General features: G+C 40.2%; 3 protein-coding genes across 4 annotated transcripts in view; all 3 read left to right on the forward strand.

Annotated features, from left to right (window-relative positions):
• Positions 1-4322: 4322 nt before the first annotated feature.
• Positions 4323-32920, forward strand: LOC311062047 (CMP-N-acetylneuraminate-beta-galactosamide-alpha-2,3-sialyltransferase 1-like). Of its 2 annotated transcripts, XR_014602451.1 has the most exons (8): positions 4323-4558; positions 23600-24334; positions 26372-26565; positions 29989-30168; positions 30601-30646; positions 30891-31010; positions 31985-32529; positions 32561-32920. XR_014602451.1 is itself a non-coding variant. In XM_084080808.1 (7 exons), the coding sequence occupies exons 2-7, from the start codon at positions 24044-24046 to the stop codon at positions 32156-32158; spliced, it is 1005 nt and encodes a 334-aa protein (XP_083936934.1). In that variant the 5' UTR covers positions 4323-4558; positions 23600-24043; the 3' UTR covers positions 32159-32920. The 2 variants fall into 2 exon arrangements, 1 of the variants encoding a protein (XP_083936934.1); XM_084080808.1 differs by having other exon boundaries at positions 31985-32920.
• Positions 32921-35530: 2610 nt separating this feature from the next.
• Positions 35531-47265, forward strand: parp10 (poly(ADP-ribose) polymerase family member 10). The gene is made up of 11 exons (XM_084081061.1): positions 35531-35655; positions 37651-37826; positions 38646-38888; positions 39527-39757; positions 40285-41285; positions 41600-41812; positions 42500-42596; positions 43532-44536; positions 45065-45198; positions 45290-45464; positions 46193-47265. Exons 2-11 carry the CDS (start codon positions 37652-37654, stop codon positions 46489-46491), a joined length of 3573 nt encoding a protein of 1190 aa, XP_083937187.1. The 5' UTR covers positions 35531-35655; position 37651; the 3' UTR covers positions 46492-47265.
• Positions 47266-48365: 1100 nt separating this feature from the next.
• Positions 48366-72089, forward strand: part of cpsf1 (cleavage and polyadenylation specific factor 1) — a 32841-nt gene continuing 9117 nt past the window's right edge. Inside the window, exons 1-27 of the mRNA XM_084081312.1 lie at positions 48366-48506; positions 49331-49505; positions 49599-49626; positions 49725-49858; positions 49963-50043; positions 50234-50385; positions 51666-51812; positions 53252-53391; positions 53796-53906; positions 53997-54090; positions 54201-54288; positions 54756-54905; positions 55402-55453; positions 55553-55626; positions 55724-55798; positions 61349-61429; positions 61827-61922; positions 62143-62304; positions 63149-63290; positions 64304-64482; positions 65393-65532; positions 65955-66129; positions 66700-66903; positions 67601-67687; positions 67775-67918; positions 68661-68813; positions 69466-69582. Coding sequence (XP_083937438.1) covers positions 49362-49505; positions 49599-49626; positions 49725-49858; positions 49963-50043; positions 50234-50385; positions 51666-51812; positions 53252-53391; positions 53796-53906; positions 53997-54090; positions 54201-54288; positions 54756-54905; positions 55402-55453; positions 55553-55626; positions 55724-55798; positions 61349-61429; positions 61827-61922; positions 62143-62304; positions 63149-63290; positions 64304-64482; positions 65393-65532; positions 65955-66129; positions 66700-66903; positions 67601-67687; positions 67775-67918; positions 68661-68813; positions 69466-69582 — 3150 coding nt within the window. The 5' untranslated portion in view covers positions 48366-48506; positions 49331-49361. The remainder of the gene's footprint in view (positions 48507-49330; positions 49506-49598; positions 49627-49724; positions 49859-49962; positions 50044-50233; positions 50386-51665; positions 51813-53251; positions 53392-53795; positions 53907-53996; positions 54091-54200; positions 54289-54755; positions 54906-55401; positions 55454-55552; positions 55627-55723; positions 55799-61348; positions 61430-61826; positions 61923-62142; positions 62305-63148; positions 63291-64303; positions 64483-65392; positions 65533-65954; positions 66130-66699; positions 66904-67600; positions 67688-67774; positions 67919-68660; positions 68814-69465; positions 69583-72089) is intronic.

The following is a 72089-nucleotide window of genomic DNA, read 5'->3' on the forward strand; positions in this document are numbered from 1 at the left end:
AGACTATAAAGACAAAAAAAGAAAGAAAAAGAAACAGTAGCGGTGTTGGAGCATGGAGGGGGGCGTGTACAATTGTCAGCTTGTCTTGTGAGACTATATGAGACGAACCTACTGTAATAATCTGAACTTGTCTTCCTGGGTCACTGATATTGCACTGCCAAAATGACTTAACCAAAATGGTTGACCAGAGGTCTGGGGCTGTTTTGTTTAACCATGTCCCGACAATAGATGCAATTAACAGTTATTGTACAGATCAGAACTCTGCTGTCCGAAAACAGAACAAGAAAAAGAAGGCGATTGTGAATCAGAATAGGCGTTAAAAGATATATCATTGGAGAGCTGCCAAAAATAACTTGTAAAACAAGCTGAGGCACATAAAATATTACACTATAAATGAAATCAAGTACTTTGGTCAACGATAGTTGTCTTTATGTGATTTATAAATATATTTGACTTGACTTGACAAGTATGAGTCCAGATTGAGAGACGGTATTCATGGTGGAAGTGATTGATGAGTGATGGTGACAGAACGTCCCTGCAGTAAATATTCCAAAACAACTGTTCCAAATTGACCAATTGGCTCTATGTGTGACAGGTAGGCTATTGCCAGAGGACTACATGCTGAAAGACATTACTATTTTGAATACACATACTGCTGAAACCATCATGCATGACTGTGTAATATTGTGGGATCAGAAAATATTATTCTTGTGAGACCCTGATTGTGACGTGAATGATGAATTAAACTTGGCTACAGTATCTATATTATCTAATTTCCCTTTACAGTGTTGCTCATGCTGTATCATTGTTTGAACTGCAATCCTATCCAGATTACAGCCTGTTAAAAAGTATTTAAAGGTAGCAAGCCATTTTCTTTCCATTTCTGGGGATAAGTGAGCTTGTAATTAAAATATATCAATGGCACAGTGTGGCACACAACAGGCATTTTCTCCAACACCATAGAAAAACTATTTTCTGGGATGAACTGCACTTAGTTTCAACCAACCAGGCAACCTCAAATGAGGACGTGTCAAGTAATTGAGTGCATCACTATAGTTCAAGTAGGCATGATTATGTTCAGGTCTTATTTTGCTGGGGAAACGTCACCTTGAAAGATGCTACAATCAGATAAATACAGTGATTATCTAAGCTCCTCGCTGACAACAGCCATGGAAATGTCTGTTTCCCAAACTACTTTTATGAAAGAGCTAAACTGAACATTTACATAAAACTATTAATTTTTATTTTACCTTTAAGGCTGAAACCGTTTGAGTCATTTTTGGATATTTCATGTATTTTTTCAGTGATTGACATTCACAAGAACTGCATTTAGATATTTTAAACGAGGAAACTGAGCCTTAACTTCTAAGTGTGAAAACTGCCATGTTCCAGACAGGGCTGTAACGAGACGAGAATTGGAATCATCCCCATCTCCTTGGAAGGTACTATACCTAAACAGTGGCAGTAGGCTGCCAATTGATTTCAGATTTTAAATGTTATTCCTGTTTGCATATTGCATTTTGGTCTGCATTAGTGACCATTATTCATTACTGTGATGTCTATAAACCATAAACAAGACATAATAATTTGTCCCACCCCATACGAATTGATGATGTCACTCTACAATGTAGCAGGACAGCAGTGACTCATCCAGTAGTTCTCTGGGGATTGAGGTACAGTAAATGTACAACTGACAACCCTCGTATACTATTAACACTTACATTCGCTCATACATTCACTGTTGATAGATTGTACACATTATATAGATACCCACTGTTGAAGACTGGCTTACACTATATCAGTTTCATATTCATTGTTGATAGTCTGTTCATACTGTATACCCATTTATATATTCACTGGCAATAGATGTATATTCATGCATTAACTGGTGATAGATTGTACTGTACATGTATGTACTGTAAACATATGTTTTCTCATGTCAATAAAGTCCCTTTGAATTTTGAATTTTGAATTAAAAATGTAATGGAATTGAGAGAGAGAGGGAGGGAGAGAGAGAGAGAGAGAGAGAGAGAGAGAGTAGGCTACAGTTTCTCAATAGAATATTGCAGGTTGTCCTGTTGAGGAAAATAATTAATGTTCACACCATTGGTCTGTTCTTTAGGCATTCAAGATGAGAACAGTAGTGTTCTTGTCCTTTTTGGGTAACAGCCTGACATTATACTCTGCATTCATTTTTCACGACCCTGCTCTCTAGGTCATTGCAGATGCAGTGTAAATTGTCTGAATTGAATATCAAGTTTTTTCTTTTCAACTGAAAAGTGTAGGGAGACAAGATTCTGCATGATACTGATATATTTTTAGCAATACCCACTTTAAGCTATACCCACTGACATGTCCGCTCTGTCTGATGGTTAATTTATTAAAATATATATATATATTGCTACGCATTGTGTTAGCTTGTAGATTAATTATTTTTGTTAAGTGACAACCTTGCACGATGAAGCTTGAGATTTCCAACTCCAAACAAGATGCTCGGGTGGCACAGTGGTAAAAGTGCTTGCCCACCACCAAGGAGGTTGTGGGTCTATATTCGAACACAATAGGCCCGTGTTCTGGGCAGGGAAGCAGGGAGTGTTGGGCGGGAGGAGTAGGACGAAGGCTCTACGTCCTCCTGGTGGGGGTCTCCTCACTGGCAGTGGCAGGTGAGCCAGTAGGATACAATAGCAGTGACAAGACAACACACAAATGTGTGTGGGGATAAAATAATTGGTATATCACGACTTTGGCATGATGAAATTTGGGAGAAAATTTTGTAAAAAGCAGAATGAAGATAGAATGAACATTCCTTTTATCACGTCTAAACTTTGTATTCATGCCAAATATACACCAGTCCAGTAGTGGCGTAGTGTCATTTGGGTGGGCATACAAAAGTGATGGGTGGGGCTGACACAGGTCATGGACCACTGATTAGTACCATGACAAACTTGTAGCATTATGATTAGTCAAGGCAGGTTTTATTTTGACCTTCACTTACTGGAAAGTCCACAAATCTCTCTCTCATACTCGCAGTTGGCAAACAGCTATAAAAATGTTATCTTTTTGTCAGAAAGGGAAACTTGTTTTTCACCAGTCTTTATTGTGTAATTTAATGTTAGTTTCAATAATTAAATCATAAATGTATGGTCTCCTCTGTCATTAGGGAGGCATATGAGGTTTTAGCCCCTGTCGGTGTTTATGTTTCTGTCTGTCTGTGTGCAGCTAATCTCAAAATTTGATATCAAACTTTATACTCTGCTTGTAGACCAAGGAAGACACGATCCACCCCACATTTTTCAAAGCGCTTCAGAGCGTCAAACAGGGTTTTTATATTCCATACTGTTTGCCCGTAATTGGCTACCAAAAATTACTGGGAATGGCCTATTTCTTACAACAACAACAAAAAATGCCATAGGCTATAATCGCAACATCCAATCAACTCCAAACTGGAATTGCATGTTGAGGGGCCTCCATAAGCAGTCCAAAATCACTTTCTGCCCATGTAGGGGTGCCACAAATGTGAAAAGTTGCACCATATGTCGTAGAAATGTTGTTTCTCCTGCAGCTTCCTCTGGTCCTAAAGGCTGCAATCCATGACTTAGAAACAGCCCTGGCTAGGCAACCCAGCCTGGCGGAGATTCGCTCCATTGAGCACCCTTTTTATGTTGATGCTTTGAAGTTACCTGAGCTACTCATAATTTGTAGTTTTGATCCTTGATCCTTGGGCTACATAGTCCTATAGGATAATAAAGAAATAATAAAACAATAAGTTATATAAAATAAGAATATAGGCCTATCAAATCTTACAGTGACCTTTTTAGGTTTCAGGGGCTAACTAAAGGGCTTCACTTGCAACAGTTCAGGCTCCAATCAGGATCCATGCAACATACTAAATTCTTGGAGATCAGGCTGAGTAGCCTACAGCCTACAACAAGTAAATGCATTAGACTCAATGTAATTTTAACAGCTTTATGTCTATTTGTCCATTTGTCTATACATATTTTCAGCTTCACATGATATCAGGCTCAAGTTAAACGTTAAATATTGTATTTTGGCCTATCTATGTCAACAAATGTCATCCAAATATTGACAGAGAACTGAATTTACAGTAACTAAAATACCTAAAAAGACATTTATTTATTTCGTACATGCATTCATTCACAGCAGTAACTTGGAGAGCAGTAGACAGTAGACACTCCCCAGTCCCCATACGCATGAAGCAATAGGTCTTTAGAAGAGTTTCCTATGGGCGAGGGGCGTTTCAATGTCTCCAATCCACAAGGTCAGGGATTGTGGACAAGACATTAAAATGAATACTTATTGCGTAGGGGAGACGGGATAGTAGCGATAGACAGCAGCATCTCGCGTTTTGTCAGAACTCGGGACTTCTTTCTGAGAAGCGCATCGGCGCCCGCCGCCCGCTATTTCATGATTCGACATCTCTGGTCATCTCAACGTGGGATGGAACAATTACAAGATGCCAATTTGACACGTTTTCCATGTTCGCCCCCCCCTACTAAACCGGACGGATAACGGCACCTTCCAGTTGCCTGACTTTTAAGTGAGTATCGAAGCGCAAAGCGTTTCAGACTTGTCACCTTTTATTGCAATTAGCCTATAAGCGACGTTTCTATACCTTTTAAAACTGCTGTAACTCCCATGTACCACAGAGCAGCAGAGCCTATAGCCTATAAGCAAGTTTTTTTTAGCTACATTGTAAGTGAAGTTGTAGATAATGTGCAAATCTTTTTAAGCGTTACAATCATAATGAATTAAACTGCGCTGGGTTCATTTGAAATGATGCTACTTCTTAAAGTAAAATTTCTGTTTTCTTTATTTATGTATTCATTTATTTATTCAGACTATGTATGTCTCAATGTAGCTCTTGCAGACACACTATTCAAACAAACTGCCATGTTCATTATGGACAGCACTCCCCCCCAGACAGTCGACAAAAAAGAAAGAAAACTAGAAGAAGTGCTCCTCTGACCACAGATCTCCGCCAGGTCAGGTAGGTTATTGTGGGCCAGCAATGTTGATGGAATATGATGAATAGGACAGATCCATCTTGATCACATGGCTATAGAGATAATGTGTACTGATTTGCATAAGTCGGCCTCCTGGTGGCGCTATAAAAGGCAGATTTGAAGTGCGTATACAATGTTTCGGTGCAGTTATAAGTAAAAACGCGAATCAGACTGTTATAGAGGAAATCGCACGCTGCGTTCATAATTTTAGGCATTTTGTTCCAAACGGAGCACTCCTGCAAACTTTGGAAGCCAATCTTAGCCAATCAGGATGGAATATAAAATTATTTTAATGAGTACTGTGTACCGATTTGCGTGATGTTTGGACAAAATCTGTTGGAGTACTGTCAAGAAATGTGTTTTGCAAAAATTGGCTTCCTGGTGGCGCTATAACATACCCATGTGGTTCTGCTCTGGCATCCAGGGAGTGTGTGTGCACAGTTTCGCTCCGACCAAGCCAACGGTGCCGGAGATTACACAGGTGACGGGACGGACGGCAGACGGACAGGGTGCTAAACATAGTCTCTGCCACGCCTTCGGCCTGGCGGAGACAACGAACAAACCCTGTCTGGGTTGTTTTGTAGACTTTGTAGATGATGGTAGACACTGAACACATGGCTCAGTATCTGTCATCAAAGAATTTGATTCAGTCTGTCGACTGTGGCAACTGTTAGAAATGGTAAGATACTATCTTTCTGCACGTGTATGTGCATTTGATAAACTGGGCAGTGGGCTGGGCTGTCTAACCCTAGCCCTGTGGACATACTATATGTTCCTGTATTTTAATACAAATAATAATAACAACAATAACTAGAAAAAGTGCTCCTCGGAGCACAAGTCTCCGCCAGCAGACTTGTGTTGGGAATGTTCTAATTCTTATGTTCTAATTCTTACCTTATTTATAGGCCGCATGACACAAGTGTCCTATCCGTCTGTATAACTGTCCTATCCGTCCTGTCTGTATAAGTGTCCTATCCGTCCTGTCTGTATAAGTGTCCTATCCGTCCTGTCTGTATAAGTGTCCTATCCGTCCTGTCTGTATAAGTGTCCTATCCGTCCTGTCTATGTAAGTGTCCTATCAGTCCTGTCTGTGTAAGTGTCCTATCTGTCCTGTCTGTGTAAGTGTCCTATCCAATTGTTACAGTATCCGCCATTTCTCAGCCATTTCGTGATTATTCCTGTCTTACCTCACTTTGAAAGAGGCTAAGACTCTTTCAAAGTGACACATGTATTTATAGGCCGCTATACGTCACTAACCAATCAGATCACACTATTTGACCGTATTGCCACGTGTCACGTGAGGCTTGACCAATGTTAGCTTGACATGTGGAAAGTGAAAACAATGTCTCCTGGCGGAGACAAAAACAGAAAATCAGATTTTTCTAGATGAACAATCAGTCTAACTGGCTTCATTTCTGGGATATTTTCACTTCAGTATATTGAGAGTAGCATCAGCTTCACATGTGAGCTTTGCAATTGTCCCCTGCGTTGTGCTTTCACATGAGAAATCCCCGTAATATCCTAATGATAGCATCTGGTGCATCGGGGTCAATTTTCCAGTGAAACCGCTTCTCACCATTATAAATAATAAGCAAGTAGAATACATTAGCTCAGCAAATTACTCTTGACGCCTCCAATCAGACTGGATGGCATGACCTTGGGGGAATGTCTGCAGTATTTAGAGAGTAGACTGGCAGAGATGGAGATGGGGTGAACTGGGTGGCATCCACCATCAGGGGGGGAAAACAATTAGATTATAACATGTGTTTCATTTAAATGTCACACAACACAATATGTAGTCTGCTTTAGAGTATAACACAGAGGACCTATTTCCAGATAGGGGAGCCTATATGTGCTTCAGTAAATCATATTTGCCATGGCTTTCTGCTCTGTGTATATTGTTATGTCAAAGGTCTACAATATATTTGATTGGTTTCTACAGTATTTAAAAGCAAACCCCATGTGTGTTGTGTTAACATTAGAACATGGATTATTAAATGAACCACTGACTCATATTGACAACTCTCAGCAAATGTCAACCAGATGATTAAACTAGCCTTCTACCAGAGCAGATGTGCTGCTGTTTGTTTGCACATCAAAGAACTCATTGCACGCAATAGCCTCAATAGCCTCAATACCAAATGCATCAATAGCCATTCAATTTAGGCTCTCAACATCGAACAACTTGTTTCAACAAGTCTCCTCTGTGATTCAACTACACATCTAAAATATATTGCCTTGTTGATTCTTCTGTTAGTTCAAGCTGCTGTGCAGTAAAGGCTTAGACAGGCAAGACGTTACTGAAATAAGTCACCTCAGCTTACAGTGGAATCAATCACCGTGACTCACAGGTCAGTCGACTGGACACAGGTCCAGTCGGACCCTCTCCATACATGTACAAGCGGGTCTGACACAAAACAATAACAGTGGCCGTGGAAAAAGTGACCCCCATCCCCATAGCATTCAAGTGGTGGTCTCAACCTGCTGTACCAAGATTTCTCACTTGTAATTTGAGTCTCTGTACAGACCACGTTGATCGGTTGCAGACTGTCTTTTTTCATTCACAGTATTCTCCTTGGAATTCTCCCTGGGTTTTTTGATTTGCCCTCTGTTTCCACTTAACTGTCTTGGCTGTTTTCCAAGAACCACCTCAGCACCACTTTTTTCTTCTTCCACATGCCCAGTATGCACAGCCTTTGACTTTCTGGAACCAAGTCAAGAATACAAGCCATTTGTATGTGTGCTTTATATTAAACACAGTGTTGTGCACTGGCTGCATTGCCCCTGCTTATAACTTAAAGACAATGATTGCAACCTGACGATTCAAACAACATTTGATTGCTTCCACGATGGTGGAGGCAGTGCGAGAGGAGACATCAATCCCTTAATTAGCTGCCTTTTTTCTTGTATTTACTAGTGCTGTTTATTTAAAAGGTCTGCATGGTCTTAGACTAGTCGACCAAGGATTTGAATTACTCATTTTATATGTTTCATCCCTGCTGAATCAATCATTTCTTGAAAAATGATGAGCACGTCTTGTAAACTGTAGATATAACCCTATAATTCTACACATCTATATAGATCAATAGCCAGTAGCCAATTCATTGTAAGCAACATGTTTGTTTTCAACCTCACCAACCTGAAAACGCTGGTTTCAAACTGAATTGTACAGCGTGAGTTTGTTGATTAAATCAGTTAATCAAAGTTGATCAATTCTTAATGACTCTGATTTCTTTAGTGGAGAACAGCGCTACAACTTTTCTTCCATGACACGAGGCAGGTGCCTTTTAAGAGGGAGAGAAATAGATTCTGCAGCTGATGTTGTTGGAAGTGGGGAGGACACATTATGTAAAAACTTTGACTGCAGCAGATGTTTCATTCCTCTGATGATGGCTTGTGTAGCTTAACATGTGTGTGCTGGAGGCAGCAGTGGCTCAGGAGGCACAGCAGTCATTTGGGAAAGCAAAGGTTCCTGGCTCGATCCCCGGCTCTTCCTGGCGTACAGTTGAAGTATCCTTGAGTAAGACACAAACCCCAAATACTCCCCGGGTGCTGTCCAATACTTGCCCTCTGCTCCTAATGGGTTTAGTCTTGTGTAGGAAATAATACGGAGGACGGATTTCAGGTATGTGCACATGTACTTAGCCAATACCACAACACTTATACATGGTGTAGATCTTAATATCAGGAGTTATATCCAAAAGCCGTTTTGATCAGAGACAGATGACAGATGGGATGTCCTTGGTTTTCATCATCCCATTGTCTGTCTATAGATGCCACTGTCAAGAATGAGGTCCCCTGTGTGGCAGTGGGAAACATGTAATTGGTTATTCGAAGCATTCATGTACTCTTTGTTATCCTTATAGTCGTGTTGGATCTATGAGTCCATGACCTTGCCAGGGAACATTACATGCCTTCATTCCTTGTTCAGCTGAGTGATTCATCTTAGTGGCTGTTGTACATATAGACCTCGCTCCTAGTGCTGCACGATTCTTGCTCAAATGTGAATCACGATTTTCCTCCATAAGAATTGAGATCACGATTCTCACACGATTCTCTTGTAAATATAAAAAATATTAAGCAATAAAAAATAAAATAAAAAAAAATCAATTATTATTATTATTATTTTTTTTATATTGAAAAAAAAATCGCCATCATTAAAAATCGAGATTGCATGTGTCTGAATCGAGATCACAATCTTTTTTCGATTAATTGTGCAGCACCACTCGCTCCTCTGTGTTTTGCCCACAGAACTCTTTAAACCCAGGGACAGAGAGACACCATATTCTTTTTTGACTGTCCTTAATTCTAATAAACAATATATTATTTAGCAAATAAAGAATAGAATTACATTTTTTTATCACCTCAGCTAGTATGACAGAAAACTAATTTTGTTAGCGTTTTATCTTATGAAAAGCGTGATTGTTATTCCCCTGAGGCCTGTTGTTAATTAGAAGTTATCTCAGTGAGCTCTCATATGGTCAGTCGTCTAATTGGCAGTCAAAGCTGTGTACCACCTGGCTTACCCTTTAACTCTCCAGGTGCTGCTAGCAGAACTGTCAGCCTCTGTGTTAAGTGGATGCAGCCTGAGAAAAGACAGGGAGAGAGATGGGGAAAGAAAGGACACATCGTCTTGTGGTGATGGAAACCTGGTAAAAGGTTATTTCATGCTCTGTCGCTAAACAAGCTCTTTGAAGGAGAGAGAGAAGGAAAGGTCTTGGGGATCAGTGTAATTCTATGCGATTACACACATCATCAAACATCACACCTCATTGTTTCAGATTTATTCAGGAGATATTCAGTGGCACTAGACCGCACCGATACCCTGCATAGCTTGTGATTACTTGACACCCATGCTGGAAAAAAGTTTTTCCTCTTTTATTTTTTCTTACAACCCAATAAGGAAACTGTTGCTTGAGGCGACCATCAATTCCATTGAAGAAGAAAATAAACTAAATCTTGATTAAAACTATTATTTCCAGTCTATTTCAGTCTTGTTGTTGACTATTAACATAATAATTTAATATAAATTATTTCTAAATCTATATACTCCAGAACCAATGCTCTCAAGCTAAGAGGTAGTCAGCAGTTACTAGTGCTGCTCAAATAACAATGAAGTGGAAACTGAAATTGTTGTCCATGCACAGAGTAATTAATAAAATTTTTAAATGAGATCCGAGACAGAATGTGTGCCTATATCCCCGTAGAATACCCTTTAGCCATTGTTACAGTGTGAACAAAATCCTTCTCCCATAATCTGGACCAGCTCCAGGTCAGGTTGTCTCTTGTTGACATCACTGAGCCGTGTTGTTGTCTCCACCAGGCCGAAAGCATGGCCGAGACCGTCCGTCGTGTGTGCACACGATGCCAGAGCAGAACCATTCAGATGGGCCTGTTATAGCACCACCAGGAGGCCGAATTTTTCTAAAAGAATAATAATTTGATAATTTTTTAGGATTGGTCCGTTTTGAACAAAATGCCTCAACTTATGTACACAGCGTGCGATTTCCATGAACTTTTGCACGCACATTCCCACTAGGCCGAGGAAGAAATACCAGTAGAACATTTTCAAATCAGCCTAATGGTGGCGCTATAACGCATTTTTACCTATAACTGCACCGACCTGTGTGAAACTTTGCACACACACTCCCTAGAGGCCAAGGATGCCTTTTATAGCGCCACCAGGATGCCGACTTTTGCAAAACCAATTTTTCGATGTTGCAAATTTTGTCCAAACATCACGCAAATCGGTACACAGTATCTCTATAGTCATGTGATCAACAGGGATCTGTCCGGTTTTCCATATTCCATCCTGATTGGCTAACATTGGCTTCCAAAGTTTGCAGGATTGGTGTGTTTTGAACAAAATGATTGGCCTGTTATATAATCAGCAGGACAATTTTTGCAAAAAAAAAAAGTCTCAAATCATGAATGCAGGGTTCAATAGCCGTGAAAGGCCGAGGAAGAAATTGCACCCTTTTCACATTGGCCTTTTATAGCGCCACCAGGAGGCCGCAATAACCTACCTGACCTGGCGGAGACCTGAATGAATGAATGAATAAATAGTTTATTTCTGTGTTGTACCATAACATGGATAAATACTTCAGTTTAGTTTACATAATACATAGTCAATTTTCAATCATTTTTAACACCGAAAATGTGCAGGCTGAAGCCAAGGCATATTATGCCTACCCTATTTGAAGAGTAACTTTGTTACAAAACTAAACAAAACAAAACAAAAACATTTTTTCAGAAGAACTTAGTTCGACAAAAATGAAAAATAATTACGTCAGCAGATTTTAGCATGAAACAAACCAAGAATACAGAAATACTTGTGATCGGAGAAGCACTTTTTCTAGTTTCTCTTGTCTCTAGTTCAGAGAGACTATACTGTCCGAGTTCATAAAAATATCATAAGTTTTGTTTGAGGCCAGATTTTCCCTTCAAAGCATTTTCCCCCCTTTTACAGCCAGGTGTAGTCATCTTGAAACACTAATACACTGCTGATGCAATCTACTGTTATGCATCATTGTACTGCCAAGACAACAAACCTTTGTCTAATCAAACCAAAAGTCAATAGGATGCTTGTTTAGCTGCACCAGAATCTAAGATTCAAACGATTTCACAATTGCTTCTTCTCTTTGTTCTTCAATAACAATAGAATTTGAAATACCGTTCAGCTCCTGGCAGGCTTATACTGAGGTTGGTTGTGGTTTAGACCAAAATGCTTTGAGATTTCTGCAAAGCCGTGCTGGAAGCCTGAGGCAGAATGTATAATGTTCCAAGTCAGAACAGAACAAGGGCTGATCTGGATCTTTTTCTGTTTTTGTCATCCTGTATATTTGTCAGTAAAGCTTTGTGTTTGGTCCCAGAGTCGTTGCAACATGTGTTCCTCTCATCTCAGACCACATATCGTCGCTGTCGGGCAGAAACCTTGTATCTCCTCCATATTTATTTATTTGGCTATTTGGTTCTTGAAAATGTTTGAAAGTGATGGTGTAAGTTTTTTAAATATTTCACTTTAATGTTAAATAAAAACTGCATTTGATCCATTGGAACACAGGTTCTTTTGTTCATTTGCTGAAAAGTAGCAGTTTTGGACAGGTTTCCACCCGACAAACTAATTTTCAGACCTCCCAAAACAAACTGATTCGACTACTTGTCGGCCTAAAGCCCATGACCCACTTAATTCCAACACACTTTGCTAGTCTGGGATGGTTTAGGGTAGACAGGGTTAAGCAAATAGAAATGGGATTAGTAATTTGGTATTTAAGAAAATCAAAGGGGCAGTGCCCTTAATATCCTCATACTTGAATAACTACTTCTCCAAAGTGAGTGACACCCACAGCCACAATACTAGAGGGAGCAACAACAATCTGGTACTACCCAAATATAGAACAACACAAGGAGGTGTCTTTCACTGCTGCCATTTTCCTTTTGTGTGGACAAATTGACTTCATAATGCCACAGAACAATTCTGTGTTCTGTAAGCTTGACCACGGCACTGGTGGTGGCGACTCAAGCAGTGTACAGTACACTACAGCCACCACCCACCACTGCTGGAACCGATGGTTAAATTAATACCTGGATATCACGACAGTGGCATGCTGTGGGGATTATGGTTCTGTAGTATCATAAGTATTACTCCATTTAATGATGATATTTCTTTTTTTATTATGTAGAAAAATTGCACAGACAAATTACCTCATGAATTTGTGTCTGAAAGCCGTTATCCTGAGTTCATACGCTAAGCGTAAGATGTGATCAGACCTTAACCCATTAAAACCCGGGAAAGCATCTGTGTCATTTTAGGTTTTTGCGTTGGCTATTTAAAAATAGCAGATATACAAGCTCACAGCGCTGCCAGCTTGTACATCTCCTATTTTTGAACATTTTTGAAAAATCTTGAAAGTGTGAGAACTACTGATTTAGAAGGCATTTGTAGAATCGGCCTCAGGTCTTAATAAGAGTGGAGATGAGCAGCAGTCAGTGTACTTTATATCATGGCCAGACTGCTGGAGGGCATATCGCTCGTAGATAGTAATGCATTTTTAAAGATCAATGGATATCAGGGTGTTTTATATTTTAGAGAACATGGCTTGAACATTGTGCGTAGTTTTGAGTAGTATGCCAAACTGTTCTTTATACAGTTAATGTGTAGTTCAGAAATGTTATACATTAACAGTCATTTGTCACTATCAATCAGATATTTCTTCAGTTCTAGAAGGGAGCATTCAGCAAATTAGTTAAAAAGCCAAACATTTTTGTTAGTTTTTTACTTCAAAGGAAGTCAGACTACACTGTATTTTAAACACCAGATATAAAGTAGCATGTGCACCCTAATACCCTAATTAATTTAATCAGCAATAGGGCATTTAATTAAGAATACAAATGTACACGGTCATCGGCATCGAGGTATAATGCATTTCTCAAAGTCAGACATTTATTTGAGGCACACTGTAGCTCAAAGTTTTGCAACCAGCCCAGTGCAAGAACATCAACAGATTTACGCAATCTGCTCCATCTGTCTGATCTTGATCCCTTAATCGATGAAGGATGTTGATCCCAAAAGGCATGCTGGAGAAATCAAAAGGCTAAGAATCCATCCAGTATCCTCCTTGAATTTCAGCCGTGTGAGCTTAGCTGCTCTGTCATGCAGACCTTATAGCATCTTCTATTTTTATGTTTTATTTTTATTTGAACATAATTCATTATAAGCAAAGAAATAAAGTTCCCCCACTGATGAAAGTATTATGTCAAGTCAATACACAGGGACGTCTTCAACCTGTCACCGAGGCAGCAGAGTGTGCCTTTAGCGCAGAAAACTGCTGTCCCCGTGCCCGAGAAGAAGCATCCCCCATGAAAACATTGGTGGAAATAAATTCTTACTATATCCATTTTGATAGGAGCTTCTCAGAGTCTCTCTGGACCACCTGCAGTTTCGCTACCATTTTATCACAGCAGTGGGTGACATCAAAACCCTTGCACTGCACAGGACACCATGTAGATAAGACAGGCAACACCGCAGGAGTCCGTTTTTATTTTTTTTCTGTTGGTTTGTTTTAGGTTTTTTTACATTTCCTTCCAACACCAGCCCTTCCTGCTGTGGGGTAATTTCAGAGTGATGGAAGTCAATCGCCCCACAGAGGGGTGGAGTTCAGACTATCTTGCTCACAGACCACAGAGTCGTGTGCCAGACGTTGTGAGGAGAAATAAGCGACACTGAGTGAACGCTCAGGGAGCTGTCCTGTTACCTCTCCTCAGTCTCCTGTTTACCTGCACCGCCTCAGATATCTCAGCTTCAAATCCATGCAGTGGTGGAAAGTAACTAAGTACATTTACTCAAGTACTGTACTTAAGTAACATTTTTAGATATTTTTTACTATACTGGAGGAATTTTCAATCATTTTACTTCGCCACTACATCTCAAAGGCAAATATTATACTTTTACTCTACTAAAATTATTTGAAAACTCTAGTTATTATTTTTGATTATTATTACAAAACATTAAACACTTCAGCCCTATTTAAACTTTGGCTATTTGAAAATAGCCGATGTACAAGCTCACGACGCGTTGTGAGCTTGTAGATCTTCTATTTTCAAAAGGTTTTCAATACATTTTAGACATAATGATAACTTGTGAAACATTCATAATGAGTACTTTTACTTTTGGTACTTTTGATGCCAATACCTTTGTACTTTTACTCATTACATTTTGATTACTAGACTTTTTACTTGTAACAGAGTGTTTCTACATTGCAGTATTGATGCTTTTACTTAAGTAAGAACTTTTTGTACTTTTTCCACCACTGAATCCATTGCATGCCCCCTACAGACTGATTATTACGTTGGCACAGTCGATAGCGCTGTCGCCTCACAGCTAGAAGGTCCTGGGCTCGATTCCCGCCGGCGACGCTTGGGGTGCTGGGGCCGCGTTTCTCCTCCACGTCATCAGTGCCCATACACTATTTGGGGTTGGTGAAACGGCCTTTCTGTGTGGAGTTTGCATGTTCTCCCCGTGTCCCAATAGGGTAGGTACCCTCACAAAAAAACATGCAGTAATCCTGGTATCTATACTGCCTTCCCTGGTCAGGCCTGATGGAGGGGGAAAGAACTGGTTGAAATAACGTGTTCCTTCCACGCGCTACGTCCTACCGGGGAAACCCCCCCCCCTGTCAGGTGATAAGAAGCGGCCTACTCACTCCTCATGCAAAAAAACTAACAAAAAAACATTAATAAAATACTAACAAACTGCGGTTGAGAAAGGATAGAATCTGTTGTTCATGCTGAGGAGAATCAGCTTTATTGTGCCATGTTTAGTTTTCTCATCTCATCTCATCTCACAGACTGTGCCTATATTCTCTATCGACATAGGTACATGCTTTTGATATTTTGAAGATTAGCAGATGTTACATCAATGGATGATCATTGAAAAACTGCCCTCAGCTAAGTAAACTGATCTATACAGAGAGAGCATTAAACTGAAATTTTGCTAAAATTAATACACAGTATGTAATTCTTATGATCTTGGTATGGTTGAGTCTCAATTATTATTATGTTCTATCATGATCAAGTCTCTCTCAAAGTGAGAAACAATCAAAGCAAGACTCTCATCAAGAGGTTAATTCCAGAGATGCTGTGAATTAGACGCTGAGTGTTTTTAAGAGAATCGGCTAATTATAAGTATAACACTTGAGAAAACTCATTTGGGTGAGAAAGATCAAAACATCCCAAGTCCACAGAGTGGCTTCTCGGTTCTTTGTCAGTGGAGTAGCTCCATGTTATTTTTCAGTTGGTTCTCGGTTCTTTGTCAGTGAAGTAGCTCCATGTTATTTTTCAGTTGGTTCTCAGATCATAGGCTTAGTTCTCTGGATTCAAGCTGATGGATAGAGCTGTTCCAGCTCACAAAGACTGATAGGTGGGATTTGTAGAAGTGCAGAAATGCTTCAGTAAAGGAACAGGGAAAGTAGGACTGTACTGTATATATTCAGTCTTGTCTGATTGACATTCTGATAGGGCCTAATAGAAAAATGAACTTCTATTCTGCCCTGTCATTGCACAAGGATTCTTTTCAGTATTCAGTTCGAGCGATGCTAATATTTGTAATCATGTCTGATGTCTAAATTAAGACGATGTCTAATAATACGATGGAAACATCCCTGTATGATGTGATAGGACATGATGCTTCCAGCCTGTAGAAACACCTAGAATGTCTTGTTAGTCCATGAACGTAAGCCCATTGACACTGTCTCATGCAATGTAACACTTTGTAACGATGTACCACTACCAATGCCTCAGTAATTATCGCTTTTCATATTTGAAGTACCTTTGCTGTTATCTTGCACTGTGAGCTTACTTGTATAAACCCACATCTTTATATCGGAATATAGACAGAGCAATAATGTCCGGATGTTAAAGGACATTTTTAGTTTTTTTTTGCTTTATTTTCTTTAGATAGGAGAGGATAGAATCCTGTCCTTTAGTCTACTGGAGGACGTGGGATAATATGACATAACACTCCCGATCACATTCTGTGTGTCGAGAGCTCACTCTCTCAACGGTGAAGGAAATGTATAAGACGTTGAAAAGCATAGTTTTGCGCAGGCTTGTTGAGATTTTCAAGCAACAAATGAGATGAATAACCTCACACTCAGCTTCATGTAGATGATTTAGTCACCTAACCAACATTTTCGGGTGAGCTCTGGACACAAACCACATTGGGAAGTGTTACTGCATATCAGATGTTTACATCCTCCTCACAACAGAATGATAGTATTAAGGATAAAAATCTGAGAAGCTGCCCATTAAAAGTCTTTAAACTCAAAGCCAAAGAGATATAAAACTTGGAATTTGGACTATGCGCTTTATCTACAGGGAGATGCTTCCCACATTCCTCCCAGTGCTCATGATTAATGGTACAGACATGGCTTTCTGGGGAGAGAACTGGCTTGACAAAAAGCATCAACAGTGTGAACTACATTTGTATTCTTCACCGTTCCACATCTTGCTATGGAGGGAAGAGCAGAGGCATGTTTGACGGCTTGTAAAATGGCATCATCAAACAACAGAGATTGTTTTATTCAACACCCTGCATCAAAACCAATTTTCAGTGCAAACTGCTCTCCATGTTTACTCTCAGCTCAGGGTTTTTTTTCACTGTAATCAAAATATTGATGAAGGTTGGTTTTCCCACTATGAATTTCATCATTTGGTTTATACTGGTTTATACAGCAAGGCAAAGCAATTTGCCCCTTATACGTAGTATGCATTTAAAAGGATGATTTCTGTATCTTTAGTATGTGTAAATTGATTATTTTAATGGGGCCATATTTAATCTTATTGCACAGTACACTGTTCCTATCCTGAGAGCCCTTGTAATAACTACGCACAATGTATGTGTATCATATGATACATCTTTTATACTATTAAGTGCTCCCCTTAAGTGCAGCAAGTTATCTATCCCTTAAAACCATTTACAGATTGCTGAAGAGATTGGGAGCAGTCACCTGAAGAGGCTTGTGGAGGCATTTAGCTTTATTTCAAATTAGTCTCTCATCATAGCAGCTCCATAACATGAGATCAACGAGTTTATCTGACAGTTGATGATCAACAATGCTACAGAATGATGAACTAAAAGGTTATAGACAAATAGAAAATAATTGACATAAATGTCTATTCATTCTGCAGCTTGAGTAAAAGCAACTGGATTTCAGCCAGAAGTGAAAACACCTACAGTAAACATGTCATTGTAAATTAAGACATTTAATGAACCACTTAAACCCTATATACTTAGTTGACCAGAGTTGTCCGGGGATCTATGGTCTATACTTATGCCCTTCTTTTTTCATGCCGAAAATAGACGATATATGATGTGTTGTGAGCTTGTACAGTATCTCCTATTTTCTGCAAATGTTTGCCCATGACATGCCCGGAACAGGGATGCTAGGGTTCATGTGGTTAGTAGCCTATATATAGTATTGAATTGGGAATATAATAACAAATGTACTGTATGTGTTTGATGTTTTATTTAAAGGTTTTACTATTTTATACAATACTGCTGTTGAAGCTCAAGAAACTCAAAAACTGATCGTTCCTCAGTGGTTCTTCAGCAGTTCTTTGGGGTGGTTGAGGTGCTATATAGCACCATTTCCGCAAAAGAAAAGAAAACCTGTTAAGCCCCTTACTGGTTATTTAGACGTTCTTTATCGGTTCTTCTCAACTTAGTTTAGTTTAGTTGAGGACAGAATAAAACAAAATTAATTAATTCAAGTATTTCCTGAGGATAACACATTAAAGCAGTGGTTCTCAACCACTGCTTTAATGATAACCTGACATAACATTTCCAACTCACTCTTAAGGCACTGGAAAAATCTCCACCAGTCTACTGTACACTACAGTATGTAAAATGCTGAATGTTCGCCTATTATGACATGCCCCAGGGTTCATGTGGTTAATCACCTTACCATCGTTTCAGAGTGAAGCGAGCTCTCGACACGTTGGAAAGTGTTAATGTAATGGCAGAATTTCACATTCCCCTCACAATAGAATGGTAGGATTAAGGATAAAAATCTGAGAAGTTGCCCTTCAAAAGTCTTTCAACAAAAAGCCACAGAGATATAAAACCCGGAATTTCGACTATGCACTTTATCTACAGAGAGATACTTCCCACATTCCTCCCAGAGCTCATTATTAATGGGACAACATGTCTTTCTGGGGAGAGAGCTGCATGCTCTGGTCTTAAAGCTTCTTAGTCTTTTGTGAGAAGGACGGAAATTAAAAAGGTTGTTACCCGGGTGAGAGGGGTTCTTCACAACTTTAAGGCCCTTCTTTTGTAATCTTGCTTTATAGATTTCTGCAGGGAGATCACATCAAATCAATCTGGATGCAGTAAGCACCACTTTGTCCAAACTGTCTCCTGTCCTCAGTTGACATGTCAAACCACACAGTTATTGGGTAGATGAGGATGTTCTATAAAACTAAATTCACTACACAATATAACACACTTTTTTTTCAGTTATCTTACAAAAACACCAAAAACTCTGGTGTTCTTTCTTGAGAATGTGTTGTTTCCCCCCCAATTCAAGGTAGGAGACTCACAGGAATGTGTAGCTGTTCACTTCATGCATTTCTTTGTTGTTAACCACATGAACCCTAGAAATCCTAGAATCTCTATTCTGGGGCGAATATTAGTGAGCTTGTAGATCAGCTATTGTCGCTGAAGAGATTGGTGTAGAGGGAGCCGCTGGTGTAGAGGGAACCTCTGTCGCAGCCTCTCTCCCACAGAGGTTTGCTGCTGTTGGAACATGCCAGTAGAGTAGACTATGGCTTGGGGTATAAACTTCTTATAATTGCTATAACATGCAGGGTTGGTGATCCACTAATAAACTACTTGGAAATAATTACAGCAATTAGATTGCATATATATATTCAGTCAATATTTGGAGGTGAACAAATATCAGTAAAATCTATCGTTGTTCCATCCTGTGTTTATACTGGTGTTTTCAATGCTGAGACAGAAAATGCACCCTTACCCACTAGATAAATACATCCCCTTAGGTACTCTATCACGCACTGCACTCATCAGCAATTTATTCTGTATGTTACAGTTTAAAATGTTATATTTTGATGACATTGCACGTTAAACTCTTAGTTTTCTGGTTTGTGTTTTTGGTGAGAAAATGACTCACAGTTCCACATTTTATGGTATTTTCTCCTAGATCACAGAAATACATACTACTGTGAATTCATTAAGTGGTATTCACCTTTACATAGAAATTTAAGGTAGACTGATTTTGTGAAACAGGTCACAGCTCTGCAAAGCTGTTGTCAGATTCAAAAGATTACCAAAGGCAGGCTTTCTTAACTGCAGAATATTGAGCTCTAAAATGACTCACAAGAAGCTAGGCAAGGTAAGCCAGGCAAAAAAAAATAAAGAAAAAAAATCTAAAAAGTTGATGACTTCACACAAAACCCAAGATTAGAGTGAAATGCACAGCTCATGCACTTTTCTCCTCTACAAACTTTTTTTCTTCTTCTTTTGTTGCAGCGTTTTCCTCTCTGAAGTCTGCATAGTTTTGTGTCACAGGCGGGGGGAACTTTGATCTGTTCATAGTTGCTCTAACCTCCAGTAGAACAAGGTCAGGGAACAAGCTGACTGTCCACGTGTTGTCAAACGTGGGGAGGCACCATCTGTTTCTGGATGCATTCTGTTCATCGCTCATGATTCTGTACGCTGTCCCCCTTAAAACCAAGAGGTATAACTGAGTGGAGTCAGTCAACAACTTTCTCTTACACTGTAATAATGTTCATTGAAGTGTTAATTGCAATCGCAAGTGTCCCTATAGGTGATGCCCTGAAATGTAACCAATTTTATATTCTTCTTTAGAATGTGTAGTATTATGCAAACGACTCTGCAGTCTGGCATTGAGCTCTAGGCAATAGATAATCATTACCTTATGAGCCGTGTGTGGTCATGTTTGTTTTTGTTGCTCTTACTGTGACAGCGAGGTGGAACAGCTATGTCACTAGACATTCTTTCTCAGCCTGCCTTAAAGGACCACACCGCTTTCAATACATGTTAATTCTTCTGTTAATAGCTTTATTTTTAGATTAGATAGTTTACTTTTACTCACATGAATAATTGTGTTGATGGTGGCTGAACATAATTGCATGGTTACGTCATATATGTTTTAATCCTTTCTCCAGGGACTGTTTTTGTCTGGGAGTTCAAATTAATCTGTGCTTTAAAATGTGTTAAAACCTAACTTTGTGCAATGAAATTCAGTGAGTTTGATTACCTACTCCAAGAAAGTACCTCAAGGATGTTTGAAGTCGCTGCAGGTTGATTTTAATATTGTACTGAAATCAATGGAATCCAGAAAAACAAACTACGGTCTGCTTTGTAAACCAGTCAGCAGTGAAATATACCATGAGTTGTTGTCAATGGTCTAAACATACCAGACAGTCTCCAGGGTAGAATTTGAATGACCTGATCAATTTCTAATCAAGAAAGACGTACAGCCCCTCTCTCCTGGTAATGGTGGTTTACACAAATCTTATATGGAGTGCTCAGTTCTTTTCTCCCTCATTTATTTGCCAATACATTTCTCACTCTCAATCTTTGGAGTAGTGCTTTATTGTGCTATCACTGTTGTAGCTGGATGTAGCTAAATAAAGAAATATGTTGATTTCTCAGCACAGCTGTATATCAAAATGAAATCCAGGCCACTGGATGTTGGAGGTGGCCTTTTCATGATGAAATTAAAACCCCCAGCCAACCCTGGGGCTAACAAAAGCAACACTTTTCAAAGATTACTGAAAAACACATAGGACAACAAAATGTTCCCTACGGTTATGGACTATATACTGTACACAAACTCGACTTGTTTTGAAAGTTGGAAACTTGGATCCTCACTCTCCATAATATATTCCCTGGCCATTTGTGCCAGATTACATTTTCCGCCATTTTGTGTTTTCTTCAAAACACACACGTTTTGATACTGCTCCTACAGATTGTGTTCAAATCTCACACAAATCGGTAAACATTATCTCTGGGGTCATGTGATCAAGATGTGCACGTTAGATTTTTCAGACGTTCCAAGATTTGTGGGCCCTGGGCAGGCAACCCGGCCTGGCAGACACCTGTGCTCCGAGGAGCACACTTTTCTGGTTTATTTATGCATCTACTTACAGGAGGGAACAAGTGACATCATCTTGGTCTGCCTATTGATTGATTTAAAACTAATCTTCATTTTGTGTTTGTGACTGTTGTTATTTATTTTTATACATCTTTTTAATATTTGACACATCACTGTGTTGTGTATGTTTCAGTGTTGGCTGCTGTGTGCTGGGAGGCTAACTGTAAGTACACATGTGTTTCAACCAGTGTTAATTTTTACAGCAAATTTTGATTTAGTTTAGTCATAGTCTTTTGAATAAAAACATTTTTGGCCATATTTTCCTCTGACATGTTTTAGTCTTAGTCTGGTTTTAGAGGACTAAATCTACAGTTTATTTTGTCGACAAAATCGGTATTTTGGCAGGCCTTGATGGCGTCAATGCCTGTTTTCACACTTGGTTGCATGCTGAAAATAGCTGATCAACACGCTCACAACGCGTTGCCCTGCGACACGTTGTGAGCTTGTAGATCTGCTATTTGAGTTGAGTGCAACACCCGAGCACAACCAAACATGAAATGGCTTGTCTTTTACTTCTACTAGAACTCTTTTCTGCTATAGTACCTCCCAAACATTTTAGTCTAGTTTTTATTTGTTGACAAAATTGTCAATATATCTAGTCTTAGTTTTAGTCATCATAGCTTAGTTTTTATTTCGTTTTCGTCAGTTAAAAAACGTAGTCGACAAAATTAACACTGGTTTCAACAGGTTGAAAACTGGACATGATGCTCTTCAATTTAATTCAACCTTAAAAGGGGTATTTAAGCATAATATTAGTTTGATGTCTTATATGAGTGAGTCAATTAAGTTAGTTAATGGTGTACTAAATGACATCTCCTTCATGCATTTGCATTCTATTTCATCTCAGGAAACTGAGTGAGCTTATCCTTTCATGTTTTAATTTAGATCCTCATGGTTTGATCCTTTTCACTTATTTTATCTCCTGGGCTACTGCAGACAATTATTCAATACAGTTATGGGATTTTTTTTTTTATTAAAGAGAAGATAAAGGTTCTCTACCTCTGATTAAAAAAAAACAGTCATGCTTTCAAAGGTCTGCTGAGAGAAAGTGTGACCTTTTTAATTAAATATACTTGCCATAGAGCTACGTGTGCAAACTTTTATCCCTTTAGTATGGTTCTATGGTCCTCTGGTACCTTTCACTTATCCAGCAGTCAATGAGTGAAGTGATCTTCTCACATAATTTACCTTTTCTTTTCTTTTTAAAATAAAAAAAAGTGAGAAAGGACAGCTGAATAATTAATAAAAAGCTCCCACACTACTTAGGTTGTATGAAAACCAAGGCTCAAAAGGCAGGCTCATTATCAAGCGGTCAGAGCTTTGATCCTGTGAATGCCAGCATCCCTCCCTGTTCAAATGTCTTTGACCTTCAGAGTCAGAGCCTACAGTACCTGTTCCACAATAGCCTGGTAACCCCCCCCCACACACACCCCCACCCCCAGAAATCGCATTGCATTTGCTGCTGAATGAAATTAAATTGAATTCCGCAACCAGGTGGTTTATCAGGGTAGTTCCACAAGCCCCTGACAGAACTTTCAGAAACATCAGAACATGTATTTGTCAATAAATCATTCATGTTTGACGTTCTTTCCACCAACTACCACTGTGCTGTTTCCCCTGAAGCATAGAGATGTTGTTAAGCAATATTTTTTCATAGCATTGGAAAAAACATTTCTATAACAACGCACAGAAATATTTAAAATTATATAATATATTCACTTGACTGGTATCACACAGTAACTATTAGTATTGTTAAATTGCACCAAATGTCACCAGTGTCGTCGATTCAAGCTGAAACCTATTAAAGTTTCATAGGATGTTGTTATTCTCAATTTTCACTGTATGTGCTCTCACAAAAATAGTCTGTTTGCCTTGTAGGTTGATGATTATTCAAAGGATGGAAGACATGTCGGTCACTAACCCCACAGAGTCAACATCAGAACAGCAGCTTTAGTTAACCAGGATCCCACAAGCTGACAGAAGCATGCTGAGCTGTCTGCCACAGTGGAATTACCTGCCTCTGGCTTAGATGAGAACCGTACATCTACAGGGAAGACTCCCACGGTCTATGGATATTACCAAGAACTCCTTTAAGTAAAAGGTTGTGTGCTCATCTTTGTGACAAGGATGTGTATCAATGGAGGATGCTGATGCAACTCTTTAAGTCAGTGTAGTATTTGACCTACTTTTACAGAGAGGAATGGTTTGTTTTGCTTTTCCTCCACCTCCATCTCAAAACGTTGGATTCTCAATCCACCAATGAGCCTGTTTTGGTCCGTTGAGCTCCCAACTTTCCCAACAAACTGACTGACGTTCCACACCATGCCTCTACCCAAACGGAAGAAAATCAGGACTTTCATGCTGTTGTTCTGCATCGTAACTTTCACAATGTTCCTATTCAGCTACACCTTCCGAGACCCCTCGCTCTATTTCTTCAAGTACGCTTTTCGCCTGTCGGACAACTTTTTCTCCAAGGGTGCATGTGCCTGTCGGCAGTGTATGACGGAGCTGGAGGATGAACCTTGGTTCACGGAGCGCTTCAACCTGTCCATTCACCCTCTCATGACCAGGGGAACCAGCTTGCTGTCTGATGAAACCTTCAAGTGGTGGCAGGTGAGATTCAGGGGACCGTCGCCGTTAGTACAATAATTTGGGTAAAGGGAAAATATAGAGTTAAACTCTCACACACACACACACACACACACACACACACACACACACACACACACACACACACACACACACACACACACACACACACACACACTTATTTTCTGTGAGAAGATGTGCAAGAGGCAAAATGAATGTGTGAAGAAATTCAAAAGTGTGAAACTGCTGTAACACTCTCAGAAGTGATCTGTTTTCACCATAATGGGCGATTTGAATCCAGTGATGGTGATTGTCAGTATTAATGCTATTTTAATGCAATGATTTAACACATTATAGACACACATTGTTGCTTTAGCTCATATCTTTTCACAGCCACATGTGTAATAAGATAATTCCTAGTTTTTGCAGTTTTTGTTAAGCGTCAATGCCATAAACCTTCATTCTCCTAAACTCACTCTTTGCTGTCTCTGTTAATAGTTCTTCCCGAATAATGAGTAAATACACTGTGGAAGATAATAATAGCTGGCCGTTTAATAGCGTACCATGTGTAATGACAGTGTAAAAGAAGATGTTATGCTCTCACCACACACATACACTGCAGCTTTTGTTTTTTCATTTCTCATTTTAATGAATGAACATCTTGTATGAATTGGAATTGATTCTTTGCTCTGCTATCAAGCAAAACACACTTTCTTGAGGTTCCAAAGCATTGTATGTTGTCTTTCCACCAACACAGCAGTATTCAGAGAGAAGTACACTGGCTTTAATCGTTATCACAGTCACCTCACACACCATGTTCATTTAGAGGTATAAGAATAGAAAAAGGATATTTCAAGGTTGCCTCCTGACACTTACTCGTTTCACAAAATGCTTCTCAGCAGGAGGCTGATGATGGGAGTGTAACAGTTTAACTCTAGCTGACCAGATGGTTTGGACTTTGATGGCATAAGGCGGGGTCATTGTGTTCTTGTGTCCCGACAAGGTGGCACAGTCCTGAGGGGCATAGCAGAAGTTTACATGGTGCCCGGTTTGCATTTAATTACTGCATGTCGATATAAGATTACCTAGCCATGCACTGACATCACAGAATAGCTTTGTAGATACTTCACATTCATGTAGATGTAGAGCAAACATTTCTCTGCTGTCAGCCTGATGCCTGGTGGTATGCATGTATGTTTATCACCCCTTTCCCAACACACATGCATGTGTGTGTCCTTGGATAGTGTGCTCATCCAATCTGATCATTCAGTAGCCACCATGAAATCTGGAGTGTTCATTTTAACTTTGAGATTGCAAATATCCATATTATATGTTTTCTTACGTGGTGTTTTCTCCCTGGTACATAAATACAGACAGTGCACAATGTGGCAAGTACTAGCGCTATCTTTGTGCTTTCATTTGTTGTAATTCCTTTTTCGCTGTACTGTCACCAGGTGCAGGAGAAGCTAAGAGAAACTGGCCATGTATTTAACCCATTAAGACCGGGGCGGGAACGCATCTGTGCGTCAGTTTAAGATTCCTTTGGCTATTAAAAAATAGCAGATATACAAGCTGACCTGCTATTTTAGAAAAAATCGTGAAATATTTGCGCAAATCATTGAAAATACATGTTTTTAAAGCGAACATTTTTACTCAAATGATTATAGCAACATACGTTTTTTGAAAACTGTTTGGATTTAGAAGACATTTGTAGAATCCCCCAGAAGCAAAGATTTGAGTTACAAATGTTTGCTTTAAATATATATATTCAAAAATTTGCACAAATGTTCACGATTTTTCAAAAATAGCAGATCTACAAGCTCATAGCGCGGCACTCGGTGCCGCGTTATGAGCTTGTAGATCTTCTATTTTTGAATAGCCCAAAGACATCTATAAATGACACATATTCATAATGGGTTAAGCTTCCCCTGATGTTATGTGATGTTATTTGAGAAATGTGATCTACAGTATGTTGTGAGCTTATAGTGCTACTGTAGCTTCACTACCCTTGTTCAAGCACTTGTGGTTAAAGTAACCCTTGAGTCTCTGCTGTGTCACCAGTGGTTGCAGGCAGAGAGGCATCCGGCCAACTACACAGAAGTGGTGGAGGAGTTGTTCCAAGTCATTCCTGATGAGACGCTCTACGCGGACGGCAGCCCTGAGCGCTGCAGGACCTGCGCTGTGGTGGGGAACTCAGGGAACCTCAAGGGATCACAGTATGGTGACCTCATCGACTCCAGTGACCTTATTATAAGGTGATTTATTGCTAAGTATTATTGTTTGAAGGTAGAGGTATGACCAAATCTGAATGTCACAGGCCTACTCGCCATGGGCAGAAGATCCTCTTATATAGGATCTCCTTATTCCTGGCCTTCTCCAGGGCGCCGCCATTGCCTCTTACAGGGGGCGCCATTGAGTTTTACTGGGGAAAAAAAGTGTAATATTTTTTATATTTTTTAAACATTTTAACAACACAAATCTTGTATGGGGGTCCCTGGCACCACATATTTTCAGATGGGGGTCTGCGACTCTGCGGACTAATACATATTAATCTGGGGGTCCTTGACATGAAAATATGCGGGAACCACTGGTTTAAAAACCTTTGGAAAGCAAGCCCAATTAAGCCCCAAATTGCTTATTATAAGCAGACATGGCAACACTGGTAAACAGGAAACTCATTGATATGGGGCTCCCCACCTCCCCTACTCCCCTACCTGGCCACGGCGGGCATGGCCAGGCCCACAGTAAGTGTGGCCAGGAATAAGGTGGATAAGAGAAGAGATTTTGATGTATGATGTTTGATTGTTGGAGCGCCCTGCTAGCTAGAGGCACCGTGGATGCTCCAGGGTGCCTCTGGCATCTGGGTGATGCCCCCACCCATGCACCACCCAGATGCCCCTATAAAAGAGCTTTAAACTATATGTGTTACCCTGCAAGTATAGCACCTCAAAATGTGAGAATACTGTGAAGTTATTGTGAGTGGGATTTGTATACACTATACTGAGTATACAGGATCTGTCTTTTTTTTAAGACGTGCCTGTATGATGAACTGCATTGACCCTAGTAGTGCTTAAAGTGGGCCACTAGTGGTCTGTGGACCACTGGTTGAGAAACAGAGTGGTACTGTGCATGATGTGGCTGACATGTAATCTGATCAAGAAAGTATGGTACAGTAGCAAGCTAAATGTCTCAAGGCAAACTCTGTACAATATATGTTTCCATTGCTCTTCATTTATCAAGGTGTGACTGCCAACATGTTGTCTCTGTATGAAGCAACATTATTGCACTTATCTCCTCTGCCAGCCCTCACAGTGACAGCAGCATGCCACTCCCTACCGATTCAATTACAGGTAGACAGGACACAACCAAGACAAGAGTTATTGTTTCAGTGCCAGTGGTGGAAAGTAACTAAGTACATTTACTTAAGTACTGTACTTAACTACAATTTTGAGGTATTTGTACTTTATTTGAGTATTTCCAATTTCCAATACTTTTACTTCTACTCCACTACATCTCAGAGGCAAATATTGTACTTTTACTCCACTACATTTATTTTAAAACTTTAGTTACTAGTTACTTTTCAGATATAAATTATGATATAATGAAACATACTTTAACCACTTTAGCACTATTTTATACCTAGGCTATTTGAAAATAGCCGATCTACAAGCTCACAACGCGTCGCATCGCGACGTGTTGTGAGCTTGTAGATCTGCTATTTTCAAACATTTTAGTACTTTTACTTTTGGTACTCTAATAAGTACATTTTGATGCACTTTTACTCAAGTGAATTTTGAATTCCAGACTTTTACTTGTAACAGAGTACTTCTACATTGCAGTATTGATACTTTTACTTAAGTAAAACATTTGAGTACTTTTTCCACCACTGCGTTTCACTATAACAACACAATACTTCACTGCGGTACAAAAATGTGTCGATATACGTATGTTTTTATTATTATGCCAACCAAAGCATCTCAAATGGAGTCATGCACGGTTGCTAGGTGAGGCGTTAGAATAAACAGAAATGTCATCCTGACAACATTAGAGCATGAAGTGGTCATAATACAATTCATAAGACCTGACAACAAGCTTGAGGTTTGAAGCTGATGATGTGAAAAACAATTGGCTTGTCATAGATGTGAGAGCGTCTCATTATTTAGATTCCACTGCATTGGCTTATTGAACGTCAATCAATCGAGTCCTCTGTGATGTGATAAGCTCTTAAAAATAACTTAATTAACTCATTAAAACCGGGAACGCATCTGTGACCACTTAAACCATTATTTTATACTTTTGCTATTCAAAAGTAGCAGATCTACAAGCTCATAGCGCGACACAGAACTTGTAGATCTGCTTTTTTTTTTTTAAACGTGAAGATTTGAGCAAATCTTTGAATATATATCTTTAAAGCAAACATTATCTCAAATCTTTGCTTCTGGGGGTCCCTGGAACAAAACATTTTAAATACCAAATACATATCATTTTGGAGGTCCTTGACATGAAAAAGTTTGAGAACCACTGATAAGTTTTTCAGAAAACTGTTAGGATTTAGAAGACATTTTGAACCTCAGACCTTAATGGGTTAAGATGGATGATAAACTCAACAGACTCTGTGACTGTGACAGTACCCCCCCCCCCCCCCCCCCCCCTCTAGGGACGGCTCCTGACGTCCCACAATTTCCAAGAAGAAGAGAGACTTCAGGAGTGTAGAGAGGGGACAAGAACAGGCTTGAGAGCGTAGGTATACAGGTGGGCAGGCAGGGAAAGGGGCTGAAACCCCCCCAGAGCTTTCTTCCACCGCCAGGACAGGAACGGGGCATTGTGAGTGGGTCCAAAGGGCAGGGAAAGGGTCTGAAACCCCCCAGAGCTTTCTTCCACTGCCAGGACAGGAACAGGGGATTGACAATGGGACTGGAGTGGCATAGGACAGTCAGTACTGGCATGACCAGGACTTCTAGAGATGATATCGGAGCCATCACAACTAGGACTTCTAGGAGTGACACCGGAACCCGCACAACCAGGACATCACAATCAAACTAGCATGTGCTTTAATAGTATCCCCTCCAACAGTTGACCAGCTGGTGCATCAAACGATCCCCCCCTCCCTCCCCCCAACAGTCGACCAGCCAGCTGGAGCATTAACAAGTCCAGTTGCCACTCTTTGGGATTGTACTGCAGTCACAGAGCCATACAACTCACCGGTTATAGGCAGCCTGTGTGGTAGCTGGGTGGGTGCTGTCCGCTGGGTCCATTTGGTTGAGTCATTCTGCCACATGCTGGTGAGGTGAGAACAAATGCAGGACAGCCAGGCGAGGTGGCGTTCAAAACCAATTAATGGGTGTTTTATTACAGCAGAACAAGAACATGACAAACTAAAACAAGTGACAGGATACAATGACTCAACAAGAACTGACTGGGGAACAAGACTGATATACACATGAGGGGTGATTACAAAACAGATAAAGCTGGGGCAGACAGAAACATTGAACCAAGAATACTAGACCAGGGAACAAAATACATAGAAATACCAAACCTAGAAACTACAATCAATGACAAAGTCTGTGACTGTGACAGTTTTTGTTTAAAGCAAACAAATAGTCAAATATACTAGAACTTGCTTCAGTGGCTCATTTCCATATCTACTAAAAAGCAAAGCTGTGTTATTTTGTTTGCAGAATGAACCAGGCTCCCACCTCTGGCTTTGAAGAAGACGTTGGGTCCAGAACCACTCACCATGTGATGTACCCAGAAAGTTCCGTAGATCTTGACAACACCACTCATTTGGTGCTGATCCCTTTCAAGACCCTGGACCTTCAATGGATCATCAGTGCTTTAACTACAGGCTCCATTAAACAGTGAGTGCATTACACTGCATTACGCCCTTTCATTTTACGTCTAAGAAATGTCAGAGGAGTGACAAAAAAGAAAGAAAAAATTATCTGAAGAGAATGAAAAAGAGAACAATAATAATTTTGCTCATCATCCATTTAAAGGGGGGAAAAGGACACAGAAAAAAGACGCCAAAAAACATTCCATATTCCTGGATTTACCTTGTCTAGATGTTGGAAACATTGTTGTTCTCTTTGTCTCCTTGCCAAACAATTACTGTTTAATACAGTCATTATTTCCGATCATTAGAGTTTCATATCTAATACACCATTAGATTATGAAAGTATGTATTTAATAAATACAGATATGTCTGTATTTATTATATAATAATAATCAGAATTTACAGATACATTATATATTATTATACATTATTGATTGTTATTTTTCTTCTATTGCAGCACATATGTACCTGTAATGTCCAGGATAAAAGCAAACAAGGACAAGGTGAGTTCAATGAATGAAGGCCTTACTCTTTGTTTTATTTACTAGTTTTGCCATGCCAGGTAAGTCAGCTTGTCAGGCACTTATGTGTTGAACCTCAACCTGTATTGTTTTTTTTATCCGGCCACATGAATAAACAGTCCACAGCTGGTACGATAGAGACATGACTGTAAACATGACAAATATTGCTCCAGGTTACAGCATCTGCAGCGGTCCACCATGAAGTGCGATTCTGTCTCTTTTGCAGGTGTTGATCTATAGTCCAACCTTTTTCAAATACGTCTATGAGACTTGGCTCGACAGTCACGGGCGATACCCTTCTACCGGCTTCCTCAGTTTACTGCTTGCCATTCACATTTGTGACGAGGTAAGCTGATAGTTGTACTGTACAATTTACAACTTACAAATTCACCATACAGTGAATTTTATCCAGAGTGACTTATAAAGTGCAAGATCAGAGTAAATGGCATGAGTCCTAGTCAACAAACGACAGGGAAAATGGTCACGTAAATAGGGAAGCCAAGAAATCAATTAAGTGCTACAAAGTAAGGAGGTATAAATCTTCTTCAGCACATTTAGGTTTGTCATGACTTTAACAGACATTATTAACTGACATTAACTGTCCTAGAAACAAAAGGGGGACAAGGAGAATTGATAGAGGACATTATTTAATGTATGCAGTTCCAAAGAAAGAATAGAACAGGTTACAACAAAGGTACTTGCAATAGTGTTACATGTCTTGTTAAATATTGGTAATATTGGTGAATAGGGGTTAAACGTGGATTATAGGCGTGATGTAGGGCAGGGCAATTAACCAGAAATATATCAAAATCATCATATAGTACCAATAACCAACCTAATCTTGCTCATGTAGGCTACTAGAATATCGAGAAGCAGGGTTTATTTATGTTTTGATATTTTTTGTTCTTATATTAATCAACACAAATAAATTCTAATAGATTTGATTGATTTGATTTGATTTTTTTTCGCACAATAAAAAACATTACAAAGGTAACATTATTAAAAACAATACAGAAATAAGTGCAGATGAGATAAAGAAACCCATAAAGGGCTTAGATTTTTTATAATCGACTAAATTGATTAGCCACTAAACCCTATATTATACTTCTTTGTACAATACTGGCATGTAAGAATAGCAAAAATACGTCACATCGTGATACGCTGTGAGCTTGTTGATCTGCTATTTTCATTATCTAAAAAAATTAATCATACATTAATCTCAATTGAGGAAAAAGTTTGAAATAATGGTGCTATTGATTTGAAGTCATATCACCGAGCTCTAGTGTTATGTGACAATGTGTTTGTGTCCGTACACCACAGGTGAGCGTGTTTGGTTTTGGTGCAGATCAGTATGGAAACTGGCATCACTACTGGGAGAAGAACCATTTGGGAGGAGCGTTCCGACACACAGGAGTTCATGATGGAGACTATGAATACAACGTCACCCTGCTGCTGGCGGACAAACACAAAATCCAAATGTTTAAAGGGAGGTGATGCTGCTTTACAAGTGCTGTCCAGACATTGCGGTCCTTGAATGAATGATGACAGCTCTGTTGTCCTGCTGGTTTCCAAAGACTCTGTTTAGTTTTTCTGCAGAGCTTTGAACACAACATAAGAAAGTGAAACAAACAAACCTGAAACTGCCATGCTGCTTATGCTGTAACTCACTTTATTTACAGTCATCTCCATCCTCTGTCTTCATTGAATATTACATTTTCACTCTGGCATGCTGTATATCTGAAATGATATCAGGATAGAGCAGCTAGAGAGTGTCTCTGATCTTCACATGACTGTGTATGTCAAACCTCCAGTCAGCCACTATAGATGGGTGGTGGCATCATGGACAGCCCTATGTTGGAGTGACTGTCCTTGCTCTGCTCCATCTTGGACGTGGAGAAGGACACTGTCACGACACCTGGTAGGTGCATGCTGTCACCTACCTGGACTCATAGCCTGCATGGTATACATCAGACTGTGTTCTATGTGTTCTTAAAGGCAGCTGGTATTACACGTTTTGCACAATGACTATGAGTCATGGTAGTATACTTGCCATTTCTGTAGACCATTTTCCAAAGCATAACACAGTTTTCGTTTGTTTGTTTGTTTGTTTTTCAAAGAAGCCATTAATATCCTCTGGTGTATCATCCGGTGGGATAGAACCCCAGTGCTTCCTGTATTCAAACAAGGAGAGAGAAAGTAAAAAAGGGGTTGGGGATGTGAGAACTAAAGGGAGAAGGAACAGATATGGTTTAGAAGCTTTTGTTTCAGGTGTAACTTATTATCATTTTATACAACCCATATAAAGTCCATGTCAAAAGTGCCTTACCAAATAGATACATTTGCAATACTGAAATAGGCCTGAAGTGCCTTTGATCATACTTTTTTTTAAATAAAATTATTATTATTATAGTATTCTTTGCCATTATATTATTAGTTAATTAATACCGTTGTAATCACATAAATCAAGATGCTCTCATGATAAAAAGTAAGAAGGTCTGAGATTATAATACCATTGTAATAAAATAAAAAATCACCATGATTTTTCTGTTAATAATGTGAATTTAAAGATAAGCATATGCATGACAGATGTAGCCGTGTTGTGAGGAATCAGTAACTTTCTTAAATAGACCACAGATTTTGTTTAGATATGTTTTACACATCCTAATTAGCTTTGTATTCAGACTTGTTGATCAAACTGAAGAGCCCTTTGTAAGAGGACTGCATATTGATTATATTTTGTATGACTGAAAGAGAGAGAACCGCTATGTTCTCACATTATGTAAGCACTTAAATTCTATACTTAATTTGTTATTGTATACTCTACGTACACGGCAAGTACATGAAATGGACTGAAACACTTTTGCCTAGTCAATGTCTTTATGTCTTTGTCTTTCTCCATGCTGGAATAGCTTGCAATTGAACGATAATTCACACCCACAGCTTCACAACTGCAATTGTCTGTTAAAATAAAGTTGTTTTGTTTAGTTTTTTTGCTGTCTTGGATGAGTTTCTGTTGCCATCTACTGTATGTTAGATACATGTTTACATGAGTTGAAGGGGAACATAACTGTCATTGATCTGTTGCCACTGACGTGCTGATTGACGTGCTGATTTTGCACAGAAGGCAGAAATCCAGAGCAGAATAATAGAGGGCACTGTCCCCTAGTGGACAATAAAAGTGATAATTAAATGCCTCAATTTGAATGTGGCTTGACTTTAGTTGCAATGCATTTATGTTAAATTACATCAGAGTGGTTTTACTTTTAACCTTGATGATTTTAGATATCTGGCTTTGGAAGATCGACTTGTTTAAATTATGAACAAAGTAACTCAGGGGTATGATATCCTTAGTCTTAGTGCAACATTCTTTATGCATTTATGTAGACACCCAAAGTTTGTTCAGGCCCAAGATTTCTCAGCCACTCAGCCTGTGTTTTTTTTTTTTGGGGGGGGGGGGGGGGGGGGCAATCCACCACCTGTTTCATCACATCCCCCTGCCACCATCATCAGGACAAAGATGTTTGTATTTGGGGGCTGGTGGGACCTAGGGGGTCTACTAAGACAACATCAGTGTATTTGATATTGGCTCGTGCAACTTTACTTTGTTCACAAGTGGGAACAAAAGGCTGGGTTTTTGTCTGTCTGTTTTCCATCCAGGCTAATCACCCTCTCCTCCCTAATCAATCATCGTTGGCTACTACTTACATACCCCCCTCCCCCCCATTCACATACATAAGTCATTTAGCATAATGTAATAATTTTCTTCCCTTCTGTCACCCAGGTCACCATGGCAACACTCCTCCCATTCCCCATACACTCCCAGTCCCATCCCATACTACAGTAGGCCTACATCCACCCATCCAAATGACCAGTGCAATATCTACTCAACACGGTCTACTCTACTCTATTTGTGTGTGTGTGTGTGTGTGTGTGTGTGTGTGTGTGTGTGTGTGTGTGTGTGTGTGTGTGTGTGTGTGTGTGCGTGCGTGCGTGCGTGCATCCAGGACCGTATCACACATGACAGACATTATGCCATCATCATTGACCTTCTCCCTCCCACTCACGCACGCATAAGTCGGGCTTCATTTATTATTAGCACGCTTATTTGTTATGCTCTTATTTTGAAGTTTCCCAACCAGAAGTCACAGCTAGTGTGAGTTTTACAACAGAGAACATGATTGATTTGCAAAAAAATATCCTTTACATTCGGAAACATCATAGCTTGTGTAAAATCATGTCACAATCCAAGCGGTATACAAAAATAAAAATAAAATTGTCTAGGGTCAACTGGAAGGGGAGGGACTCACCCTCAGGGTTGCCATGTCCGCTTATTATAAGCGACTTTTGTTTTTTGGGGTTTGTTTCTGAAGTGGAGTTGCTTTTGGGCTTGTTTCCAATTTAAACACATATTATTTAAACCAGTGGTTCCCAAATAGCCTATTTTCATGTCATGGACCCCCAACTTAATATGTATTTGTCCCTAACTCCATCTGAAAATATTTTGTGCCAGGGACCCCCGTACCAGATTTGTGGGGGTATTTCTGGTGATAGGCTTTTACAGGGGACAGTTCCGAATTGCAGCCACAATGAGTGGTTTTGAAGGAGAGTAAGGAATCACACTTTTCAGAGTAAGGATCGATTCACACTTTTACAAATCTTGGAATGTTTCAAAGCTCTTCCAAATATTCCACATTTTATTTCAAGATTTCTTTTGAAAATAGCAGATCTACAAACTTGTAGATTGGCTATTTTCAATTAGCCAATAAAGTGCCAGTTTTGCGCTTGTTTCATAGACCTGATAGTCTGTTTCTCTCACAAAACCTGGCAACACTGCTCGCACTCTGCATTTAATTTCCGGGTCAACAGTGTTTCACCAACAACAGCTGCTGAACACTAACAACAAGGAAGTACAAAGTACAAGCAACACGGTTTAACATACTACGACATTATGCTATGACTTGATATATATACACTTCATACAACTACCGAAGGTAAGGAAACCTAAACTATTGGTGGAAAACACATCTATGCCACGTTTTTTTTACATTCTGTGATGTCATGATGAATACGCACTTGAAGGAGAATGTCGACATTATTTTAAGGTTTCACTTTCCTTTTTATGTGCAACAGCAGCAGAACTGTTAGTTGGGTGTTTGCAAGCCTTTTTATTCTGATTAGTGTGTGATGGGATATATCCCTACTACCACCATACTCATTGCATACTACATTGCAGATAGACTGAACATATTGGTAATGTTGATACATACCTATTAATTATATGCACGTATTACTGGTTAATAGATTGTGCCCTAACCCTGAACCAATATTTATATTTATTTATATCCAAGACAGTACATAACTATCCAGTGGTGTAAATTAACTAGTGCATTTACTCAAGTACTGTACTTAAGTACAATTTTGTGGTATTTACTTTACTGGAGTATTTTCATTTTTCAGTACTTTTACTTCTACTCCAATACATCTCAGAGGCAAATACTGTACTTTTACTCCACTACAATTATTTGAAAACTTGAGTTACTTTGTAGATTTTGATTATTCTTACACAAAGTACATTACTTTTGGGCTTTTACTCAAGTACATTTTTATTTCGGGGCTTTTGCTTGTAACAGTATTTGTACATTGCAGTATTGATACTTTTATTTAAGTAAAACATGTGAGTACTTTTTCCACCACTGCATATCTATGATGCGAAAGTTAAAGTCAGACTCGATAGAATACATCTATGATATAGTCTTGATCCAAGGATATTGGTAATGTATGCTGTTGATACATATTCATTATATGTACGTATTGCTGGTGATAGATTGTGCACTATTACCTGAACCAATATTTATATGTACATGCCTATTTACATGCCTATATCACTACATACCTATTACTACATACTACAATATTGTACATCCATACTTGTCAGGTGGAATCTACAGAATTTGTTGTACTGTTGATTCTCTGTACATATCTCTACTTTATGCACATTTACCCTACAACTTCTTATTATGCACTTGTTCGACCCCTTTCTGTATCTGTATTTAATCCTTATTACTGCAGTGCTGGTATGACAACGGAATTTCCCTCAGCCTCTTAATAAAGGTCTATCTAGCTACCTGACCCCCCCCCCGTCGCTATAGCTTGGATGGGGAGGTCACAGATGGTGCTAATGTATTCCTTAATTGTTATAGCCAACTGTAAATAAAGTACCCCCCACCTGCCTGGTGTGTGCAGTGCAGGTACAACGCTTTAACTACTATATCCTATGGATATATATATATATATATATATATATATATATATATATATATATATATATATATGAATGAGCTAATTTTGCAAACCACTGGACCGATTAACTGCAAACATTGTATGCACAGCACACTGTCTGCTAGTAGACTAGTACAGACATAGCCAGTATATATATTTTTTCATATACTTTCTGAAATATTTAATTTTGTAATGGAAGTCAGTGGGGGCTCTGCCTCTGATCACGGTGAAACCTTGCCCAAATTTGGGATGTCTCAGAAGACTGACGTCATAGATGACTGATCACATGAAGTCCGAGGTCCACATTGGACACCCATTTCGGATGCTGTCAATGAACTGAATGGGACGTTATCACGTTTAATCAGACTGTTGATTTGTCTAAGTAGGTGAGATACCGACCTACCGACGGGGCTCAGTAGGTCTTTTGCATAAAGTATAGTTTTGGACCGCGTCAGAGGCGCGCCGTCTGAAGGGCCGTCTTAAACGTGGGTAGGTCAGTGTCTCACCTACTTAGACCAATCAATAGTCTGATTAAACTTGATAATGTCCCATTCAGTGCATTGATATTGGAGTCTTCATCACATGATGATGATTTGATTTTTTTAGTTTCTAATTCAGTATAATGTCTTATTTGAGTGACAGCGACACCAACACCGACATACTAACTGGCTGACTTAAAGAACAACATTTATGCGTCTTGTTACCAGAATGCCTGTTGAAAACCAAGAGGGGAGGTCGGTGGAGGTGCTGGGACTTCCTGAAGGGGTCGACGAGGAACTGCTGTCTCTGTACTTTGAGAACAAACGCCGTTCAGGGGGAGGACCGCTGACCTCCGTGGAGAAGGAGGGTGACCGTGCCTTACTAGTGTTTGAGGAGGCAGAAGGTAAGAACCGAATGTTTGTTAATGATAAAATATTGATTGCACAGCCACTTGGCGCACTGACCATATGCTCGTTGTGACCCAAGTATGAATCAGACTCCTACAATGATGTCTTGGATGTCCTCCCTCTCTCTGTCTTCAATGTAATGTCTCTGCACTCCATCTTCTATAGCATAACATGCAACTATACTACTGTATATATATTACATATACCACTTCCATTCGTAACACTCGTGCAAGGTAAATGTACGTACTGTATATCAGTGGTTCTCAAACTTTTTCATGTCAAGGACCCCCAAATTTACACTTATTAACCCGCGGACCCCCATTTGAAAATATTAGCCAGGGGACCCTGATAAGAGAAGGTTTTTACGGCTCTCTAGCAGTGATTCTCAACCATTTTAATTTCAAGGACCCCCAGTTTGACATGCATTAGGCTACGGACCCCCATTTAATGGCATTTATACCGCTGGGACCCCAATTTATATTGTAAAATCAATGTTAATTTAACTCTGAGTGTGTACAAATGGAACCAAATGGACCCGTTAGGGTCCATTTGGTTCCATTTGTACACACTCAGAGTTACAGGGTCCATTTGGTTCATGTCCATCATTTAGCTGGGGACCCCCTGCAACCCCCTCAAGTACCCCTGGGGGTCCCCGGACCCCACTTTGAGAACCAATGCTGTATATGACACAACCCCAACCCCTCCTACTCTCATCCCCTATTTTATATTATAAAATGTTTGTGGAGACACTTGTAAGTACTTTGTGCGATCAAATCTGATGGTATTGACAAGACATGAACTGATTGAATCAACAGTTGCAGCACGAGTGTTGTCTAAAGGGCACCATGTTCTACATAACACTGAGCTGACGGTAAGAAAGCCCCCCTTGAAGGACCCATGGAGGCTGCTGCTCCGTGGGGTCAACGCAAACATCAACTTGGAGCTGGTGGAGCTCTATGTGGAGAACATGCTGGGTATGGAAATGGACAGTTACAGCCTGGATCCCCTACTCGAGAGAGGTCTTGTCCTTGTCCACTTCCAACAGCAGCTCTCTCAAGGTCAGACATTTACCCCCCCCCCCCCCCCCCCCCCCTCACTACTCACTAAATTCCACTTAATCATTTTACAATATTTCTAAATTATGTTAGGATAATATGCCTGCCTTTCTTTCAAAACAACTAATAGTGCAACACTTAACCCATTGAGACCTGAAACCGATATTACAGGTCTCCTAAATCTCAACAGCATTCTGAAAAACGCATGTTTCTATATCAGTGGTGCTCAAACTTTTTCATGTCAAGGACCCCCAAAATGATATGTATTTGGCCGCGGACCCCCATCAAAATATTTTGTTCCAGGGACCCCCAGAAGCAAAGATTTGAGTTAAAAATGTTCGCTTTAAGAAATGTATATATTCAGAAGATTTGCACACATTTTCACGATTTTTCAAAAATAGCAGATCTACAAGCTCGTAGCGCGGCACTCGGTGCCGCGCTATGAGCTTGTATATCTGCTATTTTTGAATAGCCAAAGTGTAAAATAATGCTTTTTAGCTCAAATCAAAAAATGACACAGTTCCAGGTCTTAATGGGTTTATCCCTGAGGTCGTAGTCACGGCACGACCACAGAACTGACATTGCCTTTTGTGAATGAAATTTGATGACAAATAAACTTGTCATTACTTTTTAATGTGCAGATTTCCAGCAGCTGAGTGCCAAGATCTCCAAAAAGCCCCTTGATGGTTCCAAGATAACTCTCGAACAAATTGAGCAAACGGACACCATCTTAGTGGAGAACCTGCCCCCTGGTATCTCTACGGTCACGCTTACGTCTTACCTGGAAAGCACAGGAGCTGGAAACCACAAAGTGAAGGAGGTCAACATGACATCACCAAGCACAGCCAGGGTCTCTCTTGTTGACTTTGAATGTAAGTTTTGCACGTTTCTCTATTGAGTGGTCCGATTTACTGAAATTATAATTTTTCGGAATATTGTAATCAAGATTATTAATGCTGATTTCTGGTGGAAAAAGATGATTTCATAATATTCTTAATGGCTCTTTGATTTTGCCTGATGGATAGGGAGGTAGTTAGTACAATGTTCTGGTCATCCTTTGTGACTATGGCAAATATGATTACCTAATCAGATTATAGAGCTTTTTCCACATACATACATACATACATACATACATACATACATACATACATACATACATACATACATGCATACATACATACACACACCTTAAAAACCCTTTAATTGCCAAATTTTGAGATTACATAATTATTCAACCTAAAATCTAAATTTTCGTTTACTGTAGATTAATTGTGCACACCTAGTCTCTGTGATAACCTTTACACCACATGTTATTCCTTTCTCTTGCTATTGTGTTTTGCAGATCTTTTCCATTTTTCAAATGAACCAAATATGTGTATGTTTTGTTTCCTTTCAATAGCTGTGGTTCATATCCTTAATCGGCCACACAAACTCGAAAATGCTGAACTAAACATGAGGCCGTATTTTGCCTTTCTTCAGCCTACGGAAAGCTTGTTAACATTGAACTCTGGAAATGAACCCTTAGATGGTAGCACGGATAGTGCCCGACATAATTTGAGTTCTCTGACACCGGTCGTTGCCGACAGCCAGTCCTCCCAACAGATGGCCTTACCTGAAGTTGCCCACACAGCAGCAGAAGTAGCAGAGGAAGTCATGGAGGACCTTACCAAGGACACAGAACCACTTACAAGCCACGTTGCTATCCCTGACCCATTAAAACTTGCCCTATTTCGGATCAGCACGCTTCCACAGGACATTGTACAGGCGTACCCAAACTTTGACATTAAAATCAGAGATGATGGTGTGTACATCGCAGGGCCTGATGAACTGACCATGGAGCAGCTAAAGAACGCCATCTTGGAGTTTCTAGGCAGTATTGCTCAGACACAGTTTCCTGTTGACGCGGAGACTGCCCAGTTTCTGACAAATCAAGCGGTCAAACAGCTGCTGCTGGAGACAATGAAGGAACGGGGGCTACCCAGTATTTACAATGTAGTAGGCAATGTCATTGCTGTAACATCGCTGTCTGTAAATCTCGTCAACCAGGCATGTAGCTTGTTGAAATCCCTGTTTTGCAGCTTCAGCATACCGGTGGATAAGGAATATGAGTGCATGTTATACTCCGAGGAGTTGTCTGGATTCCTTCAGTCGCTTGGATTCTGCTCTGCAAGGGTATCGGAAAGAGCGGGCGAGATTGAAGTGATGACTCTGAAAGGAATGGAGAGTGAAATGCAGGAAAAAATCGTGATGTTTCTCAGTACACCTATTGAGAGGGAGACGGTCATCTCTATGGAGCCGGGTAGGCTCAAATACATCCAGCTGCATCACCATCAATTGATGGCTGACATGGACCAAGTATCAATAGTCCCATTAGAGGCAGAGGATGTTTGTGGTTTAAAGGTATGTGGTGGCTCATTGCCAGAAAAAAAAATCATCTACAGAGTACAGCCCTTTCATGTGTTTTGTGTACAAAAAGTTGTACTGCATAGACAATTTATTAGCTTTTGTAGCTTTGGACATTTCTTTTAGATAAAGCTTCTATTTGGTAGTGTCTGGTACCATAAGAAATTGAACCAAACATTGGGCTTCATTATGATGTGGTGCGTTGTGAGCTTCTTGAATTAAAAATGCTTGCCTATACTAACATGCCCAAAATACATCTTTGATTCCCCAAATCTCATTCATTGTTCTGTTTTCATGAATGTCATTAATAGATCCGTGGCAATGCCATGGCTTGCCAAATGGCGGCTGAGGTGCTGCAAAGTGTTGTGTCCTCCATCTGCACCAGAACCATCACATCCAACCAGCCTGGCGTGTGCCGCTTCCTGCTAGAGGACGAGGGGCCCAGCATCCTGGCGGAGATAACCACCAAGTTCCAAGTGTACATCAGCATGGACAAGGTCTACTGGAAACGGATTCCCAATGAGGTATCATAATTGTAGGACAGATGGTACTTTGGTTTTCTTTCTAAATTTAGAGTAGCCAATTATCTACCTTTTTTCTCGCAATTTAGTCATGTCAGTTAATCCTCCCCACACAGTTCTGTATTGCCACTGCTATTGTACCCTACTGGCTCATCTGCCAGTGAGGAGCCCACACCGGGAGGAACCAGAATGAAATAAATGTCTATTCTTATCGTACCCCCTGAATAAGGAATCATTCATTATAGTTTTAGTATGATACCGTAGGCTTCAAAGCTTTGTGAGAGCAGTGACTTGCTTTGAAAAGTTGTATTTTTTTTAATAATTTGTATTTCTGCTTTATTGTAGATGGTGGAGACAGAAACCAAGGGCCCTGTTGTTGACCTGTAATACAGAATTTAACCAGGGATATAGCGATAATATAGTCAACACTTTAACAATGTAAAACCCTATAGTTGACCGGGGTTCCCAGGACTCTATACTTGGTCCCTTCCTACACCATTGCAAATCTCTCTACTGAAAATAGCAGATCGACGCATTGTGAGCTTGTAGAAATTGTATTTTCACCGAATGTTCGCTCCAGAATATGGACACAAGGGTTCATAGGGTTCTTATGGTTAACTAACCATTACACTATGGAAGTGCTCCTACTAGTAATAATTTAACTCTTATAGTATATTATTTCCTTTTCAGGACATCTTTGAAGCTGCATGGAAAATGATGTCCCTGCAAAGTTTCCAGAAAGTGTCTCTGGATGGTGCACAAGACATGGAAGTGTTAACTCAAACTGGTGAGAATTTAAAAAACCAACAAGCTCCTGATCAACGATTATTCTTAGGTCGTGCAAATTAAAGCGCACTATGTAACTTATTTTTAATGAATGAAATGTGTCCAATCTGTATGGTAGAGTATGTTAATACAATATAACTTATGCAATTGGGATGGGTGTATTTTTTCTCCCTGCTCTTCTATTGAGATATTTAGCTCGTGTCAAAGGTCATGTCTCACCTAGACACAGGATCTGACACAAATGTTTACCTGATGTTCAAGATTCAATTTATCCCCCGAGCAAGCAGGCAGGCTCTATTAGTTCAATGGTAAAAATGTCAGCACTTACACAGGAAACCAGGTTCAAATCCGGGGTAGAAGAGGAAAGTTACATAGTGCAGATTTAAATAACCATCATTTAAATGTGTTATTTCATTTTGCTGATTAACTTAACTATGTTTATGCATCCTTTTACTGAAACAATAATTTCACAGTGTGCTATGATTGTTGTATATATTTAGTTATTTTAATCTTAGTGCTTTTGTTATTCTTTAATATATTTTATCGTAACTAAAATGTCAGATTTTCTCTTGTGTACCTAATGCATGAGATTTTACAAATAACATTCCCCCCTGGGGATTACAATTTCTTTCCATTACATATTTTGATTCCAAAATCTTGAATATGGCAGATTTTTCTCGAAACGCACAATCCACTTTCTCTTCCTCCTTATGTGACACAGTTAATTTGTCTGAGGATTGATTACATTTTCATGATTAGTAGCATGTTATTCCTGCTCCCCTAATTACCGGTAAGCCCCCAAATGTTTGGGTGCTGAAAAGAGATAGTTAATTCAAAAGATAATAGAATTTGTATGTCCATAGTATTTCCTGCATATAACTTATGACCTTTGCATGTGTGCAATGCATTTCAAAACGATGTGTTTTCCTCTCATAGGCCTAATAGAGGAGGCAAAGAGAATTGTCTCAGTCATCGATGAAAAAATGGATGTGGCTCCATCCACTTCAGACAAAACCGATGACATGGAAGATGAAGATCTCTACACATCAGGGGAACCTACTGGCCCGAATGACGAGGACGACGATGTACTGATTATTAATGCTCCCTGTGACTTGAGAGAAATGGAAGGGGCCACTGCTGGAAATCCTGAATTACAGGATGAAGCCATGGGTCGTCCTCCTGCTAACTTGGAAGAAGATGCCCAACTGTCTCTAGCCATCCAGTATTCCATGGAGTACACAAGGTCGCAGGCTGAGGAGGAGGAAGAAGAGCTGCAGAAGGTACTGAAGCTATCCATGAATACTGCCAAACATGAAGGTCCTGCTATTCCTGCAAAGCAGACCCCCAAACAAGTCAAGGATGTCTATGCGTCCATGCAGGAAGAGATCAAGGCAATCAACACATCACAGATCTCTGTGTTTGCTGGCTATACCTCCGATCTGATCCGAACTGACATAGCTCTTGCAAAGAAGATTACTTTGAGACAGGTCGAGGAGAAACTAGAGCAAAAGGGGCTGAAGAACATGTCGGAGCTCCACAAGAAGTGTTTGGAGGTCATCAAGAGGAAGCATGCAGTGGAGATTAAGATTCAAGGCAACATGGTGATCATACGTGGTTTCAAGGACTTTGTGTCTAATGCACTGCCGGACATAAAGCTAGTCCTGAGGAAGATGTCCAGCGCCACTTCCGATGCTGATGTCCTGAAGACCCTGCAATGGGTTAGGCATGACGCGGCAGCAGCAACACCTTACGCTCCCGACACCACAGTGTTCATCGAGACCGCATGGAGGATGAAACAGAAGAAGATCAATCTCTTGCTAAACAATCAGCCCCACATTATCAACTTTGAGAAGATGGAAGAATACAACGTGGCCTCTGGGAAATCTGTGAAGATCTCCAGGAAAATGCTCAGTTTGGTTGACTTGACCACAAATGTGTCAGGTAAAGAAACCTTGGTACACTCACCCCCGGCATTAATCATGGAAGCTGTCACTCTATTCAGCCTAGTGGCAGCGTCATCACCAATTTTGTGTCACCTGTGTTTGTTAAGCATGGCAAAACATACAAACGCAACATTACCGGAGACAGACAAGAGGCGACTTACCCATTTCCGGTTTATTTTCCCATAGCTTTGCTTGATTGGCGTGGCAGGATATTTAATCCGGAAACAGTCAAATGTGTTTCCGGTTTAGATGCACTGCCATAACAATAAAGTGAAGCTATGGGAAAAATAACTGACTATGCCACATTCGGGAAACCTAATCTACAATTATGCACGTTGCCCGCTTTGTGCATAGACGTGAAATATCACTCATGTTGCATCTTTACATTACTTATATTGATTGAATATAATGTGTCGCTTCGGACAATCGTGTTGAGCATGGTGTGAATGCACCTTAAGATGTGTAATTTGGTTTGATTATCCAAAACTGTGTGTGTAAAAAAATACGCATGCTTTGCTTTTAACAGAAGAGGATTACTCTTTGCTGTCGAGCATGCCAGAAGTAGCCAGAGTAGACGAGGATTCGGATGAATTCCAAGACGTAGTGAAGGAATTCTACGAGAGTATACAGAAATACCACAGCAAAATAAGAATCATAAAGGTGAAAATATTTACTTTTTTTTATATATATATTTTTTTACATTTAAACATGTTTTATGTGTGATTGTAATACAAATATGTGTTTTCCGCAGGTGGAAAAGCTCATGAACCGACTGTTGTATAAACAGTACCAGCTGAAGAAAGCCAGCATAATGCAAAGTGCTACAGAACCAGAGATTGAGCGAACTCTCTACCACGGCACGAGTGAGTCCAGCGTGAAGGAGATATGCATTCATGGATTCAACAGAAGCTTCTGTGGAAAGAATGGTATGTTGTTGTTTTTTTTATGGCGGATGTGCACATTTGACATGTTTTGGTCAATAAATAAATAAGTAATTATGTCTTGTCTGAATTGTATTTAATTTAACATCATGTTGTAATGTCTTTCATGTCGATGCCGTGTATACTGTACCATTCGGCACTGTCCCCCTTATTAACTGGGGACAATTATGATATCCATCGTTGTGTTTAAAAAACACATCTCTGAAAGGATGGATCACCATCTTTATTTATTCATCTGTAAAGCCCTCCTAACCTCTTTGCCTCAATTCTCTCTTGGTCTTAAATGAATAGCCGTATCACACACATTCTCAAAATGTTCCTTATAATGTAGCGTACTGAAGTCTGACGTCAAAACCACACCCACTAAGTCATAAAGACATTTCTTTCTTTTCTTTTTTTCTTCGTTATTTTTGGGGGCATTAAAATGTCCAAGCCTTTATTTGATAGCGAATTGGATTCAAAACCCTGAATGCACTAAATGGCAAACTGAAACTTCACCTCTTGTAATTTTACGTTTCTGATTTCAACTTTTGTTACATCTGAGTGAAATACTTTTTGATTATTGCATTTTTATTACAAATGTATTTTAATGTATACTCTTATCTTGTAAATGTTCCTTCTGTGTGTTCTCCAAGAAAGAAAGAAAAGTTAATTAATTGAATGAATGGGCAATATTTTAAAAAAAATAATTCAATCAATCTTTCTTTCCACAGCCACCGTTTATGGCCAAGGAGTGTATTTTGCTGTGAACTCGGCGCTGTCTGTCCAGGAGCAGTACTCTCCTCCAAATGCAGAAGGATACAAATTTGTCTTTGTCGGAAAAGTGTTAACGGGTGACTACACGAAAGGCGACCATTCGATGAAGACTGCCCCATTGAAGGAGAGTGACGACATACCGCTGAGATATGACAGCGTGACAGACAACATTACCATGCCCACAATGTTTATTATCTTCAATGATACACAGGCTTATCCACAATACCTCATTACATGCCAGAAAATCCACCGCTGAGGGGATAGGGAAGCGTCAGAAAAGTGTAATCTATGGGATACTGGCTGATTTGAACGTAGATAATATAAATTTAATTTAATTTTATATCTTGTCAATTTTTTTTATCAATTGGAAACTTTTGATATTATAATTTCTTTTCCTCATATGACAGCAATATGCTTCGTAATTTTAATATGCTTTTTGTGTTTTGAGTTACATGTTAATATGTCGCAAGTTGTAAATCTTGCATATCTGTCCCCTTTGGCTTTTATTAGAAATAAACATTTTATTTTAGTGTATGGAGCACTGGTTTAATTGTACATTAAATGGTTTTCTATAGAACATCTTATGCACATGATAATATATGAAGCGTGAGTAATGGGCTCCAGTCATCCATTGAATTCCATCTTTTGATTTCAATCATTTTTTTAGTTTAACAGACAAAGGCTGAATGGTGTTATTCAGGAGGCTCTTATACATAACCATAGGAGCCTCCTGGATAACAGCATATGCCTTTGTTATATTATAATTTGACTCATTCATTGAAATCACAACATTATTTTGTATTTTAATGTGACTACTGGAAGGGATTGTGCTTGCGTAACGAGTATGTAAAGATTTACTGTCAACGTGACTATTGCCTTGTTTATCTATAAAAATACTAAGAAATATCCTGCAGGCTAAGGCAGAATAGAGGCATAACATGCAAATGAATGTGAATTTTACATGCATATATTGTATACTGTAGGCCTATTTTTCTGTTGAAAAGTTAAATAAACCTTGATTTTGATTTATGAGGCGTGTTGATTGTATAACCCGTTTTGTATGAGGGCAGGCCTATCTATGATCTACTATTCAGCCACATAGGAAATTCGACCAAGTGTACTACGTCAGTGATCTGTTCTATACAGCAGTGGTTCTGTGGGGTCGGGGGGGCCCCCAGGAGTCCTTGAGGGGGTTCAAAGGGGTTCCCAGCTTAATTCCTTGTTAAGAACCAGATGGATGCTTAGGGGTATGTAAGTATTCAAATGGACCGAACCTGTCCATTTGTACACTCAGTTAAACACAGGATTTTACAGTGTAGATTGGGTTTTCCAGAGATGGTATGTAAAACCCTACATATACACTTGCTATTTAAAAAATAAAAATAAGATTTTTTAATATTTCTGACTTATTTTAACACAAATCTTGTATGGGGTTCCCAAACCTGGCACACAATATTTTCAGATGGGATTATGTGACCAAATACATTAATATGGGGTTGAACATGAAAAAGTTTGGGAACCACTCAATCTATGGAACCACTGGTCTAATGATGCATATCAAACTGTCTGTCCTAGAGATCAGTGTAAGTACTCTTATTTTGAAGGATTTTGCCGGAAGACGTTAACAACCGGGGCGGGGATAGTCTTAAGAGCTAACAACAGCCAGTGTTGCCATGTCTGCTTATTATAAGCGATTCTGGGCTTGTTTTTCTTTAAAGTTTCTTGTAAATATTGATAGTTGCGCGTTGCGGTGTTTTAGGTTTGTTTAAAAAAAAATATATATATATCATTCAAACCAGTGGTTCACTAATATTTTCATGATAATGTTGTGTGCCCGGGGGAGCATTTGTGTTGCTAGAATAGAATGTTTCATAAATATGCCACATTTTATTGTTGTGAGCTTGTATGCATGTAGGTTTAAAGTAGCCTGACACTCAGCCTGAATTTCTTGTTTTGTTTCACATGAGGCTAGCGATTCAGGCGCTGGAGTCAGACGAGGTTTTTTTCCTCCGAGGTGGAAAGACTGGTGATGCGAGGTTAGGTTTAAAGTGCTCATGTGGCTAAAGTTGCTTATTTTGGGCTTGTTTTCCTAGACCTGGTTGCTTGTTTCTTTAGCACTACCTGGCAACATTGTCAACGAGCTAACAACAGCATACTAGCTAGTGTGTGTAGCTACGTTGCTAGTCCCGGAATCCTAAACCATGGCGTATTAAATTAACAGAAAAAAGAGGGAAATAAAACTAAACATTCCTAATAACGTGTTTATCATAAGTAAGTTCAAATGTTCAGTTTACGGCCAGTCAGAAAACAAAATCATTCAGGAGGGAGGGAGGCAGGTGCTGTGGTTCAATGCTAGCGTTAGCTTAGTATTTCCTATGATCCACATGAGATATATTTACTAGAGATATGGATCTATTGTTGTATATCTAATAAAATAACGGTTCTGCTGCCCGGGGGAGACGTGTAGTGAAGTAGCAGATTATTAATGTTGCTTGTTAGTTAGGTTAGCCTTAAATGTTTTCTGAAAGGCTAATGTAGAGCATCCTTTCGCAGCCCCCATGGCATTAATGAATGAATGAATCAATCTTTTGATGTATCAATATGACCAATGTATCATGTACTATGTACTAATGTAATCTATGTGCCTTTGATCACCCCAAGTTGGCTCCATAGGAGGACTCCAGGAGGCATTTGATATGAAGCTGATAACCACTTTAAATTTGGCTTAGCTTTTTTGAGCATGTCATTGTCATGTTCCTAACTACCAAACATAAGTATTGTTCGTCTTTAAATGTCTCGATTAATTGAATACACAGGACCTTAATGGAAACAAGCCCTGAGGGCTTATCTGGGTTATCCTTTAGCATTTGTCCCACGTTGCCTTGTTTTTGCAAACTGTTGATAAAGTATTGAATCAATCCCCCCCAAAAAACAAGTGCCAAATAAAAAAATGAAATGGCTAAAGTAGCATATGTAGATGAATTGTTTTCACTATTCATCTATATGGGGTTTAAAGGGGTTAATATATCTCAACAGATAAAGTGAACGAATCATGGCCGTCTCAGTCAATGTTGTTGTTGCTGACATTAATGCAGATGCTGAAGAGGACTGCAGCAATCCTCCAGGATGTATGCGGTGTACAGACAAGCCCACACCCCCACTGCAGTGGAGTTCTCTGTCTACTGCAACTTCATCTCCAGTAAGGAGAAGAACCTGGTCGTTGCTGGCACGTCTCAGCTCTATATCTACAGGATCATCCATGATGTGGAGGTGAGGCTCTCGCTTAATAAGACCATCGTGTTTTTATTCAAGAATGGATGAATGAATGTGTGCGACATTGACGTAATTGCATCATTATTTCAGAATACCTCAAAGACAGACAAAGCTCCAGGTATGTCCCAATAAATGCCTTTTCTCTTTTGTTATTTCATTTGGCAGCTTGGATATGATATTTGCCCTGTATTTTTGATCTTTTGTCTATGCCTACAGATGCAAAAACACGAAAGGAGAAGTTGGAGCAGGTGGCATCCTTCTCCCTTTTTGGCAATATCATGTCTATGGCCAGTGTGCAGCTCGGAGCGGCGAACAGAGATGCTCTGTTGCTCAGTTTCAAAGATGCCAAGGTAATGTATGCCTCTCTGACCAGTGCAAAAGAACTGTGTCGTACCAGTATGAGTACCCATTAACTGTACCTGAGTAACTGTAACTGACTATTTTCTCTTCTTAGTTGTCAGTGGTGGAGTATGACCCAGGGACCCACGACCTGAAGACATGTTCTCTTCTCTTCTATGAGGAGCCTGAGCTCAGAGTATGTGGAAACGTTTTTATTTTATTTTGTTTGATATATTTTCTCTTCTTCTTTCGGATTTTAAGTCACAGTCATGTTGATGATTAAGTCAAAATTGCTTGAGGTCCAGTTGATTGATCGTACAATACAAAGTTGATTTCCAGAAAATAGTGTCCAAATGTAACTTACATGTTCTGATCTGAATTTGCAGGATGGATTTGTCCAGAATGTACACATTCCTATTGTCCGTGTGGATCCAGAGAATCGATGTGCCGTGATGCTGGTTTACGGCACCAAACTTATTGTGTTGCCGTTCAGGAAGGATACACTGACGGATGAGCAAGAGGCGGTTGTTGGTGAAGGGTACGTAGATCTGGGGTTGGGATTCTCTAGGATTTTAACGATTCCGGTCCAATTCCTTAGAGGTTCCCTTTAACGATTCATGGTCCATTTGTACACTCTGAGAGTTATGATGGTCCTTGAAATTAAAAAAGTTTGAGAACCACTGGTATTGTAATTGTATAGCAGACATGAAGTCCACATACCGGCTCATATGCGTGATAAACCGGTTCCGAAAACGGTTCTAAATGTGATGGAACCGATTTCGGTTCCTCAATGTTGGATCCGGATCCCAACCCTACGCACATCTTCACTGTCACATAATGAACCTTTTATCCACTGTAACTTATAAAAAAACATGGTTACATACTTTGTGACCATGGATGTAGGAGGTTAACCTAGTATCCCTATTCTAGGGCGAACATTCACCGAAAATAGCTGATCTAGGTGCAAGATCACTATTATGGCCAGAATGCATTGTGAGCTTGTAGATCTGCCATTTTCGGGAAGATATTTGGTGTAGAGGAAAAAACAAGCAGACCTATTATAGAGCCCTGGGGTCCCCTGCCAACTAAGTATATTTATGATTTAAGTGGTTAAAAGACATTAGCAGTGTTACTACATGTCATTGTCCATTGTCAACATTGGCTACATCATTTACATAAACCTCAACCATTATTTCACAAATCGCTAACTGTATCATTAAATGCCCTTTTCAAGCTAAAATTTTAGTTTGAAATGCAGCACTATTTTTCCAGTGGCTGTACCGGAGTAATTCAGTAATTTTAGATAGACAGACGGCTCTTCAAAAAAGGGTGAATTACATACGGACGGTATACCTAAAAACTTTAAAGTCTTGTAGAGTGTTTTTCTAAACCGTTTCATCATGATTGTCAGTGAATGACGTTCAGAAATGTAGGCTGACATCTACTTGTATACACTGCATACACTTGTGCAATCTATGCTAATAGTGAGGATTCAAATTAGACTGCATGGTCTGTTAACCTTGGCAAAGCTAGTATGTTATAACCTCTGAACGGATAACATACATTCTTGACACTGTACAAGTTACCACGGCTGCTACTAATGATTATTTTCATAATCAATTAATCTGTTGATTTCATGATACATCTCAAAGCCGGTCAGTTGATTAATAAAATTGTATTTGATTGATCTTCTGTAGATCGATTAATAGTTTCACCCCTGCAAGTTACAGTCAAATCTTATTTGCATCCTTTTGTGTATTTAATCCCAGTCACGTACTGTATGTCTAATGCATGGATTCGTTTTTGTCTTGCCTGCAGGCCCAAATCCAACTTTCTGCCCAGCTACAACATTGACGTGCGTGAGCTGGACGAGAAGCTGCTCAACATCATTGACATGAAGTTCCTTCATGGTTACTATGAACCCACACTGCTCATCCTGTATGAGCCCAACCAAACCTGGCCTGGGTCAGTCTGCCACAACACCACTAACTTTAGATTTATAAACTGCTCAAAAAAAGTTCGGAAACTTAACTTCGGTCAATTATATCTCCCCTTTAATAATACCAATGTAAGGATCGTGCATTTGTGGAATGAGCAACACAGCTAAACGTGTGGGTAGCGCCTCCAAAAAATGTGCCAAAATCACCCAATATGCTTCTGTTGGTAATCACTCTTGTTTTGAGCAACCTGTCAGCGCACACCTGCTGAGAGGTGTGTGCCAGTAGTCACAGGTGTGTGACTGCCTCACAGGTGAGTGACTGGCACCTGAACATGGGTTCTGCAACTTTGTTGAGTTTGTACTCCAAGCAGCAACACTGCCCCCATGGAAAGATGCCACGTTTGTCCCTTCAGGATAAGGCCCGTGCAATAGGGCAAGCGAAGCTGGTGTTCCGTTATGCAGAGTGACAGCATTATTTGGTGTTAGCCCTGGTACCATTTACAAACTTAGGACCAAGTTCTGTGAGACAGGTGAAGTCAACAAGGAAGACAACATCCCAAGACCCCTTGCTTCACTGAGGAACCATAGATTTACAGGCAAGATTTGCACAACGGTACCAAAGACAGATGACAAAGTTGCAGGGTCCATGCTCAGGTAATCTGAGTTCCCAGAAGTTTTCGCCAGCTCTGGCGAGGAACTTCTGGGCCACAGCCCTGGTATTTGTGGGCGGGATGTACGTCACGCTCTGAATCTGAGCGGACACGCCTCTTACCGGTCTGAGAGCTGTGCAACTCGTCTAAAAAGTCCGACGAGAGGCAAACAGCAGTACACAACAATGGCGGCCGAAATTTCTCAAGGGGAAATTGCTTCCCGTCGATCCTATTTAGATGCATCACCCACTGCATGTGGATCCCGCCCCCTTTTCTTCATTGGCTGTTGATTTGAATCACAACGCAGTGGCCGCGCCCCTGCTGTCCAAGCTCCGACGCTAACCCTCCCAGACTAATGCTCAGGTGCCAGTCACACACCTGCCTGCAAATGGTACCAGGGCTGACATCAAATAATGCGTAATCTGCGTTTAGATGTGTTGCTCATTCCAAGAATGCACGATCCTTACAAGCTGTACCTCGTTGTAAAGGTGACTAATCAACGATAAAAATGATATAAAACACAATAATTGGTATAATTAAAGGGGAGATATAATTGACCGAAGTTAAGTTTCCGAACTTTTTTTGAGCAGTTTATGTTTAAACCACTTGAACCCTAGCATCCTTATTTTGGTGCTATAGTATCATTCAGAGAAGTGCAGACGCATCTTTTGTTTATGTCTACACCTTTTTATCTGTGTTGCTGGCATTGTTGTTGAATGAGAACCAAGAGTGAAAAGAATAACACATCTTCTTGATACTACTAATCACTGCAAAGGATATTCAGCATGTAACTGTTTTGTGTGAACTGTTGACAGGCGTGTGGCTGTACGTCAGGACACCTGTAGCATTGTGGCCATCTCACTCAATATCATGCAGAAGGTGCATCCTGTCATCTGGTCTCTCACCAATCTGCCGTTTGACTGTACTCAGGTCATGGCTGTTCCCAAGCCCATCGGTGAGCACAGCATTGATTTATTTTGTGATCAAATTTGTCTTTATTTTCATAATGTTTTCACATTGAAAATGAATGTAAAAAAATGCCCTACTGTTCACATACCCTGTACATTTACAGTCTTCTCCCTGATTCTGTAACATACTGTAGTTGTTCTGCATTAGCCCCTTCCACCCTTCACTTAATATGCTATAGGTTATTGATAGAATATGTTTGCGAACTACATCTTTTATTATACATTTTTCTATGTTTATTTCTTAATGCCATAGAGGACACAATGTATGAATACATAGAATGCATGAATATGAAGAAAGATAGAAAAGACGGAGGGATAAAACATGATCATGCCAAGAAATGTGTCTGACTACACTGACGAGTTTCATTATGGCTTCTGTCTTCACTGATAGGTGGAGTAGTGGTGTTTGCTGTGAATTCATTGCTATACTTAAACCAGAGCGTTCCACCGTTTGGGGTCTCGCTCAATTCACTGACAACCGGGACCACGGCATTCCCCCTTCGTGAGTATTCACATCTACAGCACGCAACACACGTCTCAACTCTACACTGATATCTTTAACTCAATATCATCATGTGTTTTGGTCATGCAGGCACACAGGATGAAGTAAAGATCTCCTTGGACTGTTCCCAGGCGGCCTTCATCGGCTATGATAAGATGGTCATCTCTTTGAAAGGAGGTGAAATGTGAGTGGACCGTAGACATTTTGACTGGAAATGTACGGTATGGTATCAACCAGGACTTTGTGACCCTCCGTTCACTGTTTCACTGTTCTGTTCTGCTCTCATCTCCGTAGTTATGTGTTGACCCTCATCACTGATGGCATGAGGAGTGTCCGGGCTTTCCATTTTGACAAGGCTGCAGCCAGCGTCCTGACTACCTGTGTGAGTGCTGTGTGTAGTTAAGAACTCACAAACACTACATTGCCATGTAGGATGTGCGCTACAGGAATTGGGATATATCACTTTCAAACATGTTTGGGGTCATTTTAACATTTACTCAGGCTTTAGTGTAGACCTCAGACAGTTTTTAAGTTGCTTGATTCAATATTTAGATATTTGATCTACATTTTACCAGACACACCTATACAAACTCATTGTAACTTCATACTCCATTTTAACCGTGATAGATTTGTCAAAAACATCCGTCCTTGGTACTGATGACTGATATTGTCCTTTTAGGGGCTGTGTTTTTTTTCAATTACTTTTTCATACATTTTTATCACAAATATCGAAACTAGCCAATCTACAAACTCACAACATATCACATAGTGCTACTTTCATTTTATCGAGCTATGACGTCCTGTGTACATCAGCCTTTATGTTTATTATTAATGTGGGATCTCTTGCAGATGATGACCATGGAGCCTGGCTATCTGTTCCTGGGCTCTCGACTTGGAAACTCTCTGCTCCTGAAGTACACAGAGAAACTTCAAGAGACCACAACGGAAGAGGGGGATGAAAAACAGGACAAAGAGAAAGAGATGGATAAAGATAAACAAGTACGTTTTTGGAGTTTAAACACATTAACCCTATTCTGGGTATGTCATAATAGGCGAACAGTTGGCGAAACTAAGTGAACGTTCAGGGAAAATAACAGCTCTACAAGCTCACAAGGGGTGCAAGTCACGACACCTTGTGATCTTGTAGATCGGCTGTTTTCGATATTTGACGTATCTCTTGTTTATGTGGTTAAATTATGGCCATTGACAAGATTTTTCATGTAAATTATGGCCATTGACAAGGTTTTTCATGTAGGCACATAATGCAAATCATGGCCATTGACAAGGTTTTTCATGTAGGCACTTATGGATATAATATTGCCTGTCAAATTGTCATTTTGTTAAATAACAATGTGCATCTAAATGTTGGTTTGGATAAGACATAGCAAAAGTGATTTTTATTGAACACAAGGTTTATTCTTATCATGTTGTTGTTTGATTTGCCCCCTTGTGTCCAACTCTTGTTACAACAACTCATTGCTTATAACCATTTCAGGAAGAGCCACCCAGCAAAAAGAAGAGGATTGATTCTTCTGCTAACTGGACTGGTATAACATCTCTAATGTAGATTTCTAAAATGCTCATAAGAATCTTTTCCACCAACAAATAAATAATGTTACCGTTTTTTTTTTCTCTTTTTATATCAGATGAGGTGGATGAGATTGAAGTGTATGGTAATGAGGCCTTGTCAGGCACTCAGCTGGCCACTTATTCTTTTGAGGTACAAAACGATAACAGCTTAATTGGCTATTATTAAATACATGTATGCCATATACTATATATTATTATCATTAATATCCTATAATCCTTTTTTACAGGTGTGTGACAGCATATTAAACATTGGACCCTGTGCCAGTGCATCCATGGGCGAGCCTGCCTTCTTGTCTGAGGAGGTACAGTACAGTAACATAAAAGTCATTCTAATGTCATCTGCTATCATGATTATATATATTTTTTACAATGCCTATATTTTGGGTTCTCTGGTCCAGTGCATTAGTTACAGCTGTGCCTCACTAGCGCCCTGTCACAGACAGTGTTATCTTATAGATAATGTCTCACTGTCTGTACTTTATTGACATAACTTTTTTTTAAAGAAATTAATTAATATAGTAATTATCCTACAGTGACTAAACGCACAAATAAGAACAAACAAAAAAGATTACCCAGGGGGCAAAGGGGGGTATGCTGCATTTGCTCTGCTATAAAAGGTTGGCCACCAGAAATAATATCTATGACCCCGTAGGATCACAACCTATATGGACAACCCGGTCAATTTTTTGCTGGAAATCCAATATGGCCGCCTCAATATTGGCCCCTATCAGTACCTAGGGGCAAAAGGGGATATGCTGCATTTGCCCTGCCATAAAAGGTTGGCCACCAGAAATAATATCTATGACCCAGTAGGATCACAACCTATATGGACAACCCGGTCAACTTGCTGCTGGAAATCCAATATGGCCGCCTCAATATTGGCCCCTATCAAAAAATAGCTTTGGCAATAACTTTTGAACCAGATGGGCTAGAAATAAAAACTTGGTGTCTATTTCATGGTTTCAGAGCATGAGAAACTCAATGGAATACTTATCTTTATGATTGGGTGTGTCTTGCCCTTTAATTTGCATATTTCCAAGATGGATGCCACGCGAAAATGAGTTTTACTATGACTTTTACAGTGACAGCTTACTGTTATGGCAAAAAGTCTGCTTTTTAAGCAATATGAACACATTTGGTCAGTTTGAGCTTTCATTTCTATTTTGTCAATATGGCTGCAGTCATAAATAATGTATGGTATTACATTTTCCCCCAGATTTATTGATTTATAGATCTATAGTTGTGGGGATGATTGCAGAGAAAAATCGGAGAAAAAGCCCACAATGTATCTTATGTATCATTTTAATAAACTAAATACAATATAAACATACACATGCACACTCCAAGACTTGCCAAAAACTTCAACTTTAGGGCTATACAAATTAACATAGTGGTATGCATTCAAGTAACATAACAAAATATAGACTACTTAGTGACAAATAGAGTAAAGGCGGAGTTGAGGTTGCCTACAAAAGGTTCATTTTGACCTCTATGGTGCTGTCTTGCCTGCTTCTAAAGCCAATGATACTATGGTACAATGCTATTCACTGTCACTGTTGTCATGTGTTGCACTGATCCTGCTGCATCGTGTCTCCAGTACCTGGCAACGGCATCCTAAGTAGCATGGAATTGCCTTCTTTGCACAGGAACAGAGGCATGATATTGCCTTGTTCATTGACAAAGGCAAGGCTGGTTCGGTAGATCCAAGAGGGACTGCATTGCTAGCACTGAGAGACCATCCATACTCTGTGAAAGAAGGAATATCCGGCTTGGCGATATGTGCACATTTATCTATTATGGTTGCTAGAACAGCTCTTCTCAGGTGCAGGTCAAAGGCATTCTCTGTCGGGGGCAGCAGCTTTAAAAGGGTTGATCTATTATTGAGGAACTTGTACACTCTAAGCTTACTCAGGTCAAAATCCTCCGGGTGGTCCGCTTTGGATGTATATACAGCAATTGTGAGGTCTCGTGCCTGATTGATGACGTCATATGAGACGGAATCAGAAGAGTTCTCACCAAACTCCTCAAGTGCAGGGAGATCCAGACGCATGCTGGCCTTGAACCATGCCTTCTTCCCAGTGAAAAAGGGATAGCTGGTGGTATCTCTGCCACTTAAACTATGGATAAAGGGCAGGGCACGACACTGTGCAAGCCCCAGTGCTGATACCATTTGATGGATAGGAAGGTATGAATTTTGTTCTCACCCACAGCTCTGGAAGGCATCTGAGATGGGTTGCTGCATAGTAAAGGCACATGATGATGATGTCTGTGTCATTGGCATGGATGACAACTCTGTCAACTTTGTCATTCTGGACACTGTACAGGGTGTGGAGTATTATTCTTGTATCAGCTTCCTGTTGTGTGGATTCTAGTGCAGGGACATCTTCAATAGACCCCTCCTTGATCACCACACTCCTTGTCTCTTCTTTAAACCACCCACCCAGGTAAAGATGTGTTGGACCAAGGGCCGACTTAAGTTTCTCATTTTCACACCATTCGTCACAGAGGAAACTCAATAGGTTTGCCTTGTTAGCTGACACAGCAAAAAACTCCTGAGGATCTGGAGCTGTGTAACGCATACTGACTTCATATTCTTTGGTAGGTTTTGGTCGAGCATATCTGTGTTCTTGCTCAGCTGTCTTAAGACTAGGTCCACTGTACCGGTCACAACAGAAGTGAATGATCTCTGTGCCAGCAGGCACATCATTCAACAGCAGACGTTGGTATCGTTCAGCGATTGTTCCAAATGCTTCACCTTTCAGGAACGACCAATGGCGTATGGCATACATGGCATCAATAACTACTGCTGTTTTTCTGTCTTCTGTAGGCAGGTCAGGGATGCATGCAACTTTGGTCTCCTCTTTCAGGACCTTCACAAGGCTTGCCTTGGTACCTGTTCTCATCCTGCCATCTTCCTGGAAGAGGGAAGGGGGGAAGCCACTGCACTCGTGGTTGCCTATAAAGTCAACAAGGTTGAGTTCTCCACCACTGGCTATGATTTGGGTCATGCGCAGGAGGGCAGCAATTTCATTGCTCTTGCCAGGTGCTGAGGTTTTCCCCTTAGACTTTTTAGATTTTGTGTTTTGAGTGTGGGAAGTGTTAAGCTTCATTATGCTTGTCTTCTTCTGTTCACTGGACAATGACTCACACAGTGCCTTCAGACCCAGTTCTTTCACACTCATCAAGTGGTCCTTGACTGTGGAATCAGCACACTGTCCTGTAGATATGTTGATCGTGGATGATGTGCTCACTGTAAATGGGTTAGTCTCCACTGCTGCCATGACCTTGACTACCATCTCTGCATCTCGGATTACACGACTCTGACCAGACTCATGGTGTGGGTTGGAGGAGTGGAGGTGGAGCATAGACTTGAGCTCTGCAGAGACAGCTGCTGTGAGTGGTTTTGTGTAGACCCATTTTGTCCTGGCAGCAGGGCTGAGTGTAATGCCATCCAGACTGCTTGCTTCTGTGGCATCGGCATTATAGGTCTGCTCCAGTAGCATGTCAAGAGAAACATTGTTGTGGCTGCCATCTGCTCGTCTGCCAACAAATACACCTGCCATCAGTGCTTCATGTACCTCTGAAGCTGTTTCTGGTAGTTTCTTCATCTCAGCCAAATACAGAGGTAAAGATTGCTGCCCGTACTTGTAGTGGCCTGCTGCAGTGAGGTAGGGTAGCATTCTTGCTGATTCACAGAGATGTCCTGTCCAGTCACCTTCCCGATCGTAGTAGATAAACCTTTGGAGAATATCTGACATCTCCAGGAAGGTTTCCCAGAGGACTGCAGTTGGTTGCCCATTCAATGATTCCTGAAAAAGCAGCAGCTGCTCTCTTAGGACTGCCATCTCTGGACTGCCATCTCTGTTGCCATAACAGTCAGCTGTCACTGTAAAAGTCATAGTAAAACTCATTTTCGCGTGGCATCCATCTTGGAAATATGCAAATTAAAGGTCCAGACACACCCAATCATAAAGATAAGTATTCCATTGAGTTTCTCATGCTCTGAAACCATGAAATAGACACCAAGTTTTTATTTCTAGCCCATCTGGTTCAAAAGTTATTGCCAAAGCTATTTTCTGATAGGGGCCAATATTGAGGCGGCCATATTGGATTTCCAGCAGCAAGTTAACCGGGTTGTCCATATAGGTTGTGATCCTACTGGGTCATAGATATTATTTCTGGTGGCCAACCTTTTATGGCAGGGCAAATGCAGCATACCCCCCTTTGCCCCTGGGTACTGATAGGGGCCAATATTGAGGCGGCCATATTGGATTTCCAGCAAAAAATTGACCGGGTTGTCCATATAGGTTGTGATCCTACGGGGTCATAGATATTATTTCTGGTGGCCAACCTTTTATAGCAGAGCAAATGCAGCTTTCCAAAAAAAAGGGGGTTTTGCCCCCTGGGTAGATTGCAGAAAATGCTGAATCGAAATAAATCTGGTGCATGCACAAGTCTGCATAACGTCGGTGTCCAGCCGGGACCAGCTAACTCCATTTTCATCTTTTTTTTTTTTTTTTCATAAATCGACGCTATTGAACACCCTTCACATCTGTGTAAAAAATCTAAACATTTGAACCAATGAAAAGTATTAAAAAGCGCCTCAGACGAAAACTCCCAACTCCATTGGATCCTCAAACTGTCCGTCAAAAACAAACAACTCCCCCCTCTCCTCTACACAGTCTACAGCACAGCATTAGCAGTGCACGGTGCGCAGTGAACGAGGAGTAACAACACGTAAACAGACTCCCCGTAGTCTATGCCCAAAACTATGCAGTGTACCTGTTTATCAAACAGCACTGACGCTAATGTTATGAAAACAAGTAATTATATTTCTAAAATCTATGAAGTGTTTAATGAGTAGAGCATTGTGATAAGAAGAAAGACGTTCATAGCATTTCTGTCACGCTAGTGTTCTACTACCTCTTAGCAGAAGTTATTGTAATATTTAAAGTCCTGTTTATTGTTGTAGGCCTATATAATAAGTGTCATGAAGCATCAGGGCATTAATTCACATGTTGTTGTGTTGCATTGTGAGCTTGGAGATCCATTGTTAGCTTTTGGGAATCTGTACCCTTTTGAAACCTCTCTCAGCAGCGAGTGGAGCTACTGTTGTTTGGACACCTAACTCCATTTCAGCTTGATTTCTGCTCGTCTGAAACTTCTAACTCCACTCGCACTGGGTAAAGTGTTGATTTACCCGTGATTTGGGTAAAGTGTTGATAATATAATGACACATGCAAGTATCTCACAATATATACAGTCACTATACCAACTTTGACGAGGTAGTATTGCTTTGTTTTAAAAATATAAGGTTTTCTTAATTTTCTGAAAAACGTATATCTTGTTTTTTTGTTTCCTGAACAATGAGCGTTTTGGAGTTAACAGTTTCGGGCTGGACAGCAGAGATAAACTGCTTACGTGGAAATTGGTAATGGTACATTTGGTGTTAAAATTGAAAACCGGCTTTACTTCACTGAGCAACGGAAGTATATTAAATGCAGTTAATATACTTCCGCCAGAAGTTCTCTATGGTCTGTTAACTTTGTCTTTGAAGGTCTGTTAGTGAGGCACAGCCATAACTTGAGCCTGATTTATACTTCATTGTGCATCGGTGTCGAGTGCTGAAATTAGCCCATCTACATTATAAGCTTTCTGCTACTGTACAGCAGTGCTTGCAGATTGGCTATTTATTTTCAGTGGCTATTTTCAGCACACAACACTGGTGCGCAACAATGTATAAATTAAGCATTACGCCCCTGGACCAGAGCTATTGTTGGGTCTACCGTACATGTCATCCTCCACCTTTCGACTTCCACTGTTGACGTTGTTGACTTTGACTCGCCACACAGTTCCAGAGCAACCCTGAGCCTGACCTGGAGGTCGTAGTGTGTTCTGGGTACGGGAAGAACGGTGCGCTGTCCGTGCTTCAGGTAATCCCCTCATCCACGCCTTTAAGGCTAATTCATATGTCAAAATATATAGTGGAAAATATGTCATTTTTGTATTTTGTATTTGCTGCGCTGTCTTTTAAGACCTGTGGTGGTGAGGAAAGTCTGCCACGGGTTCAGTGACGGTGCTACAGTGACGTCTGGGTTTACCAGGGTTGCCTCAGAGATCAGCGGAGTAGCCTGTAAACACCCCAGATACAAACCCTCATTTAATACACTTGCTTGTTGTGCCATGTCAGAATGATTTATTACAGTATACCAGTGATTCTGAACCTTTTAATTTCAAGGTCCATATGATTTTATTTTACATCTGGGACCCCAGTCTACACTGTATGTTCTGTTTGTATGCATTTAAATAAAAAAATATTTCCGTTTCCAGAGAAGCATCAGACCACAGGTTGTCACCACCTTTGAGCTGCCAGGTTGTCATGACATGTGGACTGTGGTCTCGAATGAAGTAAAAGAAGACAAAAAAGTAGTGTATTCCCCTTTTAAGACACACACACACACACACACACACACACACACACACACACACACACACACACACACACACACACACACACACACACACACACACACACACACACACACACACACACACACACACACACACACTTCACTAACCCTGTGTTCAGTTCATAATCCTACAGCATTTAGGAATCCTTTTTTTAAGTGTGCGTTTCATTTTGCAGGTTGTAAAAAAGGCCGAGCCTGAGAAAGGGACGGAACCAGAGACGGCTGCTGAGGATGGTGAGGAGGAAGAGGAGAAGAAGGAGGAGAAAGTGGAGCCGGTCATCGAGGATGATAAGAAGAAGCACGGCTTCCTGATTCTGAGCAGAGAAGACTCCACTATGGTACACACACACACACACACACATACAGTTCAGAAACCTGCCTACCAGTGACATAATCGAACACAAACTTGTTCTTTTTTGTATTGATTGAAGAACAATAGCTTCTATTTCAGCTGCATGCTAACTGCCAAGAAGAGGAAGGCTGTAGTTTAGATGATGTCATTGGTCAGTTTTCTGAAATGTCAACAGCCCACCAATGAGACACATTAGTGAGGCCCAATTATATGAAGATAAGGTTGAAAATGGGTGAAAAGTGCTCCTTTACTAGTGTGATTAACCACTTTCAATCTGATGTCGCTAGTTTGGGCATGCCATTATAGGCAGAAATGTTCACAAAATCTAAGAAAAATAACAGATCTACAATCTCAAGATCAACGCGTCACCTGTAGATCGGCTATTCTTGCAATACCACAGTATGACAAAGTTTACATATATTTAGTTCTGGCTTTGAGGAGCTAGTACAAAATAATGTAACTCTTATGTACCCATACAGAAGAAACAACATTTAAAAAACCTTCAATCTTGAGCCTGAAAATGGTCCATAATTGTTTAACCACTTACACCCCAGCGTCCATTTTACAGGGGGAACAATCACATTAACCAAAAAATATCAGATCTACAAGTCCACAATGCGTCGCAACTGTGAGCTTGTAGATTGGCTATTTTTGGTAATGAGATTTGGTGTTGACGGAAAAAGTGATCAAAGTACAGTTGTAACTCAAGTCCAGTTCTCTGAAGGCCAGTCCACACGCTCCGTGCAACAAAACTGTTTTCGAGACCATTTCATTGTTTGTTTTAAGTTGTGTTGTGGTGTCTGATGGGTGTCCACTTCTGTGTGTTCTAGATCCTTCAGACAGGCCAGGAGATCATGGAGCTGGACACCAGTGGCTTCGCCACTCAGGGACCCACTGTGTTCGCTGGAAACATTGGGGACAACAAGTACATCATCCAAGTCTCCCCCATGGGCATAAGACTACTGGAAGGAGGTATGTGTTATAATAATACACAATATTTATTGTCACATTACAGTAGGTTTAGGTTACATTATTTATTGTGCAGGCTCATCAATGCAGTTAAAAATATAGAGAATTAGATTAGAATTAAAGACAAGAGAGGAGGGGCGGGGGGCATAAAGAGCATAATATATAACTAATCTGTAGGGATGTCCGATATTATCGGCCTCCCGATATTATCGGCCGATATTAGCATAAAAATTGATATCGGGAAAATATCGGTATCGGTTTTTGAATTTTTTTTTTTTTTTTTGCTTTATAAATAAGTTACAGGAGTTCTTACTGTATATGGTGTGTGTGATATGAAATTTGAGCTTACCCTAATCACAATAATCCCCGCATATATCGGTATCGGTTGATATCGGTATCGGTAATTAAGAGTTGGACAATATCGGTATATCGGTTATTGGTAAAAAAGCCAATATCGGACAACCCTACTAATCTGTATAATAAATGAATGGAATGCATCGTATGTAACTAAAGTACATACTTAATAAATAAGAGTCAAGAATGTACATGAAAGAGTCCATTTAAATCACAGTTCAGTTCAGTCTGTGCAGTGGCAACAAGTTCTGGAATTAAAGAAATAAAGAAAAGGTGATGTCCGGTAATAGTAGAAGAAAAATATATTCCTCAGCCAATCATAATTGAATATTCAGGCCTGGACCACTGGCGTAGCGGTCCATGCACCTAGGCTCAATGTAGTTCGACTGCCGATCCCGACGGCCTTTGCTGCATGTCACTCGCCTTCTCTGTCCCCATTTCCTGTAAGCCTACTGTCCTGTCAAATAAAGGCATGAAAGCCCAAAAATAAATCTTTAAAAAAAAAAGAATTGAATATTCACCAAGGCTGCGGTGGTAGGCGGAACCATTATGTCCATGGTTTTACATAAGAATCGTATATCCTTTGTCTCGCCGTTTCACATATATAAATATAATACAAATAAATACAAGCTACGCAATGTTTTGTCCCACTCTGCTTTCAGTGACACAGCTGCACTTCATCCCGGTGGACCTGGGTTCTCCCATAGTGCAGTGCTCTGTGGCCGACCCCTATGTGGTCATCATGACCGCAGAGGGCGTGGTCACCATGTTCGTACTGAAGAGTGACTCCTACATGGGCAAGACTCACCGCTTGTCTCTGCAGAAACCTCCCATCTCCACTGTGAGTTGACACCTCCCGGAAACATACTTACTGTAACTTTAAAGGACGACGTCACCCATTTTCAACCTATCTTCATATAATTGGTCCTCACTAATGCTCATGATAAAATGGTACCATTTTTTTCTACTCTGTCTGTGTCTCAGAGGAGGACTGTGGAGAGTCCAGAAACCTGTCTACCAGTGACATCATCGCTAGGCAGGATTTTTTTTTCCAACAAGATTTCACATTTTTCATTTAGATTTGTATTAACGTGAGAACAATGTCTTCTACTTTCCAGGAATAGAAAGCCGGCAGTTTCTATTAGCTTTGATTCCCTATCTATGATGTCACTGTCACTGATAGACGGGATTCTGAACTGTCCACAGCCCTCGGTAGAATAAAATTGTACCATTTTATTATGAACATTAGTGGGGACCAATTATATGAAGAATGGGTCATGTCGTCCTCTAACAATTCGGGTGATATTTATTTAACAAATTGTCTGTTTTCGTTGCTCCCGTCTCCACTGTGAGTTGACCCCTCCCAGAAACATATTTACTGTAGCTGTAACAATTCGGGTGATATTTAACAATTTGGCTGTTTTTGCTGCTTTTGTGTGACACTGTCATATGACAAGTAATATAAGTATAAAATGGCACTTATTGATGAAAAAAAACTTAAAAAGATGAAATATGGAGATACAAGGTTTCAGCCCGACAACAACTAGATAGATAGATAGAAAGATTGATTGATTCATTGATTATCACACCAAGATATTTTACAAAATGTGTGTTTGGAGGGGGGAATGAATTTGCAGGGTGAAGTTTTCTTACCTTGTAGACCAGGGTTCTCTTTACAACCAAACATGGACATTTCTCTGAGAGGCTTGTTGCCTGACCAGTGTGTGGCTCTGGTGTCTTTTCCCCGTTAGCTATCCCGTGTGGTTACGATGTGCACTTACAGAGACGTCAGCGGCATGTTCACCACAGAGAACAAAGCCAGCTGCTCTGCTAACGAGGACACGAGGATCAGGAACGAGTCTGAGACGGAGACCCTCATTCATGAACTCAGGTAACCATTAACATGATGAGTGTGAGCATTAGGGGTGTCAGTTGATCAACCTTGTCGATTTAATTGATTATTTTTCACTAACCGAAATCTTCTGATATTTTCTAATATTTCCAGAATGGTAATTTTCAATAATAGTTAAAAAAGCAAGAATAGCTGATCTACAAGATGGCTCACAATGTGCCCGATGCGACGGGTTGTGAGCTTGTAGATCAGCTATTTGTGTGTGACACTGAAGAATTAAGAAATAGTAATTATAATAAAAAGTACACACTCAATTATTCAATTAATCAAAAAAGTAATCGATAGAATAATCGCTAATTGATAGTTGCAGCCCTAGTGAGCATCAGCCAGTCACCTTTTGAAGACTGCATTGAGTGTAGCTGCATACTGGTATGAAACCGTGTGTGTGTGCGTGTGTGTAGTAACACAGTGGACGATGAGGAGGAAATGCTGTATGGAGACACAGGGGCTCCAGTGAGGGACGATGGTCCATTTCGCAGCTCCACCTCATTCATGGCCTCAGGGAGTGATGGAAGCCACGGCAAAGCAGAGCCCACCCACTGGTGTATGATAGTCAGGGAAAACGGCGTCATGGAGGTACGGCATCACTGGGACATTTATACTACTTCTCCACTGCATAGCACTGGCTCGATTTGACTTTTCTCACTTTACTTTATTTTCCACTGCGAATAGAACACCCTCGAGGTAGCTAGTCATCATAGCGACGTCCAACTGTCTGCATAGGAGAGTGCTAAACAATGCAACGGTTAAAGCTGACACTAATGCGGTCTGGAACCAATCATCTGGGTGGTCCAACAAAACAGTGTCTGCCTGGGAACATTTAAAGTGAGAAATAGGCCATGCAGTTGCTCAATATTCAATTAATTTCACATTTACAACAGCTAGATTAAAAGTTGTTAACATTATTCACTATTGATGATTTAATCAGTACGTAGTCTGCAGTGTTTTCACGTCAACCTTTGGTATCGCCTCAGCTTGCTTGAAACCTTGAAGGCAGGTAATATTGTTTAATGGAAAACCAAAAAAGAAAATTTGAGTTGAGCCGGTACCATACCATCAAAAACAAACCCAATTGTCTGTTATGAAACACTAGAACTCAGCAGCTAGAGAGTGTCTTTTATCAACCCAACATTTCCCCATGTGCAGATCTTCCAGCTCCCAGATTGGCGTTTGGTGTTCCTGGTGAAGAACTTCCCTGTGGGCCAGCGAGTGTTGGTGGACTGCTCTTCTGGGCAGTCTGCAACGCTGGAGGGTAAAAAAGAAGAAGTGACGAGGCAGGGAGAGATGCCACTGGTTAAAGAGGTGGCCCTGGTGTCGCTTGGGTATAATCGCTCTAGACCCTACCTGCTGGTGAGTTGCGCATTTATCCACATGAACCCTAGTGTCCCTATTCTCGGCATGGAATAAGAGGGGAACATTTTCAAGAATTGGTGAACTTTCTGAGAAATTAGGTACACACATGTACTTCCTCTCCAAGTTCCACAAAGGTCCCCATGCAGACACACCAGCCTCCCAAACATTCACAGAGCCGCATGCTGCTGCTAGAACCCTCCATGTGGCTGTGATTGACCATGACCCCCCCATAGAAAGTTCCCATACAGGGTCGCTAAATCATACCCTTGTTTTTCAGCTAAGCTGAGAAATAGATGTGTAAACTGAGAAGTAAAGTGCATCATCTATTTTATACACATGGACATATATGAATAAGTAATTTTAACATTTTAGGGTACAGAAGCAGGCAGGTGGCTTTATCTCTCTGTCTCTGCAGTTTAAGAAACATATTTCTTTCCCTTAAAAAAGCATCATTAATTGATGACAAAATTAAGCAAAATATAATTTTACCCATAATCATGCAGCCCCACATTGAATACCACATGTACGTACTGTTTCTTTGATAGGATCAAAACCATTTGCAGTTTTCTACCTTGTAGAAACTCAGGAATAGTACATTTTCATCAGACAGATCACAACAGTGGTCAAGTGCATTGAATCATCAATTGTCAAACCCTAACATGTAATGTCCAAGTGTATTTATTTTGTATTGTAGGTCCATGTGGAGCAAGAACTCCTAATCTACGAGGCATTCCCCTATGATCAGCTGACTCAAAGCACCCTGAAAGTGCGCTTCAAGAAGGTATGATATAAAGACTAGCCAGACGATACTTGGAGTGATCAGTAATGATGATAACAATCTCTAAATCTTTTTTGCTGCTCTACAAAGATGCCTCACAACATCAACTTCAGAGAGAAGAAGACGAAGCTGAGGAAGGATAAGAAGGCAGATGGGGCTGGTGAAGATGCTTTAGCTGTGAGGAGTCGTGTGGCCAGGTTCAGATACTTTGAAGACATCTCAGGATACTCTGGGGTAAGGACGTTTGATCGAACTACTTTCAACATGGCGTCCCTATTTATGTCATTATAGGTGAAAATGTCCAGTAAACCAAAACAAAAAACCTAGCCACAAATAGGGCCAATTATTACATCAATGACTTAAATCAGTGGTTCTCAACCAGTGGTCCGGGGACCACCAGTGGTCCTTGAGGGGGTTCCAGGGGGTCCCCAGCCAAATTAATAGTTAGAAACCAAATTGACCCTTATGTGTCTGTAACTCTGAGAGTGTACAAATGGAACCAAATGGACCCGTTATGATGATGATACAGTGTAGATTAGGATCCCCAAGAAATCAAAATGGTTGAGTCCCTGGCATATCTTTTGAAATGGGGGTCCCACTCCCTGGGCTAATATGTGTCAATTTGGTGGTCCTTGACACGAAAAAGGTTGAAAACCACTGACTTACCGTAAATCAAACTAAAGAAACAAATTATTGTTCTTACGTTTTCTTTTACAACTTTTACAACCATAGAAATTGTCTGACTTAAATCAAAATAAGACACTAAATAACCCAGGACATGTTCTTTTCAAACTTGGCATCCTCATTCTGCCACACAACCTATTTCAAGACATTGCCTTTCATTGCCTTTCTTTCTTGCACTGTAACTCATGAATTATTTCAAATAGCCACTGAGCGCATTTACAAGCTGTCTTGATTGGGAGTAAAATGGTTGGAAAATCGCTGTGTATTTGTCCATTTTGTGTGGCTGGCCCAGGTGTTCATTTGTGGACCGTCCCCTCATTGGATGTTGGTAACAGCTCGGGGAGCAATGAGACTCCATCCCATGACTATCGATGGCTCCATCGAGTCTTTCTCCCCCTTCCACAACATCAACTGTCCCAAAGGCTTCCTCTACTTCAACAAACAGGTACACACCAAGATATTACGCTGCTATATCTGTAATGTGAGTGGATGTTATTTCATTCCACCCCAAAAATATGTTCCAGTAATTTTTTCTTCTATATTTTTGACGATGTTCCTGAACTCGTTATGAACCAAGCAAATATTTTGATTCATTATTTTTAACCTACAAAGTGATAAAACAATAATTTGGAAAGCTATGGACAGCTGCTGTCAAACACTCGCCAACACAGACAGTACAACATCAGTTTTTACTGTTTACTGTTTTTATTTGTTAGTCTGTGGATTTTTCACTTTCATTCTTCACTTTCTTAGAAAGGTTGCCTCGGCACCCTACACGGGTGTAAACATTTGCTGTAGCGTATCTTCAGATCTAGGCTATTTGTGTTTCTGAGGCTTGTGCATTGAAAGGTCACTGCCGGTCGAGGTTAAGAACTGCTCTGTGGTTAGATGTTGTATTTGTTTGTTTTTGCTTTGGGTTTATTTACAAGTGCTGGGTCAGTAAAGCATGAGTTTCTTTTAAATTCCTGGCATTATTCAGCCTGTCGTCTGGGATGTGCATATTTTAGTTTTCATGGTTCATTTTATTCCCTTTTCATTTCCAGTCAGTTTTTTTTGTTGCTGTGATAAACCTAGTGTTTGAATGTGTTTGACCACAGGGTGAGCTGAGGATCAGTGTTCTGCCCACCTACCTGTCTTACGACGCCCCTTGGCCTGTTAGGAAGATCCCACTGAGGTGCACTGTTCACTACGTCTCCTACCATGTGGAATCCAAGGTACGCACAGCTCCTCTGCCCGACACAGTACAATACACACACACCCACCAACACAACAGCCAAGGCAATTAAGCAGCTAGTCGACATACAGAGCTGCCTGTCCTTCCCACTTCCCAGAGCTATAAAAGTTAGATTTTGAGGTCAAAATAGTCTGAATATCACCTACCAGATTAATCTAGATCTGAGGAGTCGGGTTGGTCTGTGTCAAGTTCGTCACAGTTCAGCTCCAAACCCAATACAAGGACACAACTCAGTCTTCAACTCAATCAACTTCTTTATTTTTCCAACTCTTATATTTCACTTTTGTTGGTTTCTTTTTGTTGATTGGTCAATCATAGTCAGTCAGACAGACAGACAGACAGGTTGTAAACCTTAAAGACAGAAAGAAACAAGGTTTAACAACATTGCCGTTTTACAACAAAATGGGGGTGTTTTTTAAACAACTTAGGGTTTTCAAAACTTAGGGTTTCAAACATTAAATGTTTTAAAACAATAAATGTCCCAAAACAATAAATGCCTTAAAACAATTATGCTCCAAAACAATAAATGCTTTAAAACAATAAATGCTTTAAAACAATAAATGCTTTAAAACAATAAATGCTTTAAAACAATAAATGCCTTAAAACAATAAATGCTTTAAAACAATTACAGCCCTTAGGCAAACAAAAGTGTCTTTAACCAATCAATGCCTTAAAACAAGTTATTTAAAGTAAATTATTTTAAACATTTTAAATGAATTAAACATTTAAAATGAATAAACCATTTTAAGTCCTTTAAATGGAATAAAGACACATTTTAGGAAATAGCAGACCCACAAGCTTGTAGATCAGCTATTTTTCACTTAGCATTTTAAGCACTTTTTAAACATGGCAAATTCATGAATTCCAAATTTTAGTAGTCTCAACTCAATAAACCATAACATGGTAATTTCATGAATGTTCTACATTTTAGTACTTTTAAATCATAAACAGAATTAACCTTTTTAACTTTGTATTATTTTGCATTTCACACTTTTCTTTCCAAACACAAAAGGAGGACAATGCTACTTAATGTGTGTGCAATGCTGCAATGAGTTCCTTAATTTAAACTTAGCCAGTTAACCATGAACACATTATAAGCCACATTTCAAACACATAAGCAGTTGCAAAACAAAGTCAATAAACAGTTCACCAACCATTGGCATCTTTGGGCTGAACTTCTTGTAGAACTTGGAGTTCCTTCTCTCCTCTTTGAAGTGTGTTTGTATACTGACTGAGCACCTCCATTCCTTTTCAGGTGTTTCTGATCAGGTAATGAGCGGCCATTTTGCTGTTGCATTCTGGGAAATGTAGTGTGGAGCAGGGCAGTAGTAGAGCAGGGGTGTAGTTCAGTTCTGGTTATACATGGGCCAGTAGGAAGAGGATTTGCCCTAGGCTCTCACCACTAAGTCAAAGCTCCCTTTCTGAGTCTTGACTTGACACCTCCCACTTGAGCTCCTGGTTACTGAACCCAAGGAGGTCACCTCATCCTTCCCCTGAGACTTTCACTTTTCCTCCATGTTGCTCGTCCACTGGAATCAGGACAACGAGACGCCTGACATCTTAGTGGTTTTCTTTTCAGCTTTGGTCCACTAGGGCAGGTTTGGCCCCCACAAAGTTTGTACCTGGGTCCCAAACCTTTCTTGGATGCCCTCTCAGTGACGTAAACTTTTGGTAGGCAAGCAGAACTCCTTCTGCTGACAGGTCACTGACAATATCAGCATGGATGGCTCTGGACGCCATGTAGCTGAATACAATTCCCCAGACTTTGAGCTTCACTCTTTTCTTCACCTCGTCTTTGACTTTGCAGGGCCCAAACAGGTCCATGGCGGTGAACTCGAATGGAGCTGCTGGTTCTGCCCGCTCTGGTGGGAGGTCACCCACCATCTGTTGACATTGCTTCGCTCTTGCTTTTCGACATGTCACACAGCCATCTATTACTTTCTTGTGTGCTTTCTTTCTCATTCTCAAGAGAGTTCCTGCCACTCCATGATTCACATTGTGGGCCTCTTGAGCTAGCAGTGTGGATATCCATGCTTCACATGGAAGAACAGGCACTGCAGTTTTATCTTCACTGATGGACTGGATCCTGCCTCCACAGACGAGAAGTCCAGACTCTTTGTCTTTGAATACGACTAGTCGGTTGAGGGTTGTGTCAGGGAATGCGACATCTTGCGCTCTGGGCTCTTCATTTGAAGTTTTTGCCTCCCACTTTGCCTGCTTTGTGGCCTGGCTCTTCAGTTTCAACCATTTGTAAGCAGCTCGCTGGACCCAGGCTAGGACTCCAACCAGTCTGGACAAACTGCTGAACTTCTTCACATCCAGAAGACTTTTGGCAACGGAGCCAGTACGCACTCTTCCCTGTAAGGTCTCATCAGATGTGTCTGAGCGGAGAACAGAGTGACCCAGGTCAGCAATATTTCTTGCCTCAGGCTCTTCAACTTTGGGATGATCCTGAGGGGCGACTCCACAGCCTTTTTTTTCCCTGGG

The sequence above is a fragment of the Gymnoscopelus microlampas genome (assembly GCF_963454915.1).
Source record: "Gymnoscopelus microlampas genome assembly, chromosome: 15".
In the NCBI taxonomy this organism is placed as follows: Eukaryota; Metazoa; Chordata; class Actinopteri; order Myctophiformes; family Myctophidae; genus Gymnoscopelus; species Gymnoscopelus microlampas.

Coding starts and splice junctions, on each gene's coding strand:
- LOC311062047 (XM_084080808.1), top strand. CDS start 24,044: ATGCCTCTACCCAAACGGAAGAAAATCAGGACTTTCATGCTGTTGTTC. Junction 24,335..26,371: donor AAACCTTCAAGTGGTGGCAG/GTGAGATTCAGG, acceptor CTGTGTCACCAG/TGGTTGCAGGCAGAGAGGCA. Junction 30,647..30,890: donor TAAAAGCAAACAAGGACAAG/GTGAGTTCAATG, acceptor TCTCTTTTGCAG/GTGTTGATCTATAGTCCAAC.
- parp10 (XM_084081061.1), top strand. CDS start 37,652: ATGCCTGTTGAAAACCAAGAGGGGAGGTCGGTGGAGGTGCTGGGACTT. Junction 44,537..45,064: donor CTTGACCACAAATGTGTCAG/GTAAAGAAACCT, acceptor TGCTTTTAACAG/AAGAGGATTACTCTTTGCTG. Junction 45,199..45,289: donor GCAAAATAAGAATCATAAAG/GTGAAAATATTT, acceptor TGTTTTCCGCAG/GTGGAAAAGCTCATGAACCG.